The sequence below is a fragment of the Prionailurus bengalensis genome, chromosome C1 (assembly GCF_016509475.1).
Source record: "Prionailurus bengalensis isolate Pbe53 chromosome C1, Fcat_Pben_1.1_paternal_pri, whole genome shotgun sequence".
Lineage (NCBI taxonomy): Eukaryota > Metazoa > Chordata > Mammalia > Carnivora > Felidae > Prionailurus > Prionailurus bengalensis.
Genome location: NC_057345.1, coordinates 74,645,387 through 74,717,475, shown reverse-complemented (window position 1 = coordinate 74,717,475; position 72,089 = coordinate 74,645,387). Strand labels below are relative to the sequence as shown.

General features: G+C 37.8%; 1 long non-coding RNA gene across 1 annotated transcript; it reads right to left on the bottom strand.

Moving 5' to 3' along the window:
• Positions 1 to 22,601: 22,601 nt before the first annotated feature.
• On the bottom strand, positions 22,602 to 38,339 carry LOC122479607. The gene is made up of 3 exons (XR_006296376.1): positions 38,329 to 38,339; positions 32,610 to 32,619; positions 22,602 to 22,787 (listed from the first exon to the last, which is right to left on the bottom strand). It is a non-coding gene; the product is annotated as an uncharacterized LOC122479607 (long non-coding RNA).
• Between the last annotated feature and the right edge of the window lie 33,750 nt (positions 38,340 to 72,089).

Genomic DNA, 72,089 nt, shown 5'->3' with positions numbered 1-72,089 from the left:
TCTCTCTCTCTCACTCTCAGTCTGGCTAAAGGTTTATCAATTTTATTTATCTTTATCTTTTCAAAGATCCAGCTCCTAGTTTTATTGATCTGTTCTATTGTTTTCTTTGTTTCTATTTTGTTTATTTCTGTTGTAATATTTATTATTTCCTTCTTTCTACTGATTTTGGATTTTGTTGTTTTCTTCTTTTTCCAACCCCTTTCGGTGTACAGTCTGGTTATTTATTTGAGATTTTTCTTACATCTTGAGGTAGGTCTGTGTTGCTATAAACTTCTTTCTTAGGACAACTTTTGCTGCATCCCCAAGGTTTTGCACCATTGTATTCCCATTATCATTTGTCCCCATGTATTTTTTTATTTCCCTTTTAATTTCTTAGTTGACTCATTCGTTGTTTACTAACATGTTAGTAAACTTCTATGTATTTGTGTTTTTTCCAAAAATTTTCCTTGTGGTTGATTTCTTGTTTTGTAGCATTGTGGTTGGGAAAGATGCATGGTATGACCTTAATTTTTTTAATTAGTTGAGACTTGTTTTGTGGCCTACCATGTGTTCTGTTCTGGAGAATGTTCCATGTGCACTTGAAAAGACTGTGTATTCTGCTGTTTTAGGATGGAATGTTCTGAATATATCTGTTAGATCCATCTGGTCCAACGTGTCATTCAAAGCCACTGTTTCCTTGTTGATTTTCTGTTTGGATGATATATCCATTGATGTAAGTGGGATGTTAAAGTACCCTACTCTTATTGTGTTACTATTGGTTATTTCCTATATGTTTGTTATTAGCCGCTTTATGTATTTGGGTGCAGCCATGTTGGGTGCATAAATATTTACAAACATATCTTCTTGTTGGATTGTTCACTTTATGATTATATAGCATCCTTCTTTGTCTCTTGTTACTGTCTTTGTTTTAAAGTCTATTTTATATGATTTAAATATTACTACCCTGGCTTTCCCTTCACTTCCATTTGCATGATAAATTTTTTTCCCTTCACTTTCAATCTGCATGTGTCTTTAGGTCTGAAATAAGTCTCTTCTAGGCACTGTATTGATGGGTCTTGCATTTTTATCCATTCCATCACCCTGTGTCTTTTGATTGGAGTGTTTAATTCATTTACATTCAAAGTAATTACTGAAAGATATGTACATATTGTCATTTTGCTACTTGTTTTATGGTTGTTTTGTAGCTTTTCTCTGTTCCTTTCTTCTTTTGCTCTCTTCTCCTAAGGTTTGCTGGCTTTCTTTAGTGATATAATTTATTTTCTTTCTTTTTATTTTTTTGCACTTCTCTTGTTTTTGATTTGTGGTTACCATTAAGTTTATACATAACATCATCTGCCTATAGCAGTCTGTATTAATTTGATGGTCCCATTCTTTACTCCTGCCCTGCCCTTCTTCATGTTTTAGGTTTATGTTGTCATACTTTATATCCTTTTACTTTGTGTGTCCCTTGATTGATTTTTGTAGATATACTTATTTTTACTGCTTTTATGTTTCTTACTTTCTTATTCTTTCTTATGGTCTTTCTTTTCCATTCAAAGAATCTCCTTTAATATTTTTCATAGGACGCATTTAATGGTGCTGAATTCCTTTAACTTTTGTTGGTCTGGGAAACTCTTTTTCTTTTCTTCTGTTCTGAATGATAGCCTCGCTGGATAGAGTAGTCTTGGTTGCAGGTTTTTTCTTTTAGCACTTTGACTATATCATGCTACTCCCTCTGGTCTGTAAATTTTCTGCTAAAAAATCAGCTGATAGCCTTATGGATTCCTTATATGTAAATGTTTCCTCTTTCTGTTTTTAAAATTCTCTATCACTACCTTTTGCCATTTTAATTACTGTATGTCTTGATATTACTGTATGATTGACTTCCTTGGGTTGATTTTGTTGGGGGACCTCTGTCCAGATCTGGATATCTGGTTCCTTCCCCAGATTCAGGAAGTTTTCAGCTATTATTTCTTCAAACAAGTTTTCTGCCCCCTTTTCTGTTTCTTCTCCTTCTGGGATCTCTATAATGCTTGATGGTGTCACTGAGTTCCCTGTATCTGTTTACATTTATTATTATTGTTATTATTTCCTCTGGTGTTCAGCTTGATTGCTTTCTGTTACGCGGTTCTCCAAGTCACAGATCTGTTCTTCTGCTTTCTCTAGTATTTAGTCCTTCTAGTGTATTTTTAATTTCAGTTATGGAGGTCTTCATCTCTGATTGGTTTTCTGTCTCACTGGGGTCTTGCACTCTTTTCTCAAGTCCAGTGAGTGTATTTATGACTGTTACTTTAAATTCTCTATCAGGCATGTTACTTAACTCTGTCATTTATCTCTCTCACTCAAAATCTCAGGATTTTGTCCTGTTTTGTCATTTGGTACATTTTCCTCTGTCTCCTCATTTTGTCTAACTTTCTGTGTCTGCTTCTGTGTTAGGAATGTCAGCTATGTCTCCTGCTCTTCAAATCAATGGGCTTATGAAGAAGAGGTCCTATAGTGTCCTGTAGTGTAAGGTCCTCAGTTCACCAGAACCTGGCACTTCAAGGGTGTCTCCTATGTGTATGCATGTTCCCTACTTTTGTGGCTGAGCCATGTTTCCCTTTAGTCCAGTCATCTGCAATGGCTCTCTTTGCCTATTGTGGGCAGGATTTGGTCCCTCTGTTATTAATGAACCAGTCTGAGGCCACTTTGGGCTTGAGTTGAGTCAGACTAGGCATTTGCCAGAGTTGGGGTAGCATGATATGCAGGATGCTTTCCCTATGTTGTCCCCTGAGAAGCTCTGTTGGTGTCTGGGGCCTGCAGTCAGACCACATGTCTTCCCCTAGCCCACTTCTGGGGCCACAGTTGGAGTAGTGTATGTGATTATCTTCCCCTTTCCACAGGGCAGGAGTCACATTGGAGTGGTGATGGTCCCTTTTTGGGCTGCTTGCACACTGCCAGGCTTGTGCCACCACTTTGGATGGGCTCTGGCCAAAGGCCAGAGGGCGTATTAGATGAGGCAAGTCTGCCAGAGAATGCAGGGGTGGGGTGCACAGTGTTAATGATATTTGTGGGATCTAGAGCCACTTTAGAAAACTCCTGCCACAGGAATAGAGGGAGCAAGTCCACAGGAGAATGTGGGGGTGGGCACACTGTGCCAGCAAGATTTGAACATGTCTGCTGCAGGAGGAGACCTATAATGGAGGCCTGGCTGGAGGGATTGTGTCAATCGGAGAATATGGGGGGAATGCACTATTAACAAGGTAGGTGGTAAGTGTTGCACTGTGCTGGTTCCTGCAAGTTTCCATGTGTTTTGGCTGGGGGATGGGAGGGAAATGGCACCCACCATCTACTTTTTCTTGAAGAAGTGTCCTAAAGATCCCTGCCCCATCATCATAGCTCTGAGATTAGTATATAAATCTTCTCACGTACCCCAGGCATTTTCTAAACTGCTGCTTCTATGCTGTATCTCTGCAGGGTGTTTGTTGTTCTCTCTCATTAAGGGCAGGAACTCAGTTTCCCATCACCCTCTTGACTCTCCCAGAGCTGACCCCTCTGGTTTTCAAACCCAGCTGTTATGGGCATTTGTCTTTTCCATGTGGGTTCCCTATGCCTGGGGTGCTTGGTGTGAGGGTCTATTTTTGTTGTCTCTTCAGGCCTGTGATATCTCTCCCTTCCATGAACAGTCACATGGGTCCATTTAGGTCCTGTGTCTCTGCCCTTCCTACCCATGAGGCCTCTTCTCTCCATTTGGCTGTGGAGAATCTGTTCTGCCAATTTTCAGTCATATTCTGGGTTATTTACACTGGTGTGGGTGTTATCTAATTCTATCTGTGGGAGTGGGTGAGCTTAGGATCTTATTCTGCCATCTTCTCTGGAGGTCAAAAATTTTATTTTTTATTTCTGAGAGTGAGATAGGACAAGAGATAATATTATTTCCTTTTTGTTTTTTTTAAACCATATACATTTTTTTCCTGATGTGCTTTTACTACTTGAAAAGGAAAAAAAATGGTGCTTAACTATTGGTTTAAATTTGATAGAACTCTGTGACGAGATACTAATTGAGAGCAATTTTAGTCAGACTTTAGACACTTGGAAGGTGCTTCACCAGTCCTGGTGAGATGTGACAAGGCTTGAGTTTAAGTAAGACAGTGGCAAAGGTGATGGATCCAGCAGGTTCTATTGGATTGACACTCAGGAAAAGTGAACAGGAATTGGTTAGCAATTAGATAGGGGACATGTCAAGGATGACTCTGAAGTTTCTAGCTCTCTGATATTTTACTTATCAGCTCCCAAATTTAGGTCTGAAATAACTATTATATATGCCCTTCTAAAGAAATGTTGTGATACAAAAGGCAGATATTTATACTACATTTCCAGCAGCTCCTCTATGAAAGCACTTTTGAAGCTGATTTGTATGTACACGTACATTGTGAACTACAGATACCTTATTTTCAAGAAAAACATGTTCTACAAACTCTTTCCCCACCTGTGTCATTAAGCAAAAGCAATTGCTTTATTCACCACTAACCTCTGTCTGAGTTCTTTTGAATGCAGGTTCAAAGGCACATTCCATGAATATATCTTTTTTCCCATGTGTGTTGAAACCTGCTGGCAAATATTTCATACCCCTATGGAAAACTGGGCCAAGTACATGAATAGACAATTTACAATAGAAACACAACAAATGACAATTATCCATAAGAAAAAAATGTTCTGTTACCTAAGTAATGAAAATTAAAACTAGTTTCAAAATAGCAAAAATAATCTCCTTAAAAAAATCTCTTAAAAAGATAATGTGCAGTGGTTTCATGATGTTGGTGAGAAAAACATTTCCTTACATGGCTAGTACACTTTCTGGAAAAATTCACTACATGAGAAAATTAGGCATACAGTTAAAGATTAGTTAATTAATGTCTAAAATGGGCAACAATATGATAATGGCTAAATAAATTATATATCTACTAAAGGCACATTTTCCAAAAAAATGTTTAATGACAGGATAATATTCATGCTACATAAGTGGCAAACTTTATATGTCACAGAATTTCTATTTTTATCTATTTTTGTTTATTTAAAAAAATTATGTTTATTTATTTTTGAGAGACAGAGAGTGTCAAGCAGGGGAGGGGTAGAGAGAGAAGGAGACACAGAATCCAAAGAAGGCTTCAGCTTCTGAGCTGTTAGCACAGGACCCAGTGTGGGGCTCGAACTCAACAATGGTAGATCATGACCTGAGCAGAAGTCAGATGCTTAACTGAGCCACCCAGGTGCCCCAAGAATTCTTATTTTTAAAGAATGTATTTGTGCATTTAAAAAAAGGGGAGATGGAAAAAGTAATCTGAAATATTGAGTATTTCAATATTCAAATAATCAGTATTAAGTATTTCAGTTATTGAGTGTCCCTAAATGGTGGTATTATTGACAATTTTTACTATCATTATTCTGCTTTTTTAAGTTTCTAAAATGAAGCACAAATATTTTTAAATCAAACAATTATTAAAAACAATCTATTTCTAATATAATTTCAGTTATGTTGAATATTCTTTTAAATTCATCTGGTATTTTTTTTCTTTGTATACATAGTACATACATAAATAGATAACAGGCACAGAAACCAAAATCAGTTCAGTAATTTGGGAAAATTAGCACATGGCTATAGACATGTTTATTTAAGTACAGTGTTGTCTAGGAATTGCTCACCATTTAGTCAGAATTTACTGAAAAGCATAAATTCATAGCATATCAGAGATGGAAGGGACTGAGAAGTGATATAGTACAAACCCTCATTTTGTAAGTGGGTTTTGTGAAAATTTACTTTCATCATGAGACACTGGGAAGCCATTGAAGGCTTTCAAATGCAATAGTGAGATCATTAGATAATTTTGGTAATAATGTGGATAGTTGATTGGTGAGGTAATAGTTGAGGGACAGGATATCCAGATAGAAGGCTACTTTAATAATGCAGGGAGGAAGTAATAAACCCTGAATTGGGAAAGTAAACGTGGAGCTGGAGAGCAGATGGGTTTTGGAATGTATTTAGGAAATAGAATTGACATGTTAGAGTCAGATTAATTATCATGAAAAAGAGAGAGAAGAGTTAAATATAACTGGGTTTTGTAGGTTAGGGAAGGCAGTGCCATTGCCTGAGATAAGCTATCAAATGCTTGTCCCCAGTGTCACCACATACTGGGCTTTTAATAAATATCAACTCATTGACTAATTAGGCTACATTTATGTCTTTTTTAAAGGAACCTGAGTATGAATTAATAGGTATTTACTTTTAGCTTTGTGCAGTTTTGAGAAATATTAGAGGAGACCTATAAATCAGTCACAGGACACGTGCACTGAGCTTTCAAGATGTATTAATAAAATTTAGGCCAATATGTTCTGTGCCACTTTCGTCTAGGCCATCATTTTCATAGCAACAACACCAAAAGCAAGTCCTGGAGAAATAAGACTATTTTTAAGTTTTCTACTTTATATCAATTAGAAACTAATTTGTAATGTTTTAGTGTAAAGGTAGAAGATATTTCTGGTCCAGTCACCAGTTTTAATTAGTTGTTTTTAAACCAATATATTTTCTTCCTTTCTTTGGGCTCCATATGTTCTTCTCCACTGAGATATGGATTTATACCCTCACAGAGGCACAGTAAACAGGCATATTCATAGAGTGTGCTTTCTTGCAGGCATGTCCTGTTGACAGTCCCATGCATGTTAGAATGATCTTAGGAAAAGAAGATTAAAAAGTAGGAGACGTAAGAGTCCATTATTCTGTTTTACTGAAGCAGAGATTCAGCTACACATTAGAACAATCTCGAAAGTATTAGACCACAGCCATCTACCTACTGCTTCTGCCACATCCTTACCAGGTGGTCAAGTCCTTGTTTGAAAATCCCACAAAAGTCCTATCTGCTCCGTAAACATACTGTAAAAGCTGATCTTTTAACAATTGAAATTTGTCTTCTTGTAGCTTAATATTTATTGATCTTAGTACAATGAAGCCAAGTTCCCATTATGCATACCAGCTCTTTAACTGTTCTTTAACTGGTCCTTCTTAGTGATTTCTTTTTCATTCCCTTCACTTGCTCTTAATGTGCTTTAATCTCTTCATTATCCTGATTGCTCTGTTCTGAACATGCACTAGTTTTATCCATATCCCTATTTTTTGAAGTAAATTTATTTTTTAATTATGAAAATAAAAGCCTTATTAATACAATTCCTAAATTTGATAAATGACTATGTAAAACACATTTTTAAGAAAGGTCGTCTTATTGATCTCGTGGCTCCATTGTGTTTGTGTTTAATTGAATTTCCAATCAGCCACTGGAGTTGTCTGTCTAAACTGCATTTCCAACTGCATGGGTTAAGGTCCCCAGATAAGCAACGTCAAATAGAATTATAAGTGCAAGAGAGCTACTAGAGGTATTTCCTGTCAAGTTGAAGTGGAGGGTGCTGGAGAAGGCAGTGAGAGCCTTCAGACTGAGAAGCAGGACTGACACTTGTGAAAGGAAGGGGGAACAGAAGGTGGGAAGTGAATAGGAGAAGTCTTAGGCTTTATGCTGCAAAAAAGCAAACAAAATAAACAGAATACATACAGTGTAGTAAAAGTCTTGCTAATCTCAGGTTTCTACTTCCATAAAACAAAATGACAAAATATTTGGAATAATATCTACAGTGTTCTAGGGCAAAAAAAAAAATAAACTATTTGAACTAAGAATTAGTCAAATATATATGTATTACTCAGGATTCATTTGGGGAAAAAAAGTCACTATAGATACATCCAATGAAGGAGATTTTATATAAAGAATTATTTATGAGTGTTGGAAGGGCTGGGATAGCTAACAGAAGGAAAGACGCTTTGAAGAACAAAGATATGAAAGGGTGGTACTGAGAGAGTGGGAGCTGGAGTCAAAAAGCCTGTCTTTCCTGCTGCCTGTTGGAAATGCTGTTGCACTTGGGCCAAAGGAGTGCTGCTGAAGGAGTGCTACCTGGACCAAGGCTAAAGCCAAGGAAAAGAGGCTACCTGTGCCCAGTCTGCTTGAGTCTAGAATCATCCCATCCCTGCTGTTACCCATCTATAGCTACTGATGGCAATTGCCAACAACTGCCAGTATTGGAGCCAGAGGAAGAAACTTGCTCTTTTCTGCTGTCTTATCTCCCACTAGTATCTTCCATTAGTAGCACTCATTAGGAAGACAGCTGGCAAGAAGACTGAGAAATGTAGCTTGCAGACATCTAGCCTTTCTTAATGTACAGAAAAAGCACAGAAGGATGGGAAGAGGGGCTGAGGGCAAATAGGCAAATTATTGGCACAGTAGAAGGCCAGCATACTGGAAGTTATATTATAAAATACAAGTGACAATTGAGACTACATGAAAATTTCTACTTTTTTTTGTATCATAGTAAGATTTTTTCCCTATAATTTTAATTTTTTTAAATAATGTGATTGTTTTGAGCTTTAGCATATGAATTTGATATATTTTTTTTAAAGAACTGATATCTTTTAAAAGAACTTTGCCTGTGGTGTACAAAAGATGCAAATCACAAACGCACACAAATTTATCTTTAATTCCCTTATTGCCTTCATCAATAATTGCTTTGCTTTGTCTAAGCAGAAACATAAATCACTATTTCCAAAGGAGGTCCTGGTCACTTGGGCTGGGTTGGAGGATGGAAATGAGTGAATCATGGGCTACAAAGCTTGTAGATCTTGGAAGATGTATCAAAGGAATAGCAGGTTCCTCTATCCTGAGTAACATCCTATTGGTCTCACCTCTGTTTGCATGGTTGTGACAGACAGTTCCTTGAACCTTCCATCCATCACATGCTGATGATGACTTGCTCAAAGAAAGACGTGGAGTCTCCGTGTCCTTCACTTTCTTCCTAGGTATCTCTCACTTTTTCAGAAGCTCATAGGAGTAACCCGCCTGTAAAACCAAGAGATATCAGAGTTAATGCCCTCAAGGGTATCTCCTGATCAATAGGAAACAGGGCTGATATATAGATAATTCTGGTATGTCCTCTGTAAAGGTATTGTGAGTTATTTTCTGTGCTTCTCTGAAAGTTCTGTTCGGAACTGAGCCCCATTTATCCTTCATGGAGGGCAGGACAAACATTACACTCTTATATTGTTTTTTCCCTCCTTTTTTTTTTGTTTCCCCTCCCTCATCTGTCCCTACTCTCTGAGATTACCTCATAAATAAACTATTTGCACAGAGGTCATTGTTTTAGATTTGGCTTTCTGGGGAAACCCAAAGATAAGTTACAGGGTAATTCATAATAGACACCCAGGTAAGCATCATTTTGAAGCATGTGGGCAAAGGATAAAATGCCAATTAGACATTAAATATAAAACAAAAGGCATTGGTAGATTTGGAATAGGGCAGAGAAAATGGGACCCAACAGAACCTTTCTAGGTTTCCTGCACCTTTCATATCAGAAGCAAGAGAGCTGCTAATGGGCTTCAGAAAACTGCTATTTTCTTTTTTTTGCCTCCTTACTACTCTTCCACCTACAAAAGTCTTGAGTGACTATTCTGTAACTAAAAGCAATAACACATGCACACTCCATCTATCTATAAACATATGTAATATATGTACACACTATTTTTGTTATATATAGTTCATACATATATGCATGTATATTCTTTATTGTAGGCTACTTTTACAGTTAATATTTCACTTAGTGGATTTCAATATACTACCTTGAATTTTTAGCCTCACTTATTTTTTTCTCCATGGTGGTTGTCCTCTATGACTTTATTTGATTTTTAAATTACCAGTGAGGTTTTTTTTTTAATTTTTTTTTAATGTTCATTTATTTTTGAGACAGAGACAGAGCATGAATGGGGGAGGGTCAGAGAGAGAGAGAGGCACAAAATCTGAAGCAGGTTCCAGGCTCTGAGCTGTCAGCACAGAGCCCGATGTGGGGCTCGAACTCACGGACCGCAAGATCATGACCTGAGCCAAAGTTGGGGGCTTAACCGACTGAGCCACCCAGGTGCCCCGAAATGAGTTTTTTTTTTTTAACGTCCATTTATTTTTGAGAGAGAGAGAGAGGGAGAGCGTGAGCAGGGAAGGAGCAGAGAAAGAGAGACAGACAGAATCTGAAGCAGGCTCTAGGCTCTGAGCTGGCAGCACAGAGCCCAATGCGGGGCTCCAACTCACAACAGTGAGATCATGACCTGAGCTGAAGTCAGACACTTACCCAACTGGGCCACCCAGGCGCTCCACCAGTAAGTTTTTTTTTAACTGCTTTGTTTTCTTTCCTGACTTCTAATTTTGAGAAAATGTCTAAGATCTCCAAAGCACTTTTTTAAGCAATTTTTATGAGCTATAATTTCTTAGACTTTGAAAAAACTTGAGATTTGTTTCTGTTACTTTTGTGTACAAAAAGCAGGTTATTAGTGCAATCTTAGAGTCATAAAACATTTTTTTAGCCATAGTGCTTTTTTTAAAATAGCATTTGTTGCAGAGGAGAACCTGAGAGCAACTTGATTTTAATTGTGTGGTTGAATATATACTTGGCTCTTACACCACCACCGTTCTCTCTCAGTCCTGGGTTGGGTTTATTTTTTAATTAGTTAAAAATTAGATAGTTCATTCCATAAATAAATATTGTATATGTACTATCTATCAGGCAGGATTTCAGGTGGTGGAGGATACAGCAGTGAATTAAAAAAAAAATCCAGCTTTCCTAGAGCTTAACCTCTAATAGAGTGAAAAAAAGCAATATAAGATATGTAAATATATGTAATATAATCTAACATAAATGCTAATGATACACTTATTAAATTTAAATATATTATCAGGATATTCTGAAGTATAAGTCTCCTCTCACTGATCTACCTATAATGCCACTTTTCATTTTAACTCTAAAGTCTTTTATAAAGTCTGGAAACCCTAATCCTTTAGTCTCTCTCTCTAATTTTAAATTTCTGTTCACTTTTTCTTCATTTTACAAAAAGTTTTTAAGAATGTCCTTTGAGTTATTTATTTTATTTTCTGTAGTATCAATTAGTGACTCCCAGATTCCAGTGGTGGTTTAATCTGTTAGTATTCATTCTCATATCATCTTAAAGTCATCTTTTTAAATAAATTTTGTTCATTCATCCATTCAAAAGATACTTGTATTTATTTTGTGCCAGTTGCTAGAGAATGCTGAGATGAAAATACTCTGAATAATATACTCTTATAGTGACAACAGGAAGCAAAAAAGAAAAGAAAGAAAGAAAGCAATTTTCCTTTTCTGTAATGGTCTACATCTAATTGTGGGAAGAATTTGCACTTCTGTACTGGACAGTTCTTTTTTATGGGTTATCTATTGACATTTTGTGTTTACTTAACTTTGAACAAAAGATTTCTATTTCGTCTACAGGTTTGAGGATAGCCAGGATGGAGGGAATAGACTCAGTTCATAACAGACCAAGATCCTGGCAGGCAACCCACCTGCTCATTGACACTGGAGGGCCCCTGAATTCATAAAGGGATGAGTTGCTGGCTTCACTAAATTATATTTATGTATTCATTTGTCCATATCTTTTAGTTATGTATTTGTTCATCCAACCAATTTTTGCCGTGGAGTCCAATTTGAAGAACATGAGAAAGAGTTGTTAAAGATTTATCAAGTTGCTTGTGGAACTTTGAAGCGTATGGACCATGGGAACTGGTGGAAACCTAGGCAGAACATGTTGCTTGTGTTTTTACCTTTAAAATAGATATTTTCTTAAGGAAGTTTGTGATGCTGGCACACCCTGAATTTGTGGCTCAGTCTACATGAAGAAATGGTCTAAGTGAGGAAGAAATGAAGTGAGAAAAATGGAGAAGTCTCTGAATAGAAATCAGTTCTTAGTCCTGACCCATTGGAAAAGAATTTCGAAAGCATTTCTTCCAGAATCAAAATACTGATTTCTCATTTCATAGTGGAATTACATTGAATATAATTTATTTGTCAGGTAGTTTCATAATTATATTAATGTTCTATTGCTTATTGGCTCTCCAAATCTTTACATGAGAAATTTCCCAGTCTGTTAGTTTGGAACTCCAAAAGATTATTCATCACTTCATTATAAAAAATAACAAATACAGGGGCGCCTGGGTGGCACAGTCGGTTAAGCGTCCGACTTCAGCCAGGTCACGATCTCGCGATCCGTGAGTTCGAGCCCCGCGTCAGGCTCTGCGCTGATGGCTCAGAGGCTGGAGCCTGTTTCCGATTCTGTGTCTCCCTCTCTCTCTCTGCCCCTCCCCCGTTCATGCTCTGTCTCTCTCTGTCCCAAAAATAAATAAAAACGTTGAAAAAAAAATAACAAATACAAAGTAAAATTGAGACTTTGTACTAAACAGTAAACTTTGCTGTATGTTTGAAATTAACATTTTACTATACTTGGTTTATCACATATAAAGTCATTTGTCATCCCTTCATTCATTAACCCATCTTACTTTTTTATAATTGCAGAATTCCTTTTCTCCCTAAATACATTAGCATTCATAACATTAACTAGGATTTAATATTTTTACAGTTGTTAATGTAAAACTCACATACAATGAAATGCACAAATTTAAGTGTACATTTGGTGGGTTTTAACAAATGTTGTATAACTCAAGCCTCTGTCAAGATATGGAGGATTACCATCACAAAGTCCTTTCATGGGTTTCTCTGTCAGTTTCTCCCCTGGGCCTGTAGTTTTGTGTGTTTTTTTGTTGTTCTTGTTGTTTTGGGGTGTGTGTGTGTGTGTGAAGTCTTTTGATGGCTGATTTAATTTATTAATTAAACATAGGCTAGGTCATATTTTCAGTTTCATTTAATCAGTTTGTTAAACTGTCCCGCTCTCCCCAGGATTTATCTATTTCATATATGTTGTCAATAATTTTTTTTGACATAGAACTGATCATAACATTGTTTTATAATCCTTTTTAATGTCTGTATGATCAGTAGTGATGATAATTTTTCATTCCTCTTATTTGTAATTTTGTGTTCTTTATGTTTTTTCTTGATCAGTCTAGCTAGAAAATTTTTATTTTGCTGAGCTTCTCAAAAAACAACTTTTGGCTTTATTAACTTCTCTGTTGTATGTTTTAATATTTCATTAATATCTGCTGTTATTTTTTTAAAATTTTTTAAAAATTTACATCCAAGTTAGTTAGCATATAGTACAACAATGATTTCAGGAGTAGATTCCTTAGTGCCCCTTACCCATTTAGCCCATCCCCCCTCCCACACCCCCTCTAGTAACCCTCTGTTTGTTCTCCATATTTATGGAGTCTCTTCTGTTTTGTCCCCCTCCCTGTTTTTATATTATTTTTGCTTCCCTTCCCTTATGTTCATCTGGTTTGTCTCTTAAAGTCCTCATATGAGTGAAGTCATATGATATTTGTCTTTCTCTGACTAATTTTGCTTAGCATAATACCCTCCAGTTCCATCCACATAGTTGCAAATGGCAAGATTTCATTCTTTTTGATTGCTGAGTAATACTCCATAGTATGTATACACCACATCTTTTTTTTTAAATTTTTTAACTTTTATTTATTTTTGAGACAGAGAGAGACAGAGCATGAATGGGGGAGGGTCAGAGAGAGGGAGACACAGAATCTGAAACAGGCTCCAGACTCTGAGCTGTCAGCACAGAGCCTGACGCGGGGCTCGAACTCACAGACCACGAAATCATGACCTGAGCTGAAGTGGGCCACTTAACTGACTGAGCCACCCAGGTGCCCTGAATACCACATCTTCTTTATCCATTCATCCATTGATGGACATTTGGGCTCTTTCCATACTTTGGCTATTGTTGATAGTGCTGCTATAAACATAGGGGTGCATGTGTCCTTAGAAACAGCACACCTTGGGGCGCCTGGGTGGCGCAGTCGGTTAAGCGTCCGACTTCAGCCAGGTCACAATCTCGCGGTCCAGGAGTTCGAGCCCCGCGTCAGGCTCTGGGCTGATGGCTCAGAGCCTGGAGCCTGTTTCCGATTCTGTGTCTCCCTCTCTCTCTCTGCCCCTCCCCCGTTCATGCTCTGTCTCTCTCTGTCCCAAAAATAAATAAACGTTGAAAAAAAAAAAAAAAGAAACAGCACACCTGTATCCCTTGGATAAATACCTAGTAGTGCAGTTGCTGGGTCGTAGGGTAGTTCTATTTTTTAGATTATTGAGGAACCTCCATACTGCTTTCCAGATTGGCTGCACCAGTTTGCATTCCCACCAACAATGCAAAAGAGATCCTGTTTCTTTGCATCCTCGCCAACATCTGTTGTTGCCTGGGTTGTTAATGTTAGCCATTCTGACAGGTGTAAGGTGGTATCTCATTGTGGTTTTGATTTGTATTTCCCTGATGATGAGTGATGTTGAGAATTTTTTCATGTGTCAGTTGGCCATCTGGATGTCTTTGGAGAAGTGTCCATTCATGTCTTTTGCCCATTTCTTCACTGGATTATATGTTTTTTGGGTGTTGAATTGGATAAGTTCTTTATAGATTTTGGATACTAACCCTTTATCTGATATGTGGTTTGTAAATATCTTCTCCCATTCTGTTGGCTGCCTTTTAGTTTTGCTGATTGTTTCCTTCGCTGTGCACAAGGTCGCTGTAGTTCATTTTTGCTTTTGTTTCACTTGCCTCCAGAGACATGTTGAGTAAGAAGTTGCTGCTGCTAAGATCAAAGAGGTTTTTGCCTGCTTTCTCCTCGAGGATTTTGATGACTTCCTATCTTACATTGAGGTCTTTCATCAATTTTGAGTTTATTTTTGTGTATGGTGTAAAAAAGTGGTCCAGGTTCATTCTTCTGTGTGTCGTTGTCCAGTTTTCCCAGCACCACTTGCTGAAGAGGCTGTCTTTATTCCATTGGATATTCTTTCCTGCATTGTCAAAGATTAGTTGGCCATATGTTTCTGGGTCCATTTATGGGTTCTATATTCTGTTTCATTGATCTGAGTGTCTGTTCTTGTGCCAGTAGCATACTGTCTTGATGATTACAGCTTTGCAGTACAGCTTGAAGTCCGGAATTGTGATGCCTCCTGCTTTGGTATTCTTTTTCAAGATTGCTTTGGCTATTCGGGGCCTTTTCTGGTTCCATACAAATTTTAGGATTATTTGTTCTAGCTCTGTGAAGAATAACACGCTGGTGTTATTTTGATAGGGATTGTATTGAATATGTAGATTGCTTTGTGTACTATCAACATTTTAACAATATTTATTCTTCCTATCCAGGAGCATGGAATCTTTTCCCATTTTTTTGTGTCTTCTTCAACTTCTTTCATAAGTTTTCTATAGTTTTCAGTGTATAGATTTTTCACCTCTTTGGTTAGATTTGTTCCTAGGTATTTTATGGTTTTTGGTGCAATTGTAAATGGGATCGATTCCTCTTTCTGTTGCTTCATTGTTGGTGTATAGGAATGCAATTGATTTCTGTGTGTTGATTTTATATCCTGCAACTTTGCTGATATAGCAAAGCTCTGGCAGTTTTTTGGTGTAATCTTTAGGGTTTTTCCACATAGAGTATCATGTCATCTGTGAAGAATGAAAGTTTGACCTCCTCCTGGCCAATAATATATTGATTATTTCCTTCATTTTACTTACTTTGCTTTTATTTTCCCCTTCTTTGTGTAGCTTTTTTAAAAAATGTTTGTTTACTTTTGGGAGAGAGAGTACAAGTGGGGGAGGGGCAGAGAGAGAGAAGGAGACACAGAATCTCAACCAGGCTCCAGGCTCAGAGCTGTCAGCAAAGAGCCTGACTTGGGGCTAGAACTCAGGAACTGCGAGATCATGACCTAAGCCAAAGTCGGATGCTTAACCTACTGAGCCACCCAGGTGCCCCATCTTTTTCTGGCTTCTTAAAGAGGACTCATGCTGTTGACTTTAGACCTCTTTCTTTTAAAATATAAGCATGTAAAGTTATAAATTTTCCCTCAGGTGTTGCTTTAGCTGTATCCCGTGCATTTTGACATGTTGAATTTTCATCATTGTTCAGTTTGGCATATTGTTTAATTTCCCTTTTTATTTCTTTTTTGATTCATGGATTGTTTAGAAGTCTGTTGTTTAAATTCCAAATACTTGATTTTTTCCCTAAATATCTTATTTTTATGGCTCTCTAATTTAATTTCATTGTGATCAGAGAACATCCTTTGTACGATTTCAGTTATGTTAAGTATATTTTATGGCCTGATTTGTGATGCATTATATGGTCTATCATATTGAATGTATAATTTGTGCTTGAAAAAAAGTGTTTATTCTCTTATTGTTAGATTTGATGTTCTATACCTATTCACTAGACTAAGATGTTGAACATATTGTTTAGATCATCTCTATCTTTACTGAATTTTTGTCTATCGATTACTAAAAGATCATTTTTTAAAATTTCCCACATTGTTTTTGGAATTGTATATTTCTCCCTTTAAATGTGTTTATTTCTGTTTCATGTATTTTAAAGTACTTTTAGTAGGATTGCATACACTAATGATTGTTATTTGTTCCTGATAATTTGATTTTATCATTATGAAATTTCTTTATTTTTGGTAGTACTTTTTGTCTTCAAATTATTTTATCTAATGTTAGTTAAACTAGTCTTATAATGCTTATTGTTTACATGATATATGTTTTCCATTCATTTACTTTCAACCTATCTATATCTTTTTTTTTCAGTTTATTTATTTTGAGAGAGAGAACGTGCAAGCAGAGGAGGAGCAAAGAGAAAGGGAGAGAAAGAATCTCAAGCAGGCTCCACATTGCCAGCACAGAGTCTCACATGGGCCTCCAACTCAGGAACTGTGAGATCATGCCTTGAGTTGAGATCAAAAGTCAAATGCTTAACCAACTGAGGGTACCCCCTCAACCTATTTGTATCTCTATATTTAAAGTGAATTTCTTGAAGATAACAAATAGCCGAGTCTTAATTTTTTATTTATTTTGATAATCTCTGTATTTTATTTATTTATTTATTTATTTATTTATTTATTTATTTATTTATTTATTTATTTATTTATTTATGAGAGTGAGAGCGGGAGAACACACTCAAGTTGGAGAAGGACAGAAGAAGGGGAAAAATCCCAAGCAGGCTCTACACTTAGCATGGAGCCTGACACAGGAGCTTGATTTCATGACTGACCTGAGTCAAAATCAAGTGTTAGATGCTTAACCAACTGAGTCACCCAGGCTCCCCAGTCTCTGACTTTTAATAGGAGAGTTTCATCATTTGTATTTAACACAGTTATTGATAGGGTTAGACTTAGTTTTCCTGTTTTATAATGTGTTTTCCATTTATCTCCTCTGTGTTTTGTTCCTCTGTTTCTATATTTCTGTCTTCTTTTGGGGTTTTGAATATTTTCAGAATTCTATTTTAATGTACCTATTGTTTTTTCAATATACCTCTTTGTGTTTTTTTAGTAGTTGCTCTAGGGATTAAAACATACATCTTTAAGTTTTCATAGTGAGCTTAGAGTTAACATTGTGCCATTTCACATAAAATGCAGAATCTTGCACTTGTGTAAATCCATATAATGCCCCTCACTTTATTCTGTCATGGACATATGTTTTACTTCTATACTCATTATAAACCCCATGAGACAGTATTATAATTTTTACTTTAAATAGTCATATGAAACTTAAATAAATTTAAAGGGAAAGAGAATATTCAAATGACGAATTAAACTTCTTATATTTGCCATTTTCAGTACTCTTCATTCTTCCTGAGAGTATGAGTTTCCAGTTGGTATAATTTTTCTTCAGCCTCAGAACTTCCTTTGACAATTCTTCTAATTTATGTCCAATTTATCCTCTAAATTCTCATATATGCTATCTGAAGATATATTTTCCCTAAATTCTAGAAGGATAATATTGATGGACATAGAATGCTTGATTGACAGTTTTACTTGATATTGCTTTCTTCACCTTAATGATATTTATTTACACTGCCTTCTGGGTTTTGTAGTTTCTGAAAAGTAGGTAATGTAATGATTTATTTTTCCCTCCTTATGTAACGTCTTCTTTTTCTTTGACTTCTTTTGAAATTTTTCTTTGGTTTTGTGCAGTTTTATCTTGACATTTCTAGGTGTGGTTCTCTTCCTATTTTTTCCTGCTTGGGGATTGCTAAGTTTCTTAAGTCTTTAAATTTATGTCTTTCACTTAAACTTTGAAAAACATTCAGCCATTATTTTTTTCAAAATATGTTCTGTTCTATTTTTTCTCTTTTCTTCTGAGACTCCAATTACACAAATAAATAGATCTTTTGATATTTCATAAACCAATAAAGCGCTGTTAATTTATTTTTAAATGTTTTTTATTTCCCATAGATTGGATAATTACTATTGACCTCCCTTCAACTTTACTGAATATTTTTTCTGTCTTCTCCATTCTCCTGTTAAACGCATACATTTTATATATCAAATATTTATAAGTTAGATATTTTCAACTCTATAATTGCCCTTTTTTGAATGATTATTTTGCTGGATATAGAATTCTTGATTTACATTCTTTTTCTTTCAGCATTTTTGAGTATATTATCACACAGGCTCCTGCCCTTATTTTCTATTAAGTAAATTGTACCTCTTAGTAAAGACTTTTTGTACATGATGATTTGTTTTTTTTTCTCTCTCTCCCTTACTGCTTTCAAGATTCTCTCTTTGTCTTATGAAAGTTTGACTACAATGTGGATGGGTCTAGGTGTAGCTTTCTTTAGTTTATCCTATTAGGAGTGTTTTGAGATTCTTGGATGTGTAGGTTAATGCTATTCATCAAATTTGGGAATTTTCAGCTATTCTTCAAATATTCTTTCTGCCCCTTTCTCTCTTTCTTCTTTTTGGGGATTCCCATTATACATATGTTGATATACTTGATGGTATACCACTGGTCTCTGAATCTCTGATCAGTTAAAACAATTTTTTTTTTCTTTCAACTGAATAATTTTAACTGAACTGCCTTCAGGTTTGCTTCTTTTTCTTCTATCGGCTCTTATGTTTTCCCCTCTAGTGAATGTTTCATTTTAGTTATCATATTTGTCATCTCCATTATTTTTACTTAGTTTCATTTTATAAGTTTAATCTTTCATTCATATTTTCTATTTGGTGTGGTATTATCCTACTTCTCTTTAGTTTTTTAAATGTAATTTTATTATTTGAACATATTTATGATATCCGATTCAAAATTTTTGTCTTGTAAGTACAGTATCTGGGCTCCTCAAGAACAGTTCTTATTGTCTGTTTTCTTTCTTATGTATTAGATGTATTTTTCTGCTTTTTCATGAGTCTTATAATTTTTTTGTTGAAACTTGGACATTTTAGATAATATAGCATGGTAACTCTGGGTATAAATCTCTGCTTCCTCCCCCAGACCTTGTTGTTATTATTGTTGCTGTTTACCTGTCAGTAAAACATTCTGTAATATCTGTATTCAGTGTTTTGTGCAGCCACTGAAGTCTCATCTCTGCTTAGCTATCTTAGTGGTCAGATAATGATTGCACAGAGATTTGCTTAAATTTCTTGAACCAGTAAGTCTCTCACTCTCTGCCAAAGGATGTAATGTGTGGGTTAGAATAGGCTTTCAGTGCTTCATTAATTTACAGTTGTGCCTTAATCTTCACTTCTTGCTTACACAGAGCCTCATGGTCAGCTATGGATAGAGATTAAAGCCTTTTCACGTCTTTTTGTGTCGTATTCACAGCACTGCACATGCAAATAGTCTTCTAGATTCCCAAAAACTTGTTAGATCTTTTCAAAACCCCCTATCGAGATCTCATTCCACTTATTTTCCTGACTTTTTTTTTTTGCCACTTAATTACCCCAACTGGCACTGATGCCCTAGATAAGCTATGATCTTAAGCAACTGCCTCTAACTTTTTTTTTTTTTTTTTTTTTTTGGCAAATGCGCTGTAGATACTGCTTTCCTTGTCCAGTGAGCTCTGAGTCAGTTGAAATAATGTCAAACTATCAGAATGGGATTTCCCCAAGGAATTCCAAGGTGGGTCAAATAATAAAAATTCTTTAGGGTTAGATTTTTAGGGGAGTTCCAAACCCATTCTACCCATTCCAGTGGCTGCTAGACTTCTGTTTCACTGTTACTACCATTCCAAAGTGGGTGCTTTTCAAGGCTACTATAGAATGGGAGTAATGGGATGAGAGTAGGGCAACTTAAAATGCCACGATTTTAATATTCTCATTCAGCCAATTTAAGTATTTTCTTGAGTAAACTCTCTTGAACAACCAATCCTTTGGTTAATTTTAGTAGCCCTTAAAATGATGACTTGACAATTATTTACCACTGTTCTCATTGCCTTTATGGAAGAGTGGATTTTTGGAGGTCTTTACTTTGCGAATGCTGTTTTCTAATAAACTGACTAATTTATTGAAATCATAAATATTTACATGTACTACAGTACTGATTCTTTAAGTATATCATAAATTACTTGAAAATGGAAATTTAAAACAAATGTAATGAAAAGTAAATATAAATAAAAATTGTAATATTCCCTCTTTTACTTCAGTAGATAATTTTCCTGGCATATGAGTTTTTTTTTGAAGACTTTTGTAAAATTTTACTTCTGGTGTGAATGAGGGTGCAAAATGATACATCAGAGCTTATAAATTCTATTGATAATGAATACTGATAATAAGTGTAACTATCAGTATATTTTAAAAGCTTTTAGTTTAAATTTTATAAGGAGTATATGTTTAAACCTTCAAACATTGAAAGGTATCCAGCAATTATATCTTTTTTAAAGCAAGAGCTTTAAAGAGCATAATACTCCATGGATTATTGGCTCTCACAGAGTAGATGAGGAATCAGCAAACTATAGTGTGTTGGCCAAATCCAGCCTGTTGGGGGACAAGTCTAGCCAAACCCATTTGCTTAAGCTGCTTTACTGCTACAAAGACAAAGTTAAGTAGTTGTAACAGACTGTATGTCCCAGAAAGCCTAAAATGTTTAATATCCCTTAACATAAAAAGTTTTCTGATTTTTGAAGTAGTTTTCACTGGATGTTAGTAGTTCTTGGGATGCATCCAAATCATTAGCCATATTTGTGAATAAGTACAGATATCTGAATTCTACCTTAGGCATTATAACATCAATGAGTTACTTGTTCTCTGATTTTCAGTTGAGTTTGGTAGGTGGGAAACACTACTAGGAGACTGTTAGAAGGGAGGAAGAAAAGTGAAGTCAGGTGTTATTTCCCTTGTTTCTTCCCTCCAAGCTCCTCTCATTTAGATGGCTCTCTTCATGCATTCTTGGTGTATCAGTGGTTTCATAATCAGCCCCTCTCTTAACACCTTTAAGTTGTAGAGGCACTATTTGAGCACTTACTGTTTTGGGGGTATTTAATAATACTTTTTAGTTTCTTTAATCCCTATTAATACTTTTGTGAATAATTCCTTTTTTAACTTTCATAAATTACATTCATTTTAATTTGCCTTCCCTTTCAAGCTGGAAATCTAACTAATACTGTAAATCTTTCTACTCTTCTTTTTTTAGATCAAAACTTCAGCCCATCATTTCTCCATATTGAACTCCTGTCTTCAAACGTCTCTTCCTCTTAGTTTTGTGCTATTTTAAATTAAAAACATCTACCTTCTATTTCTTTAATCAAGTTGTTAATAAAATTATAAACCATTTGGGGCTAAGAATGCTATCTGTGGATGGTTACTAGAACACTCCTTCCTGACTGATTTGATCCATTTATAACATTATTTGGTGTTATTCAACTGGTTTCTAATCTATTTTAAAAACCCCTGGTCCTCATGCCTGCATTTTGGCCATTCTTTGATGTCCATGCTCTCTGATTCCTCTTAAGTCTCATATTCATAGGGAGTACATGATTTCAGTGATGATACATATCTGTTCTTGCTCCAGTCTCTGATCTTCAGTTTCTGACAGGTGGCAGACAGAAATTCAGATGTACTTGACAAATGGCAGTCTAATAAAGTATTTCAGTTTTCTAAAACTTGGCTTCCCTTTGAAGGATCCTATAGGAAGCCTTTGCTCTATGACACTGTTGATGTTCTTGTGACACTTGCTTCTTTACACTTGATCACACCTGTTAACATTGAGGTTCACCAGCATTTTAACAACAGACATTTCTTGGATTTCCCCATTTGGCCAGTCTACATCACACTAAGCACCCTAAACTAGAGAATTAAGATCGGTCCAAGGTACCTGATGAAACAGATCCATTTGATATGACGGCATACTACATAATATTTAAATTATGTAATACATGTATATCTCCTGTTTGGGAAGTTCTTTATATCTTTATTGGTGGTGAGCATAGCAAAGATAGGTTTTTCAAAATTTCTCCATATATAATATGCTCATGATTTCTTTTATGGAATTGGCCATCAGAAATCTGCCATTAAACCTCCTCCAGAGAGCATAACACAAGTGATCAGAAATAAATTGCTGTTATTATAGTGTGTATACAAAGATATTGTTCTTTTTTGTATAACTATTTTTGGTTTCTGAATACAATGTTTTCATGAATCAAACTCAGCTTTAGTACTAATATCTCTTTATGAGAAGGACTCTGACATAGGAAGTAGAGAAAAGAATATGTAAATTTTATGGAAGAATGGCCAGGAAATACATGCAGGCTAATTTCACTGCTTGTATTTTCTTTTTTCTTTTCTTTTCTTTTCTTTTCTTTTCTTTTCTTTTCTTTTCTTTTCTTTTCTGAAGTGAACATAACTGCAAGATTATATTGTCTTCATAATGTAACAAAATATGAGGCTTAGAACTGGATCACTTGGCTCTTTCTCTTCTTATCTCCTCCCAGTTCAAAATGTTTGCATCCCTTAATAGCCAGCATTCTCTTAGATCTGCAGTTGGGCTCAACACATTCAAGCTTCAGCACAATCTTCTTTATAGTTTTAGCCTTTCTCCAGAAATTCGGCTTAGTTTGCCTACCATAGCCACTCTGCTTCCTGTTATAACACCGCTTTCCCTGGGCATAGAGAATCTTTGCCTTTCTTTTACTGGGTAACTTTGTGGGGTTGGAGCTTGCCATACTTCTTGCAGAAAGTTTGGCGGGTTTTAGGAACATTCGCCGTGGTTGTGAAAGTACTATCGACGCGGAAAGACTGCTTGTATTTTCTTAAAAAATTGAGGCATGTTGGTAAGCTAATAACAAAAGAGAACACTAGGGAACCACAAATGGAAGAGAATCATTAGTTCTAGCTAGTGATTCCTCTACCCTTATTCTGGTGCCAAAGTGTGATTATATAAAAAATGATAACATAGTGGATTGTGAAATATCTTTAAAAAGTTTTTCCTCTTAGACCATAAATAGTAATAATAAACATTTAATAATCACTTACTATAGGTGACCAAAAACTTGGAAACAAAGACAGATGGGTATAATAAGTAGCTATTGATATTACAATATATGATTTGTTCAGTGGGCTTTCTGATATACTCAGCATATTGTCTCTCATCGTGCTGGGTATCACCCTCAGATAAGCTCTGAAGAACTTACAACTTGTATGGTTAAAGGGCAGGTACTTTGGAAATCTTTTGAATGGTTCTGCAAGGCACCTCCTATCCCTTGGGTGTTTGGCAAGTTGGCCAGTTTGTACTGGCTACGACCTTGGCTATGACTGCTTCCTTCACCTTCTTGGAAATGGATCAGAGTTGACAAAAGAGTTTGTACAACAGACTGACTATATCTTTGAATGTTTAAACCACCTTTCTAAGTGTGCTATGAGAAATGGCAGCTCTTTCAAAGTAATATGCATTAAAAGGCTCTGCTATTTATTGTCAGGATCAGCCCTTCATCAGCTTAGCAGTATCAGCTCAACACATTCAGCTTTCATCAATCTGTAAAAAATATAAAATTATGGTATTTATATTTCCAGATTTTATGGATGCCCTGTATATATTGAGGAATCTTCTTTTTTCATGTAATTCTCATAACAAATCTATGAGTTGCCTTCTATTATTTCCATTTCACAGAGGGAAAAGTGGAAGAAGAGGGAGATTAAGTAACTTTTCAAAATCACAGAATTGGTAAATAGAAAATTATAGGTTTTAGGTTTAGGGAATGAGAACAAATTAGAGGGAGAAAATTTGGTGAAGAAATACTATGTTAGCTAGTAGAACACAAATATTTTGCTGTATGTTTATGTAATCTCTCTGGCTTGCACATCAGATATCAGATTTTAAGGTACACCAAAATGGCTTCCAGAGAGCTTTTCTGATAAGCATACCTCAACATGGAAGTGCTAGGTGGCCTTTGACAAATTTTTAGCATCTCTGTGCCTTCAAAAATGGGGATGATTATTTTAGCTATCTACCTACCAGGTGAGTTGCTATTTGGGAATTCGAATACAAATTGTTTTTTGACTTCCTTGGAAGAAAGTCGTACTATAAAAACAAATTTGGGCTATTATAATGACAAGTGTGTGAGTGTACATTAATTTCCCCCTTATGTTGTTATTGCCAGCAGATGGAGGTCGAAATTGAATTGCTGCTGACTGTTGTCCCTTGTTATGGCCTGTGGAGATATGACAATTGAGGAAGAACTTAGAGGAATGCCAAGTAGCAGAGCATGAAGCAGTGGGTGTGACCCACTGCCTTGGACATTTTATGGCTGATAGCACTTGGCGAGAAAAAAATCTGCAGACTCTATAGTAGTCTTGCAAATAGATCTAAACATTAACCATGCCCTCACCCTCACCCCTATTTGATTCGCCCTATAATCTACGCATTTGCCAAAATCCACTCTACTAATTGTCTGCTAACTCACTGGTCCCCTCACAAAATACCTAAAAACTGAATAAATCACGCTTGAAGGAATTTCTTCGTTGCATTGCAAATGTGGGCACAGAAAGTCGAGGCAATGCATATGAAACTTCCTGTTCTACTTTGATTCCTTTTGGGCTCGTCCTGGTTCTTCATTTTTTAAATCTTTTTGTTTGTCCAGAGATTATAACCTAGGGAGTCCTTGGATGATCTTCCAGTGGTGCCTGACCCAGGGAATTAGAAGCACAATATCTGTGCATGCTATCATGCTCATTTTTGTTTTTTTCCTTTAGGAGAGTCTGTAGCTTTCACAAGATCCTCGAAGGGGCTTAGGACTTCAAAAAGCTTATGAATTCCTGCTTTGGATCTTTGGTTTATGGGGCAGTGAAACTTTGTATGTTTGCTTTAACGATTGAGACACAGCATTTTATGTGAATGAGAACAAGGGAGTGGTGGAGAAAAACAGCTTGGAGGGCATTATTACCTTTCCCAATCTTCATTTCTTGTCATGAATTATTAATCATGAGGTAACACTTCATCTGATGCTTTGAAAACTCTCCCCCTGGTAAGAACAGCCTAATTGAATTGGAGGAAGTGGAGCAGGAAGAACTAAACGTGGACGTTGATGGTTTCACCAAAAGCAATTATACACCCTGCAGCCTTCTCCACCTGTTTGAAAACCCAAGGCCCACTAATTCTCATGCCACAAGGGAACGGATGGGAAAGTAGAGGAAAAATTAAAATTGTGGAGTTTCAAACATATCTTCCTTGAGAGTACTTCATTTTGGCAAAGGGGTGTATGGGGGGATAAGGCAGGATAAGTGGTGTGGACAGGGGTCTGATACGGGAGATAAGAGCATGAACCAGTTCAGTCTCTGTGGAGTGCGTTCTGGCGAGGTAACAAAAACTTTAATACAGGCATACGTCTACCCAGTAATTCCAACTGCACCAATGCATATATCTCAAACTTTAAAATAAACATGCATAATGGAATATGACGGAGTCATTAGAAATCACGATTAAATACATTTTGATATGAAACTATGTTTTTGATATTTTGTGTAAAAAAGCCAATAAACCAATATGAATGTATACGGAGTATAGTATAATACGCATTGAAGAGAAATGTAATACTTTGGAATTGAGGAATATGTACCTTAAGGCACATTTTTATGTAATATAAACATGGAGGAAGTCTGGTAGGATATGCACTAAATGATAAAAATGGTTCCCGATGAGTGCTCTGGTTGCAGTTAATTTATTTTTGCTTATCTTTATTTTCATTTTATTTTCTGTAGTAAGCATGTACTTTTTTTGGTCATTAAATGTACTAATACAAATTCAGACATTATCTTCTTTTGAAAATACAGACTCCAGGTTGAAAATAGACGGTTATATCAGCAAAGGATCATTCTTGGCAACTCCCAGAAGTTGGGTCCCACCTATCAGAAATTGAAGCAGGGGTATGGGTGCCTGCATGGCTCAGTTAGTTAAACATCCAACTCTTGGTTTTGGCTCAGGTTATGATCTCATGATACATGGGTTTGAGCCCTGCTTTGGGCTCTGTGCTGACAGTATGGAGCCTGCTTGGGATTCTCTGTCTCTCCCTCTCTCTCTGCCCCTTCCCATTTCATGCTTGCTCTCACTCGCTCTCTCTCTTCTCTCTCTCTCTCTCAAAATAAATAAGTAAACTTAAAAAAGAAGAATAAAAGAGGCTGAAACAAACAGAGGTGATGGAGAATGCCCTTTCTCCTTCCAAATGACTAGGAGAGGGCGATCTGGGCTTTTTCCCTGGATCTGAACCACTCCTTCCTATCCACAACCAGGTCAAACCAAGGGAGTTTCCACATGTTAAATAGCAAACAGAAAGGCTTTTGAAGACATTTGAAAATAAAAGGAAAGAAAATAATCTCAGACCCTACCAGAATTTCCTACTTCATGCTGCCTTCACGCTGACTTCCCTTTACCCCATGATTACTCTGATTGTAGCATCTTCCAAACTATGCCAGAATTACCCAGCTTGATTTCCTTACACAATGCACACTCTCTCTGTCTTGGTTTCCACTGTATCTCCAGTGCTGAGCACAACACTCCATCAGTAAGTGCTGAGTGAGAAAATGATTAAATGAATGCATGTGTGAAGAGTAGCAAAGAACCACCAACTTGACTACATTGGATTCCCCAAAAGCAAGTGCAGTGAAATCCAAGTCTGAGAAACAGATATTTTTCCAAAGATAGAGTGGAACAGGCATCTCCAAGGGATAAGAAATGATGACTCAAAACAGCACTTGTGGGGATTTGGAAGGGCTAACAAGGAGAGAGGGGATGCCACAAAAACCAGGCTGAAATGAACAGGCAAAGATGGGTTGTTGCAGTTATATTGTACAATTGTAAATGACATTACTGTAGGCATGGGGGAACAAAGGTTGTTGAGTTTGCAGAGAAGTGGATTCTTGAATGGGTGAAAATTAAATCTGCAGGATGATTTTACGTGGAGACAACACACAGGACAATTTTAGCCACATAAACAAGAATGGCCGCGTGCAATGATTTCTATTCAACCCCCCTGGCTTCCTGGCCTAAGCTGATTATTATTAAGCATTTATGCGGCATTTCATATGTACAAGTGCTTTACAATCATTTATTATTTATTCCTCACAACGTGAGAAAGCCACAAATCAAGGGCAGGGATAAAGTTAATACAATTTTATTAAACAAGAGGGGTGTGCCTAGCAGCAGGCTCAGCTACAACCAGGGAGTGTGACCTCACAGGAAAGAAGCAACAAGACAATTCCTTTTTCTCTTTTTCTGTTGCAATTTACACTTTTAATCAGTATTAAGTCAGGTGACCCTGCACACCTGGGAGAACTCCTGGGAACCTGGAAACCTGGTGTGCCAACTCAAGGGAAAGCCTGCCTCTGAATCTGTCCTTTCTATCGCCGGTTTCCTCCCTTCCTCTCCCTCCCTGCTGGCTCCATTTTATTTCTTGTATTTCATGGATTTTTTTTTTATTTTTTTCCATCATGCCCCATCTCTCCTTTTGTTTGTTCCTATTTCTTTGTCCCTCATCCCAGTCTTCTTCCCCCTTCCTCTCATCTTTCTCTGACTCTCCTTTCTCTTCTCTGCTTCTATCTCTACTTCTCTGTCCTCCTCTCTCTTCCCACAGACACACAGTGACGCACGGACACTACAGACAGAGAAAGAAGCAAAATCTAATTGTAGGAGGTGCAGAAGGTCATTTCCTCTCTAAGACAGTACTCCTTCACTGCCTTCTTCTGAGACCTGACACATGGAAAATTTTAACTCGATTTGTACAGGGAGAATAATGCCAGTGTTAATCCAAGTTGCTTGGAAGGTCATTTAAAAACCATTCCAGGTTGTTTTACTCCCACTGCTAGTGTTCTTCAGGCACTTCTCATAAATGCTAATGAATAATTCACCTTGGTAGTATAGACAAACACAGGCTGGTGGTGTTATTTGGAAATCATTCAAATTGACTAATTAGTCATTTCCTTTAGATTTTATTTAACAAAGGAAAAAGCATTTTGAGATATTTGGTAAATCATTATGTTACTAAAATCTTAATAATGTATTAATTTGGGGAAGGGTTGATCACATTTAGTGAAAAAGCCTGAATGGTTGCAATTTTTAAAAAATTATATATATAAATTTATTACATTCTAGGCAGAATCTTATTAGTGAACAAAAATATCTTAGCTAGAGGTCTCACTGGTCTCATTTTGAGGAATAGATAAGAATCATTTGTTGTTAATGCACATATTGAAACAAAGGATAGTAGATGAACACTCTCCCCAAAATCCCTTTAAGTACTAGTTTTCATCCATGACCACCTACTATGTGTAGGATACACTGTTCTACATGCTAGTGATAGAGCAGGGAACCGACAGAAAAAGCACTTGCTTTTATGGAATTTAGATCCTATTGGGGATATTTTATAAAGATTAAAAAAGATAATTATTAGATGATTAGATAGATAAATAGATGATGGAAGGAAGGAAGGAAGGAAAGAAAGAAAGAAAGAAAAGAAAGAGAAAGAAATGGATGGATGTCATAAAATGACAAGTGCTAGGTAGAGAATAGAAAGTGATTGGGTATGTTTTGGGGTATATTGGATACTATTTTTGGAGCAGTCAGGAAAAGCCTTTAGGGATGGGGACAATAGAGCAGAGACTAAATATTGAAAAGGAATCACTGTGTTAAGATCCAAGCATTTCAAGGAGGTAGATAAGCAATGTGTGAAGACCTGAGGTGAGAACAAGCTTGGTGCATTGAAATCTCATGTGTTTGTAGCCTAGTGAAAAAAGAAAGAGTGGTGAGAGAAAAGCTCTAAGTCTGGTCAGGGACCAAACTGCATTGTTTCTTTCTTTTGCTCATTAAACTTTTCCTAGCTAATAAAGGGAAGTTTCATCCCAGTGACTAAATCATTGCAATTCTCCATTATGGTAGGAGCAGGATGAGTTTCTTCAGTGTGACAAATGTATCTCCCCTCTACTAATTTCCTTTTAAACCTATAACAATCTCTTCTTCAGGCCAGTAGATATAAGTCTTCAATGTGCCAATGAAGAGGAACCACAGAGAACACAGAAGGAACTTTCTTGGTTTTTCAATTCAGTGAAAGGCAGAGCATAATTAAAACGTGTAATAACGCACATCTTTGGATTTTATCCTCAAGATTATATTAAGATCCTCTTAGTTGGATAGAAGGAAGATTTCTGCACTCTACTTACCCCCTTTTCAACCAAGACCAAACTGAGGAGAGAGAAGATAGATGCCTGACTTGACTAGCCAACATCTTTGGAGCCACAAGCCCTCTGCCAAAGCTCTTTTCCATGCTTTACTCCTTCCCTAAGAAGTGAGGGCCTTACCAGTTCAAATTGGGTCCCGTCTCTGCTCATCCAGTGGTCACCAGCCAGTGGCCTGAGTTATAACACATAGACTTAGTGGTAGATGTGGCTGAAAAGACATTTTGGAGTCAGATAGGGATGGATCTTAAAAATAATGTCGGATGATGTTGGCAGCCTAAATAAAGAGGTAAACTAAGACAAGTTCAAAATTGTCAAAATTATGAGCTTATTCAGGAATAGCAGGGGAATTGCAATTCAGGCCATGAAAACTGTATCAAGCCACAGATGAGTCTGTTAAGGTCTGGGACAGGTGTATTTATGGGAATATAAAAAGGAATGTAAAGAGGGGAGAGTTTAGTTAGGTCTGTTAAAAGAAAAAAAAATTGTGGCCAGCTTTGAAAATTCTGCAAGCAGACAAAACCAACCCAGTCATACAAACAAAGATCAATTTAGCTTACTTTGTGAGATCAGCCCAATCTGAATCATTTCTTGTTCATGTCTGTAAAAACCGTAAGCAAAAATTTCCTGGGTTGATATTAAGCAACTCCTTGACCGTCTCCATATTATTTAAGAAAATTCCAATACTATCAGTTTTCTATAAACAGGCATTTATAGGAAATCAGTTTCCCAGTCCTTAAATTTTGTTTTCCTGAGGGGACATATGTGAGATTTTACATTTTATATCCTCTGGTCCCATTTTACATTGAAATCCTTTCATGTTTTCTCCCTTCTCTGAAGATCCTTTGCACAAAGCATTGCTGACCAATTATGGTATTCAGATGTTGTTCATTATTATTTTGTCAAAGGTATAATTCTTTACATGTGGATTTTTTTGTATGTTCTATGAAGCTGAGGAGGACCATCAGGTGTCTTTTTCCATGAAGCTGAGGAAGGCCATCCTCAAGAGTCTTGTCCCAGGAGGGGAAGGAAATGATACGGAATTTCACTGACCTCATTTGGGCAACACGAGGGTTGAAAATGAAAAATCTCATCTATGTCCCTCTAAGATGGACCATTTAGTTTCCATGATCAGTTGAGTTTCAGGAAAAGCCCTTGGCAGGACAATAATTTTATTTGTACATACACTCAGGAAGAAGGCATTTGTTTACTAATGCAAAACACTAGAAATTTAGTTAAAAAGGTTAAACTGAGGACCAGAAGCTCAATGACACCTACTGATTGAAATACACCTCTCAACCAGTTTCCCCACTTGCCTATGTTAAATAGATCAACAGTGTCCTAAGTTCTGGGAGTTTGGCCACCTTCTGCTAGCATCTTGATGTTGTCCTTCATTATTTTTAATTCTTATGTTACTTTCCCTGACTTACTGACATAAAAACAGCATTCTTCCCCAAGTAAGGTACAGCTTCCCCTTGTGGAGCAGTGAGGAGGTTTAGGGCTCTGTGGATTTGTAGGGTTACTTCTGCAAGGCTGTCTATTTGGGTTTGTTGATATTCAGAAGCTTGGACAGAAGTATTGAAAGTGGTAGACATGACTATAGAAATATTGTGAATTGCTTTTTCAAGGTTTGCTATTCCAATCCAAGGGAAAAAAGCTCTGTCAGAAGTATGCCCCAAACCCTTTCTGTCTACTGCAGGGTTATATGTAGGCAGCCACCCAAATTATAACATTCCCAGTTCCAAAGCATCCTTTTAAGTTGATAGGACAGACTCCAAATAAGCTATAAAAGCAGCAGAATGAAACATTTTTCTAATTTTTGTGTCAAGGGTGAGGACAATGATCCCACAACATTCCTTCCTATTCAGAGGAAGCATAAAATATATATTTTTTTTCTCCTCAAAAAGAAATACCTAATGTCTTCCAAGGGTAACACATAGTTGGGTCTCTTTGCTCAGATTCTTTTCCCTGGAATGAAAGAGGAGATCTCATAATTGGAAATACAGGCTTTTATACAGAGCACATGATAATCAGTTTCACTAACATTGTGGAGATGGTTATGTGATGCCTTAAATTTCTAAGTAGAAACACTTATAGATCTAAAGTAACAAGTGAGCTGGTCTAGTATAAGTAGGATTTTGGTGGAAGTTTGGAAAATCTCTGGAGAAAAAGCAAGTTAAGTTTCTCCATCATTTACCATATTTTTGGTCAATTCCTAATGGAGTACCATTGAGTGGGAGCACATAAGCTTTTCATTTCCTGGTCTTGTTATGGCTTTCATTGTTCCATTGTAGAGATACATTAATGGATGAGTTGATATAGTCTTCTGTATTTCAATGGGATGTGAATTCATATTCATCTGGGTCATACAAAATAATATCGTTACAAATATTAAGTGGGAGATATCCTAGAGTTTTGACATTCCCATCATCGATTTTGAAACAAAGAAAAATTTGGAGTAATATTCCAGAACTGACTGAGGGATAGCCATTTATCCAAAAATGGAAAGCCATAATATTTGGTGCCTTTTTCCAGAAGGAAGGAAGGAAATGTGTGGCTCCAAAGTTACCAAAGGAAAATCCTACATGTTTATCAGATAAATTTTGCCATCCTTCTCAAGATAGTGACCAGGCCACCAATTCAAGTTTATCATGAGTAATATTTGCTCTGGCACAAATCTGATAGTATGTTTAGCAGAATCAAAGTTTTTGTAAGGTGGGGATAAAAGGATGTGTTGAAACTAAAGTGAAGAACAATGGTAAAACTAGAAAAAGAACAGTTGAAGGCCTGAATGACCTAATTTAACTAAACACAGAGTAATTAAAAAAACCAACCAAACAGGAAAGTTATATAGGCTTGGCCCAGGTATTTTGAGTAAGCTGTCTACTTCAGATGCCATGAAATTTGGCCTAGAAATTTTCAGTTTCAGGTCACCAGTTGGTATATAGGTTCACTCAGGTTTGGGGGCTTTCTTTAGATGTGATGCATGAATCTAGGAGTTTATTCCTTTAAATTTGTCTTCCCAAGGGTTAGTTAACAGCACCTAGTAAAGGCCTTTCCAGTGATGTTGCAAAGAGTCACTGGAGATGTCTTTTCCATGAGAAGAAATCTCTGGGCTATAAGGTGTGATGTTTGATGCCTCTGTTTCCAGGGAGTGCTCTGTATAAAGATTGTTCTACCAGATGGTGACTATTTTCTATGGATTTGAACAGGCTTTTGCAAAATTGAAATATATCCCTCTTTATTAGTTGTGGGTCAAAAAAAATGGGGCTAAGTGTATCAGTCATTGTGTAATTATTTCAAAAGGTGAAAGTTTATGAATTCCGAAGGGAGTAGATCTAAGATTTAGAAGAACTGACAGTAATGTTTTTGGCCAGGGTACTTGAAGGGTTTCACCTAATTTAGCTGAGTCTTAATAATTCCATTTGTATGTTAGACAATCCCTGAAGATAATAAGCACAATAAAAGTGCCACAAAACTGGTCAGACACCACAGACTTGTCTAAGTTTCTGACCAGTAAAGTGAGTTCCCTGTTCACTATGAACTTTAAGGTGGGGGTGGGGGTAGGGGGGAATATTTTCTAGTAGGATTTTAGCTACAGAGAAGGTAGTTCCTTATCTATACAGGAAAACTTCAGTCCAATGTGAAAACATGCATACCATTACTTAGAACATATTTATATCCATGAGATGGAGGCAATTGTATGAAATTCATCTGCCAAACCTCAAATGGTCCACCGGGTAAACTAAAATGCCTCAGGGGCAGTATGGATAGTCTTCCCTGGGTTAAATTTAGTATGGTGAAATGACCAAGGTAAGTGCTTTTCGTGGCCTTGCAGATGTTTTCCACCAATGTTGATTCATGAACATTATTATTTTATCACTTGACCAGTGATTTCATCTGTGAATGGTAGTTAATAATGGAAATTTTAGATTTTCTGACAGTACCAGTTTATTATTGGGTCAGAACCAAAGTTTCATTTCTTCATGATACCAACAGCTTTTAGCTCTCAAATTGTCTTTTTCTCTTTCAGAAACCAATTGTTTGTATTTGCCTGGGTAATTTTCTTAGGTCATCACTAGGGGAAGTAGTTTTCTGGACCATGACAGAAGTGTGGTCTATGGATCCCATAGGAACAGCATTTTTTGTGGAGGCATCAGTGAGTGGTTTCCTTTGGCTTCAACAGACAGACTTAGAATGCTTAGGGACTTTAATAAGCTTTAAGAGCCGCTGATGGGAGTATAGCATCTAATAAACTTTGGACATAAGAACCATCTTAAATTCTGTTTCTGCTGCAAGTAGGAAAACCTTGTTGCTTCCATAAAATCCAAAATCATGGGTTATTTCAAAGGCATATTGACTATTAGTATGGATGTTAGTGGCTTTAGCTTTAGCAAGAATACATGCTTGAATAAGAGCATGTAATTTGGCTTATTGGGCTGAAGTAGGCAAAAGTCATCATGAGGGGTTAATATGTGATTCATCAAAGTCAAACCGTCATGGAGATTTCATCCATGGAAGAAGTGAGAAAGGGAGCAGGTTTGAGTTTGTTACAATAAATAAGAGTGATCTGAGGAGCAGTTAGCAAGAGAATTTCATAAGAAGTTAGATGGCTTCCTGAAAGGTGTTAGTTATGTTGTGAGTTCAAGAGAGCAACAATACCTTGAGTTACAAAGATGGTCAAGGAGGATCTCATAACTATTTCTTCAGTGATCTTTACCAGAAAGGCAGTAGCAGGGATAACCTTAAGGCATGGAATATGACCTCAGTCCATGGGATATAATTGTTGGCTGTCATAACCTAGAGATTGGTGGTAGACCCCATGTTTTGTGGGTAAATACTTTAAAGAAATTTCCCTCTTTTTCATATACAAAAAGGAAAAGAGCTGATAGTTTGGATGTGCAAGAGTATGTGAATTTATTAAGCTTCCCTTCAAGGTTTTAAATGTCAAGTTATCTTGTTTTTCCCAGATAATAAGATTAGATTTAGTGTTTTTTTAATAAGACATATAAGGGTTGTGCCATTAAGGAGAAAACTGGAATTCAGTTGTGACAATAACTCAGCTGGCCCAAGAAAAGCCTGTAATTGACATTTTGTTTTAGGTTTAGGAAATCTTAAGATGCCATGAAGCTTGTTGGGATCTAGGTATAACTCTTGTTTTGAGATTAAATGCACTAAATATCCAGTTTCAGTTTGAATAAATTGCATCTTTTCTTTTGAGATCTTGTATCCCTTACGGGCTAAGAGTTTAACAGGTAAATACTATTTTCTTGTGAGGAGGCTTGGGACAGTGAACAGAGAGAAAAGTCATCTCCATATTGTAGTGAGATGGAGCCTCCAGAAATTTTTATATCATCTAGGTTTTAAAATTTGTGAGAACTTTCAGTAAAACCCTGGGCCATTGCTGTCCATGTATATTGTTGTCCTTCCCAGGTAAAAGCAAAAATGTGTATCAATATTAACAACTTCAGTCTTATCAACTGAATGCACTGCATAAATCGATCACAATGAAAAATTTACTTTTTGTAAGGATAGATGCTTGTATGGGAATTAGGAACAACAGGATAGTGAGGAATAATAATGTTTTTTATTGCTTGAAGATCTTGGACAGTCTTCATCTGCAACCATTAGGGGGTTTTTTACAGGTAAAATAAGGGTGTTACAAGGATTGGTGCAGAGGATAACAACTCTATGTTGTATAGTCTTCTATGATAGGTCTCATGCCCTGTAAAGCTTCTTTGTCTATATGGTATTAATTCTGGGGAGGGGTTTTAAGGGATCTATTTGGATCTTAATGCCAGGGGGAGTGAGTGCAGAATGAATTCTGACTATGGTCTTGGAGGTTTTTCCCATAGAGTAGGAACATTAAATCTAATAATGAGAATGAATCTGAAGTTTGATCTTCCCTGGTTTGTAAACTACATGTGAAAGAAAAAGAGTTTGGATTTTCCTGGTGGGTAGATTCAAGGGATTTAAATTTAGGGGATTCAAACTCAAGGGTTATTCCATATTTTATTTATTTTATTACTTATTTTAGAGAAATAGAGAGCAGGAGGGAAAGAGGCAGAAGGGGAGAGGGAAAGAATACCAAGCATGTTCCATGCTCAGCGCAGGGCCATATGCGGGGCTTGATCCCACAAACCTGGGATCATGACCTGAGGCGAATTCAAGAGTCAGGTACTCAACTGACTGAAACCACCCAGGCACCCTGAGGGTTATTCTCTTTTGGAAGAAAGAAACGACAGCGTACTTACTTTTTAAGGGAATCTTATACTAGTAAGTGAATAGGTACTGTTTCACTGAGAAATGGGTGTTTGTTTTGCAAAGGTCTCAAACAAAAGTGTATAGATTTAGAAATAGGAACCACTGTGGTTTATTTGACATGACTAATATTTGAATAAATGTATTGCTCTGAGGAGTAGCTCCTGTGTCAATTAATATTTCAAGGGATTGGCCCCCAATTTGGAGAATAGTTTCCCTCAGTCTATTTAACTGTAGAATGGGAAACAGACCTTGTGTTTCCTTAGAGCCCCATCATTAGGATGAGTCTGATCCTTAGCTCTTGGAAAACTCTAATTATCGTGATAATTAGATAAAATATTTTTTATTTCTAGCAGTCATTTCCCCAAAGGCCAGGTTTTTTACAATTATGACAGAGTCCAGTGGGGAGAGTTTGCTTAAGAGATTCCATCTGTTGAAATTGAATCTTTTAAAATTTTAGTTGCCTTTCTTTTGGATTTATCGTCTCCGGTGCAGGCTCACTGATTAGCTAGATTGACAGATCAGGTGTGGACAATGTTCCCCATTCTATGTAGATTCTCCTGACTAACAGATCAGGATCTGATCAGTTTAAACATCTCAGTAGATCTCTGTAGATCTCTGTTTAAACCATTTATAAAGATTGACTTAAAGCCTACCCTGCTGGATTCAACATTTATAGGGAGCCCAGAATTTTCTCTAAAAACACTGTGAAGTCTGCTATGGTAATCATGAACAGATTTGGCAGGCTTTTGGGTGCATGCCTGAATTTTGTTCCAGTCTACTGATTTAGGGAAAGCCCTTGGGATGGCAAGATGCAGCCTTCTGGCTATGGCACAAGCTTGGTCGTATAAAAGAAGTGGTGGTTGAATTATTTGGAATTCTAAAGATTTTTCAAGTCTTTCTCATTTAACAGATTTCATCCAATGCTGGGTTTGGCCTTCTCCAACAAGCATATAGATTAATTGATAAATAGAGAAGTTTGAATTAAAATATTGAATTCTTGAGGAAACGTGTGAGGATCCTCATTGTTACTTTGGGAAAAATCTTGTGTTATAGTCTAAGTTCAGCTTTGGTCCATGAGATGTAGGAAATTGATGATTTATCAGGATCTTCAGAAGACCTAATTTTAAAAGGGGGAGTTTTAATAGGTTCAGTTGGTAATGTTTCAGCAATAGAGAAGACGGAGAGTTCAGATAAAGGAAAGGATTAGAAGAGGACACAGGTGGATCTAGAGGAGGTGGAGCAATGGAGTTAGGGGAGATCTTGGCTGGAGTTGAGTTTTCTGCAGATGAAGCGTTTATGGGAAATCAGTCTCAATCCTTAAGTTTTGTTTTCCTGAGGGCGCATATATCCTCCAGTTCCATTTTAGATTGAATTCTTTTACAGTATGGTGTGCCTTTGATTTTAGAGAAGTTACCAAAATATGCGAGTCTAAGGCACTGATAGGGATTGAAGCATAGCTCTTCTCCATTATTTCCCTTTTTATTTTCTTTAACTTTTTTCTCCTTTCTCTGCTTTCTCTTTTTTCTTTTCTATTGCATTCTAAATTTAGGCTTTATTACATTCTAAGTGTAGGCTTTAGTGACCCACGTGGCATAATGAGAACTATAATGCCTGGGTCAAACTTTTGGATTTTTACAAATCCCCAATTTGCAAAGATCACCTTATCCTTGTCCCACTGGTAATGGGACACTTAGCTTTTCCATCTTCCAACACCCCTGAAGAATCTTGGGCTTATCTTTTCTGTAGAAATTGCTGCTGCTTCTAAACTCCCAATCACTTCTCTGCATGTAATCACCTGTATACACTGTTTAGTTTTCATACTATATCACACTGCTGGACACTGATGTAATCTCTTTACTTTCCAAAATACCACCTACTGAAGGCTATGTATATAGTAGATTTTATTGAGGATTTAGAATCAATGGATGAGAGATGGGATAATGGAGTGATTAAAAGGTGGATAGGTCACAATGTGTACAGCAAGCTATGAAAGAAAATTAGATGACTTCTTAAAAGCCTTCCTTTTGTTTGAAGGAGGTCACACTTTAGTTTTACTTAGGCTTACAGCTTATTGGGTGAGATCCACCCACATCATCTGCTTTACTTGAAGTCTACTTATTTAAATGTTAATCTTGTCCAAAACACCTTTATAAGAACATTCAGAATAACATCTGACCAAATATCTGGGGCACTGTGGCCCATCAAATGGACACATAAAATTAATTATCTCCCTATACAAAACCTAAAGACATGGGAATGTTATATCTATTAAAGAAAGTTCTCTCCTCCGTGAGTTTCTGCAGCCAGTTCTTAAACTTATTTTCCTTCTCCTCAGTACAGAAAATTCCTTGTTTGTCACCACTTCTTGGTTGTCTCTCATTTGACAAATCAGGAGCATGGATGGTAAAGGGGCATGTGTATGTATATGTGTATGTGTGTGCACATGAATGAATGCACATGTGTGTATTTCTGTGCATATAGTAAAAATGTAATTCTATTTGGAAGGGTCACTTTGACATAAACTAGGAAAGCACTGATATGTCATTCTGTACAAGCAGCTTTCTAAAATTTTGAGTATACTTAACCCAATGACCACTTTTTTTTTTAATGTTTAATTTTGAGAGTGAGAGAGACAGAGCACAAGCAGGGGAAGGGCAGAGAGAGAGAGGTAGACACAGAATGTGAAGTGAGCTTCAGGCTCTGAGCTGTCAGCACAGAGCCCAACACAAGGCTGGAACCCACGAACTGTGACATCATGACCTGAGCTAAAGCTGGACTGGACGCGTAACCGACTGAGCCACCCAGGTGCCCCACCTATCAACCACTTCTCTATTTTGATGTGAAGATCTTGTAGTCAAAGAATAAAGGAACTTTGCTCCTTTCTTTATCCTTACACCTTACTTCCCCAAAGAGAATTTATATGTAGTAGGTCCAAAGGAACTGTTGGACTCTTCTATCTTATGCTAAGAAAAGGGTTTTCATGGCAAATGAATATGATTGAGCACTGGTAGATTTAAGAGTTTAACAGTGTATTCTAAAGGCTAGCATAGGTCTAGGAATTTGTTTTTAAAATAATGTGCTATGTCGGGGCTCCTGGGTGGCTCAGTCGGTTGAGTGTCCGACTTTGGCCCAGGTGATGATCCCGTTCTTCTTGGGTTCAAGCCTCGCATCAGACTCTGTGCTGACAGCTCTGAGCCTGGAGCCCACTTAGGCTTCTGTGTCTCCCTCTCTGCCCCTGCCCCACTCTGTCTCTCTGTCTCCCCAAAATAAATACACATTAAAAAATAATAAAATAATGTGCTATGCTGAAGAATTCATGAAAACAAAAAAAGTGGCTAAGTCTGTCTGAAGTTTCACAGAATAGCTCCCACTGTGAAGTGCTGCCATCTTAGCGAGTCACTCTCTTAGTGAGTGTGAAGGATAATGTGTGCTCCACTTGTACTTGACCTCATTGTTTTCATTATATGCAAATTCTCTGACCGAAGTTGGGTTAATAATATAAAAGTGTTTGTTGGAGATTCTTCTATTCTTATTTTCAAGGCCTAAACTTTTGTTGTATGTGCATCTGAGTGTCTGTTATACAAGTGGGCATAACTTTTAAAATATACACATACATATATACACAAAAGTCTAAATTTACAAAACATAAATTGAGAAAGCAATTTCTTTTTGTAGCACAATCATGTAAATACAATATAGCTGAAAGGAGAGCTTTTCTTGCTGAAGAGGGAGCAGGTGTTGATGGAAAAGTTGAGGCGGAAAGTAGAAACTTTCTTCGTTTACATTTGCCCATTGTGGCAACCTCCTATAAATTCAGCTTACAAATTACTTAAGTAGAAGGGGCTAGTAGATACAGTATCCAGGAAAACAGTCCTCAATGTGGTTTTTAATAGCTGAATATGGAGTTCATTTAAAATAAATTTCAGTATCTGCTCATTCTGATTTCTACTCATTCTAATAAACCATCATCCCTATGAAGCCCTTCCCAGTGTTTTCCTTGAAGGGAAGGAATCATTGCTACTCATAATGTTCCACTAGCATGTAATTCCTATATCTGTTAGTGCTACCCATGCAGCATTTTATTTAATTGTGGGCTTCTTAAGCCAGAGTCCTGTATCTTTATATCCAAGAACTTAATACAGTGCCTGGATCAGAGTTATGTGTAACCAGTGAACATATCTATCCCATAGTTTTAGAATAAATGTGTTTTGAACAAAAGCATTGGGTTGATCCATACAGCATAAAGTAGTCAACCCTGATTTTAGGTTTTCAACAGCATACTATTTCTTCCTTTCACATTCAGTTTGAGTAGCCAGATGTGTTATCAAATTAAATAAATGTTCTTCATTTACAGAATAAATTAAAATTAAGTTTTTTCTTAATGCTTAGAATTGTATGTGCTTCATTGAAATAAGTAAGATGTTTTGAGAGATTAGGATCTTAGACCTGTCAAATAATTAGTGTTAGAATCATTGAAATTTTTTTATTATTTTAATATGTTTCAAATTAGAAATTAAAGAGAAAAAGTGGATATGTAGAAGTAATGAGATTAAAACAATCCTGTAATCAAAATTGCAGCTTCTTTATTCTGGTATCTATGTAAAGTAATGGAGAAAATGTGAAGATAATTATAAGAACAAGAGGTTTAATAGATTCTAAAATCATAGGGTTGGAAATTGCTTCCCAAGATCCCTCTGCCATGAGTACTTTGAATGAAATATGGCTTTGATTTGCTTTTGGATCACAGAGGTACAAAACAATTATATTTCTGAGTGATTGGGGATCGGGGCATGGAAGATAGGATTGACCCACACTCCTCTCTCCTGGCTGCCGTCAGATAACCAGTTTTCAAATCCTCACATAATTTATTATAATTTTTTCTAATAGTATGTAGGTGTTAGCAAGAGAAGATCCATGTATAAGGGTAGGGATTCATCGCTAGGGTATTGCTAAAGGAAATGATATTCTGAGATGTATTGTTTTACTTTGCTAGATGCTTCCATTTGGGGATGAGACTATGCTTTATAGACTACAACATGCCATGCTATTCCCATTTCCCATTATTCAAAAAGAAAAACTATGGAAAAGTTATGCTTCATTCTTGGTTAATAATTAAACAGAAAAGAACTTCTTTCAGATTCTTTTGAAGTAATCACAAGCAGTTTTTGAAATCTCAGCAAAGGGAATGCCCCATGTGTTTCTTCCCCTTCTTTTTTGATTCTATGTCATGGAAAGGATGAAAGAAGCACCTTAAGAAGAAGATGACTGAAACTTTTGACATTTTTAAGCAAATAATGAAAGCTGAGTAGTCACAGGATTAGTTCCTTAAGAAGGTATAGTTACAATTTAAAAAGCTAGAGGAGCATTTGTGGGGAAGTGACCTGAAACACAAGAAGCATTCTAAAATTTTAGAAAAGGTAAAAACTAAAAATGTGAATTATTAAGAAATATCTGATCAAACTTTGTATGTAACATTAGGACTGGAATGAATAAAAAAAATAGTTAATATTTCCTGAGAAAGATACCAACCTATCTTGGGGTATCATCTCCTTTAAAAATCTTCCTTTAAAGTTATGTTCCTTACTCTTCTTTACTTTGTTTACATACTTAAATGGAAATGTAACATTTCTTAAAAAAATAATTAGTGTTTATTTTCATATCAGCTATAATGAACCCATTGCAAGCTCATGTACACACACACACACACACACACACACACACACACAGAGTCTTTGACTTATAATTTTTGGCCATGATGAGCACCACTGCTAGCATACTAGCCGAATATGATCACAAGAAAATACGTAAGAGGGTAAAAGTGTTTCTTGAATGGCAGCATAGTCATTTGGGTAGAAGGAACAAGCACAGCATACTGAATGCTTCTTCCTGGCATCTGCCCTGGCTCCTTTGTGCATCCTTGCTGATTGGTCCATGCCCATGTCTTTCTGATTTTTGACATTTTTTGATGTCATTTATGATAATATGTACAATTACAAAGTGATAGGCAACACTTCAGAAGTGTTCACAAATTTTACATGTATGAGAGCTAGTAGAAGACCTGCTAGCATATTCTCAAGAACATTCACTGCAGTATTGTTTGTAATGGGAAAAAAATGGGAACAACGTAAATGCCCACTGGTAGGAGAATTAATAAAGTCCTCACTTTGGTATACTGTACAACAATAAAAATAAATGAGGCAGATCTATTGACATTCTCATGTAAAATCTGTAAGGTTTAGTAGTCTTTATTGAAAAAACAAGTTTCCAAAAATATCCACAGAATAATATTGTTTTTTTGTGTATAAAAAACAAAAGACCACAGAAATTAGAATGCTCATTTGTATATGTAAATTCAGAGAAAAAGGACCTGGAGAAAGCACATCAAATCAATGACAGTGATTGTCTCTATTGATGGTACATGCTACAGGGATACAGGGCTGGATGTCACAAGTGATTTTAATCTCCTGTCTACTGTCTTCATTTTCACAACGGGAATGCATGCCAGTGTTGTTAGATTAGCTTAAAATGTTTTATAAACGTTCTAGGGGTATTGAAAAGAGTCGAGGGGTGGGGGTGGGGGGGATATTTGCCAATTTGTTATGTGGCTTTTTTCCTTCATGTCCAGGTAATAAACTTCAGATATGGCCCAATCTATCAAAACACAACAAAGCAACTGACCTAATGCCAAACCCTCCACTCATTGCTGAAGCAGAGTGTGCTGGGCAAGGAACATTATGCTTCTTTCCCAAACATAAACCCATTTGAAAGTGTTTCACTCTGTGTATATAACAGCCCATTTGGGTGTATGTCTTCTTTTTTCCCCACCCCAGCAGTTACCTGGGGTTCTTACTGGCTAATGAATGCAAAACATGTATTTTTCAGAAGACATGTAGGGTTTAATAAAACAAGGGATAAAGTGATATATTATAGAGCTAATTTGGGAGATTGGAACAAAGGATCTACTGAATCTAAATGTCCTTATTCTAGTGAATCAGCATTCTGGATATTAGAAAGATGGATTGAATCATGGACATGGCAGAGAAGATATGTTAGTAAAAACCCTTGGCCTTTAAAGTTCTTCTGTGAAAACCCTGGCCTGCCTGCCCCTGTCAATAGGAGATAGACTTCTTGGTTATATGCTTGTGTGCCCTCATGGAACTGCTTTTTGTTGTTGTTGTTTTGTTTTGTTTTTGTTTTGTTTTGCAGGTTACATAATAATTGTTCTTTTCTAATAGACAATAAGCTTTATGAAGTCAAGGACCATGTGTTTTCATTCACCTTTATATAGGCATAACGCCTGCTAAGCAACTGGCAAATGATTCAGTGAATGAAATCAATGAGTACAATAGCTGAATTTATACTGTGGGAGAAAGCAAAGACTTCTAAATTAAATTTTGCTTAACTCTTCTATTCTCTCAGAAAATAGGACTCCACTTCGTAAACTGCAGACCAATTTAATGTGATTATTACTGTTGTAGTGAAAATAATGAAAGTATCACTATCTGCCACTCATTAGTCTAGAAATGAAGGATATGAGGATGGTGAATAGGCTGTACCACAAAGAACTGAAATTTTACGACAAATTTCACCTTGGACCTTCCATATATGTGACCAACTTAAAGACCTCCTTAAAGCGAAGGGGGCTGTGTGATTGTGATACTATTGTTGTGTCCCAGTTTTGATATATTATTTGGATAGCACTGGCAAAGCCACAGTAACAAGTCATACTCTGAACAAACCCTTAAGTAGAGCTTACTCTGTGCCAGAGACTCTTTTGAGGTCTTAACATGCATTAACCTAATCCTTTGTTTCCCTAATTAAACAGGTGATATCTACTTATTATGGAAAACTTGAAATTGTAAAAGACTGAATTTCTGATTATCTTTAATGACTCTTTCACTTTATCCTTATAAAGTTATTTGGTCTCTGGAGGATTATATCAAATTTGTTTTTTTTTAGTATCAATCTGAGAAGCCTTGTTTTCTTAACAGGATGCATAATGTATTTATTTTATATATTTTCATAACTAATAGATTTGGCCTTGCTTTTGCCATGCCTTATGAATTTTGTTTTTTTATTTGCTTTTATTTTCCCTGCTCTGCTGCTGCCTTAGTTTTCTATGTTTCACTTGGTTTTTTTTTAAATTTTTTTATTAATTTTTTTAACATATATTCATTTTTAAGAGACACAAAGAGATAGAGCATGAATGGGGGAGGGTCAGAGAGAGACAGAGACAGAATCTGAAGCAGGGTCCAGGCTCTGAGCTGTCAGCACAGAGTCTGATGAGGGGCTCAAACCGACACAAGATCATGACCTGAGCCAAAGTCGGACGCTTAACTGACTGAGCCACCCAGGCACATCTCACTTAAGTTTTCTGTGTTTCACTATACCATGATCTTTTTAAACATCTGTCTTTATTTTCTTATACTTATTTAGAAGATAAAATTCTTATTTTTAATTCTAATGGTTGCCTTTTAGTTTATGACATGTAATACGATCTATATTTCTTTAATTTTCAGAGATAAGCACAAAGGGATAACATTCATTGTCCTTTTTGCCTATTAGAGAATTTAAGAGGTTAGCCAATGTCCTGCCATATCCTAGGCTTCATTAATTGTCTGTGGCTGTAGATTCAACACATTACTTTACAATCACTGTTTTTACCCTGTAAACTTTTTCCATTAGTTGTTTTTGGATTTGCCACTGAAACTCCTAACTGGTGCTACAAATGCAATTCATAGCCAGATCTGTAAGCACATTTTATTATTTAGTAATAATATTGTTTAGTAATAACAAGAAATATATATATATATATATATATATATATATATATATATATATATAATACTTTTATGTACTGGATACAGTGCTATATGAAATTTTTCGTTGCATATTTGCTATAATTCTCTGAGGAAGTATCTATTTTTACCTCCATTTTCATAGAGAAGGACCTCAAATTCAAATAGATTAAGCAATTTATCCAAGGTCAGTAAGTTAAGCTGGTGGTTCCCAAGCTGAGATTTGAATGTAGTACTCTTGGTCCAAGGAAGCCTCAACTCCTAAAAACCACACTACCACTAGAATGTCTCATTCATCTACCTTCTCTAATGATGTGTTCATTTTTTCCACTCAAAGTTATGAAGTCCATAATATGTGATAGGCATTTTTTGACAAAATGGTGAATCCTTGCCGTCGTTGCCTAAGGCCTGATATTGAAGAGATTCAATAAAGGAAGCCATGATGCTAAAGTATAATAAATATTACGGTAGGAGAATTACAGTGTTCTAGGAAATCTGACAAAGTCTGCACTTTCCCTGGACATCAGGGCAGGTAGCACAGACTGGGAGATTTGGGGGAGGGAGATAGGAAAGGCGAGGAGGAGTAAGAAACTGAAAGAAGGTGAATATGGCTAGAGAATCAGATTCTGTCATTTTGATAGGAAAAATGAAAATGGCAGATTTAAAAAGAAGAAGGAGGGTTGAGAAATAAGGCCAAAGAGGTACCCCTAGGTTATTTAATAGAGCTTGTCTCTGTTGTGGAATTTTGCTTTTAGCTCATAGAATTTCCCTTTTTAGTTTATAGAGCTTTTGCTGGTTTGAGTCTTTGTGGATCTGTCCATGGTTATTAGCATGTGACGTTTAAAGCAGGCATATAGAGCACTGGACATTTGCTGTCCTGTTATTTTGAAATTTAAAATAAAAATTTAGCTCCTGAAAGTACATGCTTTTGTTGAAAAGGAAATTCTAAGAAGACAGCTCTGAATTTATGTTTGTTGAGCTATTGGAAATGATGAGAAGCTTAGTGGAGCTCGACCCCCCCATCAAGTTATTAACATGTTCCTGTTAGTTTTTGAGGGATGGTCTCTAAAGAAACCATTGGAATATTAATGAATGTTTTTGATGAGATAAAAATTCGACAACTGGAACAACAACCATGCATTAGCCAAAAGAAATGGCAGGATACAATTTCCATGGCTACTGAAATATTATTTTGGTTTTCACTAAGCTGAGAAGTAAAATAGTCATGGTATAAGGAGGTAAATTGAGTTTAGCCCAGATACTTTGGTTGAAAAGAAGCACAAATCTCACTTTTTTACTTTCTACCATCAAAAATGGTAAAGTATTTGAATCACACTTATGAGATTAAAACTCTAGTAAGAGTATTTGCCTTATAAATGTGATACAGGAAGAAATGATTGGTAAAGTTCAAATAGAGCACAATATACATGAATATTCTATAAATATTATCTAATAAGAATAGAAATGGTAGACCCTAACATCTTAGAGATTCAGCTTAAACTAATGTAATAGATAGAGATCAACTTCTCCATTTCATATATTTTCAAAATAAATACACTTCAGCATAAAAGCAAGTCCGTAGACATAAGTAATTGAAAGCCTGACTGCAGAGAAGTGATATAAACAAGGAAATATACATTACTTATGTAATGAAAAGCATAGATACACCTTCTCACCTGCCCAACCTCCACCAATAAAACAAAATAGCGCGCACACACACACACACACACAACAACAACAACAACAACAAAACTCTCATACCTTAAGGAGAGAAATCCTGTGAATGAGAGTAGTACCATGTAAAGTACTACCAGCTAAAGAGGGCATTTAAAACTTTTGGAATTAGATAAGACATTATTCTGAGAGATGAGGTAAGGGTTTGTGAAAGATTTGCAAATACTTTTCCTTAGAATTTTGGTAAGGTCCTAGTATTTATTTTTCTGTATATGAAATAAAAGTTCTTTTCCTGAGAGTAAACCAGGCACATGGTAGTCACTAAATCAGGAGCAGAGGAATAGTTAAGAGCATGGACTCTGGATTTAGATACACTGAGGTCTGAGCGCTGTCATGTATAAGCAAGCACTTTTCCCATCTGTCTGTTTTCTCAGGTATTAAGATAGAAACAAAAATATCTAACTCTCAAATTTATTGTCAGGGTTACTACAAAGTGTATGGAAAGATCTTTGTTCAGTGGCACATGTGGACCCTACAAAAATGATGAGATAATGGAGACACCAACCATGAGTATAGCATGGTTGTAGCAAAGAGGATGTAGGGAGGAAGCCCCAATAAAATGAAGTTGTATAATCATCCTTAAATGGTTGCTTGGTATTCTTCTTGAGGTGGAGATAATTAGAAGCTAGAAGGTGTCATCAGCAAGATGTGCTGACATAAGAGCATGAGAGCAGGGGTAAGTCTGGGATGAGCCCCCAACATTAAGTAACTTTCAGTCACACCCCTGTTAGGCAGTCAGACCCCAGAGCAAGTAACTGAATTATGACCAAAGCTGGGAAGTTTTCTTGTCTGCTCTTGGAGCCACCACTACTGTTTACCTGCTTCTCAATCCTCCTTCCTCCCAGAAATAATATATCCACTTGGTCTCTAGGACCCTTTTCTTTCTTGGTTCTCCTCCTGTCTCCATGACTGCGATTTCTCAATCTCTTTTGCACAATTGTGTTTTATGCTCCCAACCTGTAAGTGATGGCATGCCTCAGGGCTCCTTTCTTGGAATTCTTCCTCTCTTTATTTTGCAGGTAGTCCCTAGGTGAGCTTATATAGGCAGGTGTTCCACATAATACTGTACCCTGAAAATTCTCATATTTACATCTCAGTTCTGATTTGTCCCCTGAACTCTCATTTCCTGCATTTCATCTATTCCTCATTTCCACTTGTAATCAGCATTCTCAAACCTAATGCAAGAAAACATAGTTCCACCCTCCTGCCTTCTCCAGCTCACCAAATTACATCTCCTTTCAATTACTCCAGTATCAAAACTTGGATTCATGCTAGATTTGTACCTTCCCCCCCCCCCATACCCTAATCCAATCCACCAAAAATTGTCTATCAGTTCTGTGTTCCAATATATCTACAACATGACCTTTTTCACCACTTATATCCACTGTGCTCCCCTCCCTCAGGTCCAGGCTATCATCTTTTCTCTCCCTTACTGCACAGCCTCCTAAATTGTTTCCCTGCTACATCCCTTGTGCCTCCACCATCTATTCTTAAAATAGCAACTGCAACTACCTTTAAAAAAATAAGTTATATAATATCACTTCTCTGTTCAAGACACTCATAAGATTTTCAACATCATCTAGAGTAAAATTGACCCACATTGACCTGTTCCTCCATCTGCTATCTGACTCACTTTCTGTCTCTTTCTCTTTGATTACTGTTTGCAGGCCACAATGCCTTATTTCTTGTTCTTCAAGCACTCCAAGCATCTGCCTCCCTTGGGCCCTTTGAACTTAACTCGTAGATCTGCCTAAAATGGCTTTCCCCCAAATAGCCAGAGGACTTGCCTGTTTACTTCATTCAGGTCACTTCATTTCTACTCAGATTTCATATCATCCTGGAGGAGGATTCCCCTGTACAGTCCACTCTAAGTAGCACCCCCTCTGTGCCTCTATCCCCTTATCTTGAGTTATTCTGTTTCTCGGAATGTAACATATTTTATATTATTTATTACTTTGCCTTTTTTTGGTTTACTGTTATATTACTAATACATAGAAAAATGATTGGCTCACGGTTAGAGAGAAATAAATATTTGTTAAAGGAGTGAATGCCTGGTGTTAGAATAGAAGAGGGCAGTTCTATTCTACCAGTGGGAATGGGTCTCTGTTCTTGCCTGGCATCATTGGAACCAAAGCTCAGTTGGACAGTAAGTATTTAAGATAGTACCTATGTCTAATAAGGCTCTGATTTAAACTAGGCTGCCTTATGATTTGAAAACGTCAATGCCTCATGAGACATGAGTCTCTATTTTAATATACTCTAGGGATCTAGTCAATACCCTTTCAGTCAATACTCTTTCAGTCAAGAGCAGTTTAGTTTTTAGGATCATTTTTGTAAAGAAAAAGTATCCCCATATACTACCCCCAAAAGGCTGATAAAGTTTTCTTAAAAATGTATTCATGTCATTTCTGGGAAAGAAGACAATTTGACCACACATTAAAAATAAGATTTTTGGAGCCAGGGAACTCTCTTCTTCCCTTCTCCCTGCAGTCTCTCCTCTCCCTTCCAGTTAGATCTTTTGGTATAAGCCTGGCTAAACAAAGTAAACTGCACATATATTAATAGGAAAACAGCTGTTGAGCTGTTGCAAGAGCAATATCACCAACTAATATTAGGGCAATATATTTTAGTCTCTGAAGACAAAGAGCTTTCAGTTCACCTTTGCATTATAACATTTGCACATTCATAAAAAGGGGGGGAGGGGAAGGTATTTCAAACCAAGAATTGGAGCCCTTCAGAGGAGAGTTTGAGTTAGGATTCAGATCATTCACTCTGGAAGGGAAAATAACAGAACCAAGATATCATTAACCTGTATTTGTAAAGCATTTTGCTTATTTGCTTGTTTTAACCAACGTTACTGGCCAGATAGTGACCCAGGGGACTTAAAAACAACTCTTGACTGTTACCACCCTCCCTGGCTAGGCTTCTCTGTTCTCCCACATTGGAAGCTGTCTGTCTTTTCTTTCCCTGGGCCTGTCTCTGTTAATCCACCTATTCCAATTCCTCCTCAATCCGAGAAGCTTTCACTTACATCTCCAATATATGTTTAAATTTGGAATTCTGTGAAATACAAACTGTCAGTGCCCTTTACACCACTTCAGCTTACACACTGCTTTTTATGCGTGTGTGGTTAGTATGTGCTTGGGAGTGTATACGTTTCATCTCCCCCAACTAACTTGTCAGGTTGTTGAGAGCAGATAGTAGGTTCTTGAAGTACCTTTCGGTGCTGTGTTCATAGTCGGCCTTCATGAAGTCTCACTGGGGAAGTGGGTGTACGTGAGAGTGGGTGCTGCATGGTGTTAATGGTGAGGAGTCTACACTTTTTGCAATCTGGATCTGCTGCCTACTCGCTATGTGACTCTTGCCAAGTTTACCCTTAGTGGGAAATAAAAATGTCTTCCTCAAGGGTGGTTGAATTGATTGAGAGATAATACATATTAATTTGACTAGTTCAGAGCCCAGCAAATAGTAGATTCTTATTACATGTTGACTTGAAAGTGAGTGATGGAATATAAAGTTAGTGATGGATTCTGTGTAGTTAATGTAGAGAAAGATGGGCTTGCTAACTCCATCCTTGTGGTATAGACTAAACAAAGAAGCTGGCTGTGGAATCGGACAGACTGAGTTCAACTCCACCATTCACTAGCTGTCTGACTTAGAGGTATTTTTAAAGACTTTCAGACCTGTATTTTCCCTATAGAAACACTAATACTTATCTCAGAAACATTAATGCTGACAACAGAGGTGTTATGTGGACCAAATGGGAGTGTTGTGAGAGATTTTCCAATGAGTTAATGAATGTGACCTTGTCAGTTTATTTTTGGAGCTGATCACTCCTTGAGGTACATGAATGGATTCCATTTCAGCTCGTTACCTTGACTCTTCAGTCTTGTGGCAGAGACTACTAGCCGACTGCCTAATTCTGCTCTCCTTGGAACACACAGTTAGACTACATTTCCTAAGCTCTCCTATGTTCAGTGATGCCAAATGACTGCAGCTTCTCCATTGGAATGTGAGTGGAAATGCTGCATGCTCATCCTCCACCATGCAGTTTGCTTTTCACTGGATGAAGATGATGGCAGTGTGCATGAAGATGATGGAGAAAAAGATGACAGGGAGTGCGGTTTCTGGGATGACCAGATAAAAGCTGTTTTACCAACCCAAACACGTGCCCAAGACTCTTGTATTAAAAAATAAACTTCCTTTTCTTTTTGTGATTGCAGACTAGCTTATTCTGTTTTAATAGACTTCTATCCTAGGGGTGCCTAGGGGCTCTCCATGCCTAGGGGTAGCTCTGTTGATTAAGTCTCTAACTTTGGCTCAGGTCATGATCTCACAGTTTGTGAGTTCAAGCCCCACGTCGGGCTCTGTGCTGACAGCTCAGAGCCTGGAGCCTGCTTTGGATTCTGTCTCTCCCTCTCTCTCTCTGCCTCTCCCCTACTCATGTGTGCTCACTCTCTCTCTCTCTCTCTCTCTCTCAAAAATAAACATTAAATAAAAGCACAATGGTACTTGCTGAGTGTCATGCAAAAAAAAAATTAAATATACTCTTATCCTATTATCCAAATTCTCATGCCTGAAAGTTGTAGTCTGATATTAAACACTCAGTGGGTGTTCCTTTTAATACTATTCCCACTAGCAGAAAATAAAAAATGTTTCATTTCTAGACCTGTGATTCTCGAGGTCAAAAATGTCATATCTTTTTTTCCTTTTTTTTTTAGTAATAAGGGTAAGAACTTTCATTTATCATTGATGATTTATTTTTTGTCTTTTCAGTATTGTCATAGAATTTTTTTTTTAATTTTCTATTGGGTTATTTATCTTATACTTCAGGGACTTGAAAAACTTTAGGTATAATCATTATTATCCCCTCATTGTGTTTTGTTGTTTTTAATAACAAATGCCTAATGACATTTAATCATTAAGTTGGCCAATCTCTTCTTTATGGATTCTTCTTTTGATTTCATGTCTTGAAACTCATTTCTAACCCTAAGATTAGATATGCATGCTCCCTATTAAAAAAAAACTGTGGGTCTGAATGCACACTATACTACCTATATTTGCTCTCTAGACTATCATGTCACCTTTCATGCCAAAGTATTTAGCACTGATCTCTAGCTCCTTTCTAAAATTAGACAACTTTATCTTAGTCACTTTCCTTTTATTTCTAATTAAGCATGTGGGATCTAAGTGATCTGAGGAATATTTTCCCCTCTAATATACTAACTTTTATTCTGTCAGTATATCTCTCATATCTCTTCAAGTTCTTTGTTTAATTTATTAATGTTCTCACCAATGCTTTGAAGATTTCATTAACATGCTGTTTACCCCTTCAGATGCTATTAGTGATGATGGTCCAATAAAACAGAGTTAAACTGATCCCCTATTATCTGATTAGCCAGTCTGCACATTCTAACCTGACACCTTCCTATATTATATTCATCCCATGTTTGCTGTATTCAGATATTTAAGATCTACATATTCAGCCAATTTAAATTAATTTAGCTATCAAGATTTCATGAGATGCTGTACCCAGCACTTTACTATGTGCACTATCAAGATACAAGATCAAATAATCATCTACCACATTCCCTTTAGCTAATATAATCTTTGTGATTTCAGCCAAAAAGTTTCTAGTTAGTCTAATCTGTTTTATTCTTTGTGAATCTGGGCTATTTATTGCCAGTGGCTGTGTTCTCTTGGAGTTGGATTATCTCTTAGGAGCAGTCCGGATAAATTTTCTTCATTATAGGGCTCAGAATGAAATATTGAGAAGACCAGGAGCTCAGCAGTTACCAATTGAACAGAGAGTAATGTAATTCTAATATCAATCGATCAATCAACGAGCTTTTATTGAAACAATCATGTGCACAGTCCTGAGTGCTGAACGGGATATAGACATATAAAACAAAGATTGTTTTAGTCAGGGCTCTTTTGGTTGTAAGTCACAGAAGCACAACTCAATCTAGTTAAATCACCAAAGGAAACTTATTGGAAGATTCCAGGTTAGCTCACAGAATGAAAGGAAACAATGCTATAGCCATCTTAAAGAAAATTAAAACCTGTGTCTTGATGCTTTGAAATCATCTCTCTTTTTCTGTGCCTCTTGTCTCTGGATGTCAGTTTCATTCTCTTTCTCCACATACCAGGGAATGTGTACTAGAGTTCTCTAGAGAAACAGAACCAATAGGATGGATATGTAAATATATGTGTATGTATGTATAACTGTGTTTAGATATACATATAGTGTGAATAGATTTGTTATAAGGAATTGGCTTACATTATTATGGAGGCTTCCAAGACCCAAGATTTGCTGGGTGAGTTGGTAAAGTGGAGATCCAGGAGAGCTGATGACTCCAAAAGATGATAGGTTCAAGACCCAGGAAAAACAAAGGTTTCTGTGTCTGAAGGCAGGAAGAAAAGTAAGTGTAACAGTTTGAAGGCATTCAGGCAGGAAGAATTCTCTCTTATCTGGAGGAGGGTCAACCTTTTATTTTATGCAGGCCTTCAACTGATTGGACAAGGCCCACCCACACTAGGGAGGGCAATCTGCTTTCTCAGTCTATCAATTTAAATATTAACCTCATCCAAAAACACCCTAACAGAAACACCTAGAATAATGTTTGACTAAATATCTGAGTGCCTTGTGGCCTAGTCAAGTTGGCACATAAGTTTAACCATCACAGAATATACCTGTCATCAGCTAGGAAGTCTGACTCTAATCAGACTTCTTTTTCCTTTCAGCTCCCACTGGGAAAATCCTAGAGAAGAATTCCCATTAGTTACTCTCTAGATAAATCACTATGACTACCAGGATGTAGTATTATAAATGATCCAACCTTGGTCACCTGGCTATTTCTGTGATTAGAAAGATATGATGGAATATTGTGATAGAGAAGCAATTTTGATCCCCAACAGAAACATTAAAATTGTCAAGAAGCAGTTCCTCAAAAGAAATAGGGATGAGATGGTCAAGTGCAAATCACACAATAAAAAACCACCATGCAGATTCAAAGAGTTTGCGAGCTATTTTTAAAACCAAGCCAACACAGTGATTCATAAGCAGCATATAATGATGTACCCCACATTGACATATCCAAAAAGTACATAATGATTCATGCAATTGAGAAGTCCAGAAAAGCTGTTATAACCAGAGAATGTTTCAAAAAAGAGGCAGGATTCACACTGGGCCTTGTAAGATTGACAGATAGGTAGAGAGATTAGTGAAGGCCTTTGAGGTGAGTGAGGAAAGAATGGCCATGACAAGCTACTGAGGAGATTTCCAAAGCAGAAAGAAGGGAGGGTAGCATCATGTGGTCAGTTACGGAGGGACTCAAGGAAGCACTTGTACAAACTTATCTCCAAAACATTCCCCCATTAACCTTCTTTGCTACATCTTGTACCTAGACACAAAAAATTTTCCTCATCTCTTCTCTTAGCTGAAACTTGAATGTTCCTTAAAGATCCATTTCTCCTTTAGCTAGAGTGACCATACTATATCATACAGGCTGGGGTGCCTCTGGTTTAAACTGGGAATGCACTCAGCCTTCTTCTTCTTATTTTTCATGGGCTTGTAAATCAGCATTCCTTCACTCCCCAGTAAAACTCACTAGTCTTTTGAGATTCATGATGTTAGACCGTTGTCTTTTTGCGAACTCGCTTCTCCCTAGCTTTGGGTCACTGGAGACTTTGAAACAGTCCCTGTAGTCCCCTTTTCCATCCCAAGTTCAGTGACATCATGAGCCTAGGGGTGATATCTGTGCCAGAGTTCTAAACTTGTGCTTTCTTGTCTTGTTCACCTCTAGAGACTTTGTCTACTATTTATTGCACCCTCCCATTACAATGACCACTCTCTAAACGTTCAACCGCTCAGAATACACTATGCTGTTTCTAGTCTTAAAAGTAATGAGGTGGTATCTTAAGCTTTCTCATCAGATTTTTCTCTAGCCACAACTTGATTTGTCTATTTTTCCAGTTGTATAGAATGGGTGTCTCTTCTGTTCTAAGCCAGTCCTTCCCCCTTTATCCTTGACTCTTAATTCCTCATTTTCCCTCTGAGGGAATCTGTCTTTCTTCACTTTTGTCTTAAGTGCCTTCTACCTTTTTGGGGGAGAGGGATTTCTTTGTAGCTTATAAACTTATTTATATTTTTCTCCCATTGCATACCTCTCTTTTTATCATACTTCTAAGAAATAAATAGATTCTTTTCCATTATTTATAAGCCCCTCCTAAATCTACTGCAATCTTCCTTATCATCAAATTCAGTGGAAGTGTTTCAGAGCATATCACTCCGTGCCACCATACTCTCTTTGGTTTTCCATGATCCTCTCTGATCCTTTTAGAGAAAATTTGTTAATTCCTTTCTTAATTTTGATTTGTTCCTAGGCTATGACTCTTCCAAAATTTCCTTAGTGACCTCACCTGCTTCCACAGTTTCAGCCACCACTTACAGGCTGATGATTCTGAAATCTGTGAATCTGTATCTTCAGTCTAGAACTCTGTTCTGAGTTTTAAACTTAGAGATCCATTTTTTCATACACACACACACACACACACACACACACACACACACACACACACCCTTATTGCTTCAACATCAATAAATACAAAACTGAATGGATTACCTTAATATGCTTCTATAATAATGCCCTCAGCTTCAGGGATCTCCCCGACCCAGTCAGCCAAGTTAGAAACCTGAGACTCATTCTTGAATCCCCCATCCCCACCTTTCTCACTACCATGCTCAATTAATTGTTCAACAAGTATTATTGACTGAATATCTAGAATACTTTCAGAAGCCAGAGATTTGTTCCCTAATCTGATGTCCCCTACTCTCTCATTTAGGTTTTATTACCTTTCTCTGGGATTACCAAGATAGTATTTTAAATGCCATCCTAGACTTCATTTTATCTACTAATTCATCTCCCAAATGTAGCTTTCATGTAGCAGATGGAGGGGTTTATCTAAAATTCATGTGTGACCACCTCCTCTTTCCCGTTTAGTATCCTTCAATGATTTTTTCCATTGTTTTAATGTAATGTAACTTTATGCACCTTAATGTTAGACATAGGATCTTCCCTCTCCAATCATGTTAACTGAGTATACAATTTCTTATTTATCTCCCAACTTCATTTTCTTTTTTTAAAATTTTTTTTCAATGTTTTTTTTTATTTATTTTTGGGACAGAGAGAGACAGAGCATGAACGGGGGAGGGGCAGAGAGAGAGGGAGACACAGAATCAGAAACAGGCTCCAGGCTCTGAGCCATCAGCCCAGAGCCCGACGCGGGGCTCGAACTCCCGGACCGCGAGATCGCGACCTGGCTGAAGTCGGACGCTTAACCGACTGCGCCACCCAGGCGCCCCTCAACTTCATTTTCTATAACATTGGCAGATGGAATTGATCCCCATCATGCTATTCCTTGAGCCTCACCTTTGCTTGAATGCCCCCTTTAATGAACTGTCTTGAATGCCCCTTTTTCTTTTTTCACATATTCTATTCATTCTTTCAGACATAGTTCAGGCATCACTTTGAGCCAGAAGTCTTTCCCATCATCTCCTGATTGGGTTAGGTGCCTTTATCGGTTAGATCAGTTCAGGAAATGGAAGCCACTCTAGATATTTCAAGCAGGAAGAAATTAACTACCAGAAATTTGATGATTTTAATATCACTACCAATTTCTGTGCTGGTCAGGAAAATCTAAGTTATGTTGAAGACACAAGTTAACCTCAAAACCTATGGCTTAGTATAACAAAGTGTGCTATACTAAGCTAGTTTATGATGCTATGATGGCTAGCTTGGGTCAGTACCTGGGAATTTATTCTGCTTTACATAGTCACTTAGAGACTCAAGCTGACAAGGACTCAAATGCCTTATACGTGTGCCAATTGGAACTTCTAGTCTTCTTAGTTGCCTCAGCAGGTAAAAAGAGTCTGGAGAAATTCACATGGCTTACCACTGTCTCTGGAAATAACACTTATCTCTTCTGCTCATTTTATTGGCTGGGTCTGGTCACATGGTCCCTTTCAACTATGCAGTTTTTTATGTGCCTGGGAAAAGGGGGACTAGATATTGGTGAGCACTGCTTTAAAGATGGAGAAACTGAAGCTCAGAGAGGTTTATTTCCCCACATTTGCACAGTTAAGACTTGGCAGAACTGGAGTTAAGATTTCACTATTGTTAAGAAATCTCTGTTGCCCTTCTTTTGGTCTCTCCCTATTAGGTCTCTCCCTCATGGAGGAGAATTATGCTTCTAGTCTTTCTGACATTAGGCTTGCTTGGACCAAGTGAGGGTAAGTAACACATACCACTTCCAAGCAGAAGGTTTAGCAGGCATGATGCATTTTCCTCATTGTGCTCCTCTGTCTGTCACAAGAGTGGCAATTTCCCAAACAGGAGCTGTACCTCCAACTTGTTGTAGTGTGAAAAGTATATGGAGCAGAGCTTCAGGCAACCTGCAGGCAACACTTAACATGAGTAAAATATAAATTTGTGTTGTTGTAAGCCCGTGAGATTTCGAGGTCGTTCATTACGTTAGCGTAAATGAGTAAAATCTAATGCAAATACTGAAGAACTTACAAAATCCAACCAAAGACTGAGCATCCAGGATTCAGAAAGGAGTGGAATCTAAGTATCTATAAAGAATTTTATGGGGCGCCCGGGTGGCTCATTCAGTTAAGCATCCTACTTCAGCTCAGGTCGTGATCTCACAGTTCATGGGTTTGAGCCCCATGTCAGGCTGTGTGCTGACAGCTCGGAGCCTGGAGCCTGTTTCAGATTCTGTGTCTCTCCCTCTGTCTCTCTGCCCCTCCCCTGCTCATGCTTTGTCTCTCTCTCAAAAACATAAACATCAAAAAATATTTAAAAAAATAAAAATAATTTCAGTAAATGCCTGAGGATAAACTCTACCTTGCCTTGAATTAGAATCATTTATATCAAACCCTTCTGATTATGTGTGTCTCTGTGATCAAGATCCACATCCCTAAGGGAGAGAGAGTGACAGTCTTACTGGTCCAGAATGGTCACGTGCCCATCTGCCCCTCTGCCAAGGAGAGCAGGGGCTGGTGGAGGGCAACCCGAAACAGCTGACCATCCCACTGGGACCATGTTGAATGAGGTGGTGGTAATTCCTCAAAGCAAATTGGATGCCGACATACAAAAAGAGGGGAAGAAATGGCCTCCCTAATAGCAGTTCATTGAAATAACAGTAATTATTCATCATTGGCATATCCCCTGTATCCGTTTCTTTCTCTCTCCTTCATAACCACATGAAATCATCTTTCCAACCCCTGCTTCCCAAACCAAGCATCCTTAATAACCTTGTAGAAGTCTTTTATTTGGCTGTGCCCAGCTTCCCGTCCCCTCTGCTCAAATCAATAGGAAAAAATAAAGATAATCTACATTAATTTGGTTGTAGTTGTTTTAACATCCCCTGAAACCTTGAAGTTCAGCAGTACTGGGCCAGCTTGAAGAAAACCTTTCTGACAGGAAAGCGAGTTTCAAAAAAAATGTTCCCCAGTTTGCTAGGCTTATAAGCCTAGGGCAAGTTTAATTAAACTCAATGGAGCATTTTAAAGTGAAGAAAAAATTAGGACAGCAAGAAAAACGTGTTGATTGTTTCCTAATTATGCTGTGGACTTTCTCTCTAATGCATCCCCCCTCCTTTCCCTCCCTAAATAAAACAACTGGCACGTTAAGTTTGCACACAGAAGATTACATCTCAACCATGCGTTCTGCACCAGCCAGGCACGCTGCTTCCCATTCCGCTGTTGGGCTTGCTTTTTGGAGACATTCATGCTTTTGTTATTTCATGGAGATACTTAATCAAATACAGAGAGACAGAGAGACAGAGACAGAGAGGGAGAGAGAGAGGAATTCAGGGAACACATTAGACTCCAGCAGTTTCCACCCTTTATGTTGGAAGCCCAACATTGATTAGCCTCTCCCTACCAGCATGGACTCCTTACTTTATAATATTTAGTCCACTGAACAGTCTGTATTTTAAAGACATGATGAATTTACTTTCTCATTTTTATTCATGAGACATGCATTAACACAAAGTGATCTTTTCAGAACAGGATAACCATACTACTGATAGAATTATATCCAAAAGCAAAAAAACAAAAACAACAACAACAACAGAAAACAAAACAAGCAAACAAAAACAAGACCAGAGCTTGTAATCTGTTCATTTCACTAATAGTGTCTTGCTCTGTGCCAGACAGCATACATGTAGCCTTGGTATGAGCATGTAGACCATCTCCATTAGAATTTGAGATGTAATAAAGAAACTCATAGATCTTGGGGACTCTAGAGCCCCTGGCTGGGAACCTGAGTGCTGGAACCGTGTGACTGTTCAGGTGTTCAAGACTCCTAGACCACTGCTGATGAGAAGACTGTAGGTGTGGACATGAAGAAAAAAGATGGCTTCAGGTAAAAGCCTCAAGCCAGACACTGGTAGCACATAAAAGAAAATCAATTTTTGTCTCAAATGGTGCCTCAAAATTATTTTAAAAGAAATAAGAGTAGTTAGTGCTTTAATAGCACTTACTGTGAATCCGCTATTGCTGTGAGCAATTTACATGTATTAACAGATTTTAATAAGCATTAAATGGCATTCTAATAAGGCACAGAGAAGTGACGCAGTGGGCCTGAGGTCACACAGCTAATTAGTGCCAGGACCAAAATTTGAAGTGATGCAATCTGGTTGTTAACCTAGTGGTTAAGTTTGCACATATAAGATCGTTATCATACGTGGTCTAATAGAGAAAAAACATCGGAATCCCACTAAACTCAGCAGTTCTAACCTGTTTACACACTAAGAACCTCTTTTCCTTTTCCTTTTCCTTTTCCTTTTCCTTTTCCTTCTCCTTCTCCTTCTCCTCCTCCTCCTCCTCCTCCTCCTCCTTTCCCTCCTCCTCCTTCTTTCCTTTCCTTTCCTTTCCTTTTTTCCCTTCCCTTTCCTTCTTTCTTTGCTTTTCTTTCCCCACATGGACTCCTGTGCTTTGAAAGATATTGTCTACTGCCTCATGAAAAGAGGGAGAGCTCAAAATGAAATGAATTTAAAAATAAATATGTCATGTAGAATTTTGGAAGGGTGTATGTCAGAAAATTACATTAATGGTAATACAGAGCTAGAGCACCAGCCTGGCATGTGACTCTTGATCTCAGGACTCAGTTCAAGCCCCACATTGGGCATAGAGCCTACTTAAAAAAAGTAGTACAGAGCTAAAATTGTCCCCAAATTTATGAATCCAGTTAAGTTGAACTCTGAAGTCACCTTGGAGTCTGATAGATTAGATGAAATTCCCTGTTAAAACCAATAGTAAAGTTTCTCAACCTTTTTCCCCACTCAACAATGGTTCTCTAAAGCAATACCTTTCAGGGGCACCTGGGTGGCTCAGTTGGTTGAGCATCCGACTTCAGCTCAGGTCATGGTCTCGTGGTTCATGAGTTTGAGCCCTGCATCAGGCTCTCTGCTGTCAGCACAGAGCCCGCTTTGGATCCTCTGTCCCACCTCTCTGTCTCTGTCTCTCCCCCACTTGTGCTCTCTGCTCTCTCAAAAAATAAGTAAAACATTAAAAAATATAAAGCAACAATTTTCAGAAGTTTTGGGGTAGACAACTTGGAATACCCATTGGTAGTGTATTAGAATCTCTAGGGGAATATGCTGAATTTGAAGAAAACCTCCAAGTGATTCTGAAATGTCTACAACTGTACGTGGGGGTGAAGTTGTTTCCTACATCCTGCTGCACGGCACTCAGAGCCCAGTGGAGAGTGACCGAACTCCACTCACCAGACAGTTATCAGCTATCCTTCCTCTCCATCTAGCCCGTGCAGAGTCCTGCATGTGAATACCGATCAAGTGACCCGACCCAAATTATAGCCCTAAAAATGCATGCAGCAGCACTTCCAGAGCCTGCATGGAGCGGTGGTGAAGAATTAGGCTGAGAACAAATGGCAGTTGGGCGCTGGCATGACTGACTGCACGAGTGCTCAGTTCCCAGGGCCTCCCTGGGCTGCAGCTTCCTCACCTGTCAAACATGCACACGTTTGACCCAAACTTGTCTACAATCCAGTCTCCACCCTAGATGTGGTTGACTCGGAAATAACAGAACACCAGGGCCTAAGATAAAATATAATAACATTTGCCAGGTCTGGTCCTTCAGATGCGTAGTCCCTGACAATAAAGCAAATTCTCTAACCTGCTATTTGAGGCCTTGGGAATGTCATCACCTTCTTCTTCTGGTCTTTCTGTCTTGCTCTTCAAATGATTCTAGCTGTTCTTTTACTATTAGAACTCCCCTTAGACCTTAACACATTAAAAAACATACACTGTTTTCGCCTTTGCTAGAAGTCTATTTTTGATTTTCTAGAACTCCGTAATCACCATCTTTCAAAATCTCATCCAAATTTCATGGCATAGTCAAATGTTACCTTCTTTAGATCTTTAGACTAGATTGGATTAGACTTCTGGACAGAAGGGACTCACTCTTCCAGTTTTTTCCTTCTCTTTCTCTCATACGAATGTAGGTTGTAATGCCTGATAGTAAATTAAAGTTCAGGTTTCTAAACCCCAGCACTCTGTATTTGGGGCCAGATGTTCCTTCACTATGGGTGCCTGTCCTCTGTATTGTAGGATATTTGGTGCAGCCTACACCTCCTGACCTCTACTCTCCAGAAGCCAGTAGTACCCTTCCACCAAAATTTTCTCTGGAAATTGCCAAAACTTACCTCCCCCGGGGGTAAAATTGCACTCAGGTAAGAGCCACTGGTCTAGATACTTGTGTATATATCCTTGCTTCTCTTCCCCCACAGGATTTAGCTCAGTACCTGCTAACATAAATATTTATAGAAGAATAAATTAATAAATCATTGTTGAATAATTATTTGTATAATGAATGGATTTCTGTCACATCATTGCAATCCAGCTATCTGCTCTGTTAGGTCTCGAGTCAAAAGAAGAGGCAAACATTTGTGGTGGTGGTCAGCTGGAAAGGCTGCTTGGCAGGACTGAGATTTACCTAAAGTTTCTCTTAAACTTGTACTCTGATTACCTCTCTTCTAAGGAATAAGAAGCTTGAAATTGTCCTATAGTTTTCCATCTGATTGATACTAACACTTTCCTCTTTTCTAATTGTCCATCCATGTAGTGGAAGAAAATTGTCCCTTTTTTCAAGAGACAGTGCTTTTGTGTTTATTATGCTAGCCGGGTCTGAGAACCCTCTCAAGGAATAACAGCAGTGGTGCAGGGGAAAAGCAGAGGGGTAAAGGCTGTCACTTGAGAATCAGAGATTTAGAAGAAAGTCCAGGCCTGGAGTGACTGTATTTGCTAATGCAAATTCACTAGTCTCCATGTAGGTTGCTAGGATATGGTAAAGTGCTTCAAAGTAGGACTCGTTCTTGGATGAGTGGATATTTGGGCTTAAAAAAAATAAATTAGGGAGCTGACATGGGAAAGGTTTGGGGTAGAGAGTGATTGAACAATGCGTGGGTGTTGAGGCCCAGTGAGTCTCTTCCATGGTCAGAGCTCATGGGGTGGAGGTCCTTGGGAAGGTAAAGTTCTCTCTCAAAAAGGCAATAGCATTTTGGGCACTTGCCAGCAACTGGAACCAAGAGCAGAGTCAGGAGGGAGCAAAAGCTGACAGGGTGTATGTCCGTATCTCTGATGGGCTATCAACTTTCAAAACGCCAGCTGGTTGAGTCTGCTTTTGTTTTGGATTATTTTCACTCTTCTGTTAGCAAAACTAATTGAAAGCTGACTTAGAAGTCTACCCAGCAAGACTGATGCCTGTTCTAAACCCATTGCCTCCTTTCTTTTCAGCTTAAAGCTCAGTCACTATTAGTTTCTTCCACTGCTTCTCTCAACTGAGAATTTTATGAGTTGGTCCTGGGAATCATTTAATATTCTTCTATATTCATAATATAACAACAACACAATAACAGTAACAGTAATTACCCCATCAAAGCTACAGGTAAAGATTTCGGAGCACTTACTATGTGCAGGTATCACGCAAAGCCTTTGCACATGTTGTTAATAACCCTCCCCAGGATAGCCCTGTGAGCCATTACTCTTCTTTTGAAGATAAGGGAGCTGGGGCTTAAATAGTTTAATACAGCAACACAGTTGATAATTGGGTAGGTCTCGCGTTTGAATCCAAATCTGTCTGGTTCTAGAAACTGTGTTCACAACCAGGAGATTATACTTTCCTTCATTGTTCCTAACATAGAACTTTTGATAGGAAATTATTCCAGTAAGAGTAGAATAGCAATAACGGACAGGTACCCAGCCAGTATGTCAGAATCATGCTACTGAGGCCTCCCTGATGCTGTCCTATTCTCTCTGTCAGTCGGGAACATACACTGCAGACAGGAGTAGACGTTCCATAGGTGCCTATGGACTTCATCATGGGTCCTGAAGTTCATGTGTTAATGCTTTGAGATTTGACAAGCGAATGAGTCAGTAGAGCGCAACAAACCTGGTCTGTTGTATTTGTTCTTTGTTTCAGTTTCAGATATTGTTATTAGTTGTGCAAAAGTGAAAAATAAATGTCATTGGTGTTTTGAGGTTGACTGACTTCTGGGAAAGATAAGAGAGACCTTTAAAGAATTTAAATCCTACCTGAATAGATGGTTAGGAGTAGCAGCTCCCATAAACTATGCCTGTCTCAAGCCTGACCTTTGTCCCAGTCTCAGAATCAAAGTCCGTGGAGCCTCTCTTTGGTTCCTACTTTGAATCTGCCCAGGTCAATAGCCAGTAAAAGGAAATTGTGCTGAATTATCACAATTTTTATTTGTGCTGACTTATTGGAAATCAGGCAAGACAGATGAGTTGCAGTATCTACACACTTGATTACCCCCTTCCCCAATTTTTCTGTGGTTTCATTTTGGATCTCTTTGCTACAGCATTTTAGCTCCAACTTTGGGCACTGAATCATGCTCCAATGTCCCATCAAGCATCTCGGTAATGTGATAAATTCATCCAAAGTCTCACAGTGCCATCCTGCACGTGACAAATGCAATAACACGTCAGGCTCAGAATGATACCCATATTAGGCAGATACTCCCTCTGCTGACAGCAGGTGTTTCTGCTTTATCTGAAAATAATTCACTGAATAGATAATTGGTGAATCCCCAGTGGGAACAAAACTTGATTCTGTCTGAGCATAGGTTACCAAGTGTACCACCATAAAATAATTGATTTTGTGATATATTAAGTGGGGACGTACTCAAGACTACTGAACTTTTCACTTAGGGCCTGGGGCTGAAGTTGAACTAGGCTCCCAAAGGTGAAGAACCCATGCATGACACGGGCAGGGCTTCACACTCCGACAGCCAATTTAACTTTCATTTTCTTTATTAATCTAATATGTTCTACCTTTCACCAGGACGTGATGTGCAGGGAGTTTCATTAAAACGGTTGAGTTGTTATTGGAGATAATCACGGAAGGAATGTATCACAAAAGTCAAGAAAGTCTGAATCATTTTTCATGCTGTTGTTTTAGAGAAGAGGTTTCGGATGCTGATAGGGAAGTTACTCTAGCTATAGGGCGAATTTAATTGCGTTTTAGAAACTTCTTTTAATCCTATAATAACAAAAAAATTAAATCAGTGCTGACATTTTTTGTTGCCAGAAGAAGGTAGTAAAAGGGTAAAGAAATAATTGTTAGTTCTGAGAATATAATTAGCAACTTTAATGCTTTAATCTAAAAAATGAATATTTTGAGCCTAGGTGAATGATTAAAGAAAAGATATTGAAAGTCTTTGAAATTTCTGTGTTTGTTTTTAATTGTGAGTTGTGATCACTATAATTAGCTCTTTAGTACATTTATAATGTAAACAAATATAAATTTCTACAAGTTCAGGGGTATTTCAGGGCAGATAAGATTGGCATCCTGACCTCTGGCTCTGCGCATTAAGCCTTTCTTATAATGTTTGGCAGAAGTTTATTCTTTGCTTTGGGGGGGAGGAAAGGAGGTTAAAGAAATGAGGATCAAACAATGGGAGACTAGAGTCAAGATTGGGCTATATTTGGAAATTTATTCCAAAGGGGTGATAAGGTTGTTCCCATGAGTAGCCTGGGCTCCCCTCTGGCCCATCAAGGGAGGGCCGTGCTTCCGCTGCCCCTGTCCCTTTGGATGGAGCCTCAGGTTGGGTCTAAGTTAGAAGCACTGGATGAAGGGCCAGGTTACAGATAAAAGAAAGCTCTCTGATGTTGAGCCTCTTCGAATGTACAACCTGACTATCCTGCTCTACCTCTTTCCTGCTCCACCTTGACAGAACCACGAAACCTCATTACTATGCACTAGAAAAGGGAAAAGGAAAAAAAAAACCCAGAGGGATCTGGGGAATGAACTTTTTGGGGGTCTTATTTCTCTCAAAGGTGCACATTAAAATTCTCTCTTTCATTCATTAATGTGAATACAAGCTGCCTGAGAAAATAGCTGGTGGGACCTCCCTTAATGAATAGTGGGGCTTTTCTATGCTCTAGAGGCTTAAAATTGGGTTTCATCCCACTGAGGATTTTTTTTTCCTTCTCCTTCTGTCTTCTTAACACCACATGTTTGGTTAGATTTCTAGGACTCACCGAGGCTGTGACCTGCCACATCTAGTTCTAATCGCTCATATGATTAGATCGGGCCACCCACAGACAGGCAGGAGGGGGCTGGTGTCAGAGACTCCCAGAAGTTCAGGTATCTTTCCAACATTATTTGAAAGTTTCTACTCTGTCAATCATGTGCAATCAAACTTGTTCTTGTGAAGTTCCTTATACTGCTTGGTTTAGAATAGGCCAGGTATGGATATAAAAATCTTTACTCTCTTGCTTTCAGGGCTTTTACTTTGGTTTGAAATGGAATTAACCCTTTTTTGGAACTTCATGGCTTAGTTTCTTTAGAATTTTCACTTCAACTTACTTAATTTTCTCCTGTATCTTCCAGAGGGGCTCAGCTACTGCATCCCACTGTATTTGGGATGTATTGGGACAACTCCAACAGATGTCCTCCAAATCATTCATCTGGGGCATTTTCTGGAGTTACATTGTCAGTTCTCCTCCTAAGTACATCTCTAAGTTTCCTAAGGAAACATCATGTGTTTTCTACTTGTCTCTGTCTCTGGGGTCAACAAATAGTGGGTGCTCAATTAATGTTTTCATGACAATCATTGGCAGAAAGCTATGTCTTCATCAATTTGCTCCTCACTCTCATCATAGAGAAACTTAGGATGGCCAAGAGCCCTTGGTCATAATTCCAGATCCTTACCCCAATTTGTCTGGACTTGGTAGGGAAAATGGCGATGGAGAGAGCTTATGTAAGCTAGAGAAGATTGTGGTAGCAAGAGAAATGCTGAGATGTATCTTTCTCCCTGTGCAATTCAAGAATGAGGTGACAATGTGACAGCAAGTTACAGAGGAGCTCGTGGGTCAGCCCCAAGAAGGTGCCATAATACCTCACACCGGGAACCACAGAGACACTCCGCAGTGAACGGTCACTCCATCCCATGCCATTTGAGAAACACGAAGCTGTTTTTCTGATGGGAAAAGTATTTGGAAGTCTAGTTAAGATGTTGTTTGCTTTAGTTTCTCTTTGATAATTATTTTAACTCGTGGTATTTAATTTACTTTTATTGCACCCTGTACATTTTAAACACAAACAAATAAAACCAGTGTATCATATTATTTAGAGCAAGATTAATTAGGAAGCATTTATAGAGAAAGGTAAAATGATGTTTAAGTTTAGTAAAAGAGGGACATAAGTGAAAAATGCTTAAGAGCAATGATACAGTTACCTAAAGCTCCAGAAACAGCTCTGGATCACTCACTATTCATTTGCTTAATGTTTACTGAGTGCCAGGTATTATGCTAACACAGTTTTATCTTTTTTATTGTTTAATATTGTAAAGCTACTCTCTCTATATTATAAACCAATGGAATTTATGGTCTCATAGACCGTCCAGTGTATTGGACCACTTAAAAATTCTGTGGCATATTTTATAATCATGATAATCTGGACTTCATATTGTTGATAGAGCTACTTTGTCAATAATTGTCTACCAGTTGGCCAGTAGGCTTCCAAAGAGGCCAGATAACTTTTCTCAGTGGAACCCAAGGAGAATTTGGTGGTTAGAAGGTCAGGATAAAATTCTTTTGAAAACATTATCTACCAAAAGCCTACCTTCAGCATCATGGGCTCTATTTTGTATCTTAAGGAAATATTTGACTGCTTAATATTTAGCGCATATGGTATAAGAAGTTACTATCGTACAGCCAAAGTGAGCAAACTAATAAAGGAAAGGCGGTGCTTCCTTTGCAGGATCAGATCTGTTACCCATTATTTTGTTCTGCTGCTGAAGGAGAAAAATAAGTCTTGGATATTACAGCTGTCACTGTGACATCTGTTGTTCCAGGATCCGTGACTGCTTCAGTCACCACCTGACCCAGATCATCACCATAACATTCTGTCCACTATTAAACTGTGAAAGGCCCTCGCCCTCCAGGTGGTACTTCAAGGTTGACATACCAAGGTGTTCGTCTCTGTCCCCCCCGAATGCCTCTCAGCTGAAAAATACAGCCTCACTTTGTGTAGAATTGATGGCAAACCAAGTCTCCCAGGGTTCAAGGGGAGCAGCGGAGAGCAAGAGTTCTTGAGGCGTAGCCTGGTTCTGTGCTTAATCACTTGTCACTACTACTGGAGGGCCTCAGAGCATTCAGAGGTGTCGCTTGTTTTTTCTTTGTTGTCGGTTCCCCTTTTCTCTTGAACAGATGAGTCCAGCTCTTCAAACAACAATAACAAAGCTGCATACACAGCCAGGCTCACAAAATGGATAAGTAAGGGGCTATGAGTCCTCCCTAACACATAAAGAATATTTTACTTTTAGAAAGTTCCTCTAAATAGAGCCCCACTTCTGGTTGTATGTGTTTGGTTCAAATAATTAATGACTTAAAAGAAAAGCAACTGTTAATTTAGATGCAAACTTGACACATCGCAAAAAGTATATCACGTGAGTTACCAAAATCAGGCGTGCACATACATTTACAGGAATGTAATAAATATGTAAAGTAAGGCACATCTCTGCTGTAAAGAGCTTTCCTTCCACGAGCTTATTCACTTACTCGTTCATTTATCCATTCTTTCATTTGGAACCTATTTATTGAGACTCCACAAAGGCACTGTGCTGGCAACTAGGGTACAGCAGCATTAGAAAGAGATACATTATCTGTTCTCGTGAAGTTGAGCATGACAAGAAAAAGCAGGGTTCACATCTGTATTTGTGATACAGATTTCTCTTATGTGTTGAAAGGCAGAAAAACCTAACCTCTCCCAGCCACAGAGCCATTTGAGAGTCAGCAAGAAGCGGTTTACTTTCGTTAGACAATGAAGGCACCAGATGATCTAAATCACAGAAGAAAACACAAGAGCCACAAGCTGCTCCTCACATGCTATATGTCAATTTCCTTTCCTTCCATTTCCCTACAATTTCTAGCACTAATTCTGCTGCTACTAGTTAAATGTATATGATCTTAAAGCACTTAACTTCTTTTAACCTTCTCTCACATGTAAGATTCCTTTAGTTGATGTCTAAGATTTTTAAATTTTTTTTAAGTTTATTTATTGTGAGAAAGCGTGAGCAGGGAAGGGGCAGAGAGAGAGGGAGAGAGAATCCCAAGCAGGCTCTGTGCCTTCAGCACAGAGCCCAACAGGGAGCTCGATCCCATGAACCCTAAATTCATGACCTGAGCTGAAATCAAGAGTCTGACACTCAACTGACTGAGCCACCCAGACATCCCTAAGATTTTTTTTTAACCTGGAAAATAGGCTATTCCCTTTCAGACAAGCTGAATTCTTAAATTCACTGTCTTCATAGTGCCTCAGGACATTGGCAGCCTAAGCATTGTGTTTGAGCAGGCAGGATGGGAAAATCCAGGATCCCCACTGCCTAAGCAGCCTCTGTGTCCTGGGTCCTCTGCTCACCTGGAGAGCACCTGGAGTCTGAGCCTGAACAAAGGCACCTTATCCAGACCTGGTAATATTTACCCAGCTCAGAACACGGCAGAAGGCTTGGCAAGGAAGAAGCTTGGGACTACACATTATAGCATTTGCTGTTGCTTTAGTTGCTTTATAGGTTTGCATTTGTGGTGCTAGATCTTTTCTTTTCTTTTTGCTATTGACACAGTGCCTGAAGATTTAAGTAGTTGCTCCCAGGTTAAATGTTCTCATCTTGTGTGATGGCTATACTGGTTTATAATGGCAGGTACCCAGACCTGGGTAACTGACAGAGGAAGAATGCACTAAAACTTAAACCTCATATTTTATTATTTCTCTGTAACAAAAATTAGCTTAAGTATCTATTTAAGCAGTCACCATCAATTATTGTATAACAACTGAAAGGACAATAAAATGTTGGATAAAATTGAAAAGTCAATATAGGCACCTAAGAACTCTTAAATACTCTTCCTACTGAACCTAAATTTTAGACCTCTGCTTTAGTTATTCTTGGCAAAGAATTGCATGCATTTTCTCTTACAAACAGCTAGTATTCTGGGGCCTATGCTGGGCATATCAAGCACTTCGAGAAATAGGGTATCAAAGGCTCTATTTAGACTAATGGCTTCTGAAGTAGCATAACTATGAACACAACATGAGGTTGGTGGCATGACAGAATATTTTAGAATCTAGAATATTTTTTAGGATTTTTGTTTTCTGAGAATAGAAATTTGGGAATGAGATGCTCAAAAGTCCATTTGCCCACTGGCTGAACGAGTCCTCTACCTCATCGTTCCTTCTCAGAAACTTTCAGGCTCTCTAACTCTATAATGATAGGAAAACACATTCATTTACACTGACAAGGATTTTAAAGATGGTGTTAGTGGCCTATCAAGGGTCTTTTCTAGGAAAACAATTACCAAAGTATTTTTTATGCCCTTGTGATGCGGGGTGGGGTGGGGATGGTGAGAAAAAGGAAGAAACAGGTTTGTGGAATTTAGTATATTTTTTAAAGTTTGTACTTAAAAGCGAAACCCAGGACACCTGACTGGCTCAGTTGCCTAAGCATCCGACTTCGCCTCAGGTCATGATCTCACAGTTCGTGGGTTCGAGCCCCGTGTCGGGCTCTGTGCTGATAGCTTGGCGCCTGGAGCCTGCTTCAGATTCTGTGTCTCCCTCTCTCTCTGCCCTTCCCCTGCTTGTGCGTTCGCGCGCTCTCTCTCTCTCTCAAATAAATAAACATTAAAAATTAAAAAAAAAAACAAAACAAAACTAAGCCCTGAGCTCTTGACTATCTCAGAGTAAAGAAAGTGTTACGTTACTTACTCATGGTGGCAGTCTGTCAGATTGAACATGTAACAGGAGGATAAGGGGAGTATTGGCACATCGAAAAATGGATTCAGTTCAGGGCGAGCATGGGGTTTGAGACTTCCTTGAAAGAGCAAGGCAGAGATGGGTGGGGGTGGAACCTGGTGTCCTGCCTCAGTAAAAACCCCAGCTGTAGAATGGGGATGGTTTTCTTCAGGATTCTCTTGTTAGGAGCCGCTTTACCCTCTGGTGGTTTGCACGTGCGGGTTGGCACTCTTGTGAACATACATGAAGAAAACAGCCATCTTCACAGATGAGGACGTTATGTTCCCAGAGTAAACATTGGGAAGTATCAGGTTCATGTCACTGAAACCACAAGGGTCTGTTGTTACATGATAGGTACCTGGGTTTACTCAGAACTTGTAGGACATATGAGTTTTAAAGCAGATGCCGTTGGTAGGAAGAGGATAGCATTGATATACACCAAAGCTAACAGAGGAAAGGATAGAATCAGATAAACTCTTTAAAGAATTGGAAATTCTTGAGTCGAGGGCTACGCTGCCTGATACAGTAGCCATTATTACGGTAGTGACTATTGGGCATTTGAGATGTGGCTGGTACAAATCGAGATGTGCTTTCAGTGTAAAATGCAAAATGGGCTTCGAAGACTTAGCATGATGAATAATATAAAGTGTCTCGTTAATAAATTTTTGTACTGATTACATATGAAAATAACAAGGGTGTGGATAAGTTGGGCTAAATAACATTATTAGAATTGATATCACCTGTTTCTTGTTAAGTTTTTTTTTTTATATAGCCAGTGGGAAATTTAAAATTACCCATGTGACTTGTGTTTGTGGTACACACTATATTTCTGTTGGGCAGCAGTGGCCTAGAGGCTGTTCCCATGAGCAAGCTGAGTGTATATGAATGTGGGGGAACCCGGGATGGATACTTGTGTTAAGGGAGTTAAAAACCCATGTTTTTGAAATAAGTCCTATAGGATATTAGTTTACGTATCTTCTGATTATGCAGATCTGGCTATGCCATGGATCAAGTAGTGTATCATATCCTAAACCTGAATAACACTATTCAACAAAATCTCATCTACATATCGGCTTGGGATAGAAGCATCATCCACCTACCAACAAGAAGGAAGAGAAGGAAGGAGTGTAAGGAAACAGTGTTAAAGTTGGGGAACAAAAGCAATTCATTCAATACCTAAAAGTGCTTTTCAGCAGCTCCCACAATTAGAGAAATTCCAGAAACAATTAAAGGATTTGGAAGTCCCCAAGGATTCACCATAAGAAAGCCTATTGTCTTATAGAAACCCTCAGGAGAATCAAAGAAATGTGTTGCTTTAATGGGACTTTGCTGTTCTAGGTAATTTTCAACATGCTGAGCATTTCTTCCCCATCTTACTCCAGAAGAGTTCTGTATGAATGGGTCTCCGAAGAGAAAATGTTTTGTTTCCTTATGAAGCCACTCGAAGACTCCTCCAGCTTAACCCCTCCTGAAATGAAGGACGCCTTCTCAGAAGACTGTTCTATCACTCGAGCCCTCATTGCTCACTGCGCCCGAGATGTTTTTCAATCCCAGTGTAATTATCTCCATGATGGAGGAGGCTCCAGATGCATTTATTTGCCCCTCTCTGTGACTGGAAAATGTATTCCATATTCAGTTAAACTCAGTAATTAAAATGGCCTAATCTGCATTCACTTTGTAACCACAGGCTGAAACTCCCCCTCCCTCAACCCCAGAGGTGGGAGGGCTGCTACTCTCAAACCCACCACGAAGAGCTCTGATTGGCCAGTGTGTAGTTAGAACAGGTGAAATAATCTAATCTGGAATATTGCTCTCCTCACCTTTTTTAATAAACATTTTGCCTCACCACAGACCTTAATATAACAGCAGTAAAGGCAAGAGAGGAAATTGGAAACATGGCCAGGAGTGTGCCTTATGGTTCATAACAGCGCCAAATTGTGACTGTTTATTAAAACTAACACCCTTTTGTGAGGGTGTGGATCAAAATATCCAGTGGTTTCTCTTCTTTGATATTTCCTTTTTTTTTTAATAGCACTCAGTTTAAGTTTCAGTTTTAGGGTTTAATTAAGTTTCTAAAATTGTTTCTGACTAAAACATTGACATAAAAAAGCAACTTGTCCGTAATTTGGCTCCATCAAATATTACCATCATTTATTTCAGTCAGTGGGAGATGTGTGTGGATGGATTACCTCTTGGGCCACCAGGACAAGAAAGAGTTAAGGCAGGTGAAGGAAGGGAGGAGTGAGGAGGCCAGAGAACTGCCTCACAAAACACAATTAAGGGCCTTTCCCAGGCCTGGGGCGCTTGGTGCTGCCAGGGGAAGGGAGCTCAGAGCACAATGTTCTCCTTGTCCACATACCTCCCTTTTGTTTCAGCAGCACTTTGGATCCCACACACGCGAAAGTTTGAATTTCCTGTTGGCTCTGAGGTGAGATTTATAACATTTATTAAGGTTACTATTCATTGTGAATTTACTGGGCAATAAGCCTAAGAGCTTTTAGGGGTTTAATTGCCTGTGTTTACAGGGGTTG